General features: G+C 45.6%; 1 long non-coding RNA gene across 1 annotated transcript; it reads right to left on the bottom strand.

Annotated features, from left to right (window-relative positions):
• Positions 1–27810: 27810 nt before the first annotated feature.
• LOC138737565 (uncharacterized) lies at positions 27811–64597 on the bottom strand. The gene is made up of 3 exons (XR_011341023.1): positions 64461–64597; positions 29680–29832; positions 27811–28769 (listed from the first exon to the last, which is right to left on the bottom strand). It is a non-coding gene; the product is annotated as an uncharacterized lncRNA (long non-coding RNA).
• Between the last annotated feature and the right edge of the window lie 7492 nt (positions 64598–72089).

Here is a 72089-nt window from a genome sequence, read left to right as displayed (position 1 = left end):
GAGACTGATTGGTTGATTGAGTCTTAGCCTGGTTCGGTAATTCAGGAAGGCAGAAGGCTGCAAATTATAGTAAACATGGTCTACAAGATTGTGAAAGGCATGGACAAGGTAGACAGCCAGGACCTTTCAGTTTTTTTCCCAGGGTGGGTGCAGCAAACTCCAGAGGACATCAACACAAAGTGAAGGGAGGAAAGTTTAGGGAATACATCTGGGGTAAGTTTTTTTATACGTAGGGAGTTGTGGATGACTGAAATGCATTGTTGGGGAAGGGATGGAGACTGGATTATTAGGGGCATTTAAGAGTCTTCTAGATGACACATGGATGAAATAAAATTAGAGGGTTATGAGGGTTCCATTTTGTTTTGGTAGGTCGGCACAATGTTGAGGGGCAAATGGCCTATACTGTGCTATAATGTTCTATGTTCATGGCCAGGTCCAATAGAGAGTCTGACCTCCCATTCAGTGCAGATATCTATGTGAGGTTACCTCAGGAAGGCAGCCAGTGTCATGAAAGACCCCATCAACCTTGTCTTCTCATTGCTATCTTCAGGTAGCCTGAAAACCAGTGTGACAGAGTATATAGATATATTTTTGGGAGATAAATTGGGAATGGTTTGTTAGTGTAGGTCACATACAAACAGATCTGATTTAAAATACTGGAGCTATGATAATGCTAGACATGTCGGGCCTCACATCCTTTGCAAGAGCTTTGGAGAGTGCCCAAGAGACTTCAGTAATGGATTGTTGTTTATAGAAAGACAACAGATTAAAGAGCTTGTCAGAGCCACCTTCTGTCTGGAAGAGTACTTGCTGTTATAAGAGGGTCATGTGGTTTTGCAAGCAGAGAGAATCAAACAGGCTTTCTCTCAGTGAGAGAGACATACACACACACACACACACACACACACACACACACACACACACACACACACACACACACACACACACACACACACACACAGATCTCTTCTATAGTGTTACAGTCAGTAATAGCAGCTGGGACTGGAACAGGACAAGCTGGCAAGCTTGTGGAAAGCCCCATTTGGAAGACGGCCTGGTCAATGCAGTTCCTGCAAGAGGAGAGGACTGGCTGTCTAATGTTTCACTTGGAATAAGAGAAACAAAAAGGAACTCTTCAGTGACCTGAAAGAAAGAGGCTATTAGGTCTATGACTGTTTGGCTATCATACTTACAATGCCGAGCATTTATAGAGTTCTACAGTGAAGAAACGGGCCCGTCCGCCCATCTTGTCCATGTTGACAGCTTTACCCAATCCATTTTCCCGTTATAACCATAAAACAATTTACAGTATGGAAACAGGCCATATCGGCCCTTCTAGTCCGCACCAATCTCCACCAGTTCAATCTACCCACTCCCATAACCCTCCAACCCCCTCACATCCATGGACTCATCCAACCTGCTCTTGAGTGACAGAATTGACCCTGCCGCAACCACCTCTTCTGGAAGGTCATTCCACTCAACCACCACTCTCCGAGTGAAGAAGCTTTCTCTTCTGTTATTTCTAAAGTATTGCCCGCCAACCCTTAACTTATGACCCCTCATTCCAATCTCCCCTACCCTCAAGGGGAAGAGCCTATTCACATCTATTCTATCTATTCACCACATAATTTTAAACACCTCTACCAAATCCCCCCTCAACCTTCTACGCTCCAATGAATAAAGACCCAGTCTACTCAATCTTTCTCTGTATTCTAAATATCATATCACGAGATTTTCCACCTCTTCTCTGTAGAGCGACTCATCGCTGTTGCTGATGGGCCGACGATTACACCGTTGGAGCTTGGCGAAGCAGTAGTGGTTAGTAGCAGAAGCAAAAGCTGACTGAGCACTCAGCCCTGAGGTGAGTCGGTGCTCAGCGTGATGGTGCTCAACGTCCTGCCTCTGACCCAGGCAGACTGTGGACACAATGAACAGTCGGACAATCACGCAGAAAGAGACAAACAGAATAGGTGGAGCTGAAGTCCAGAGAGAGCAGCAGGAAATTTAAATTTACTTGCAACACACTAGAAGTCCATTGAAACCCTTGCTGCAAATTACACCCAATTAGCCTACCAACCCCGTACATTTTGGAGGGTGGGAGGAAACCAGAACATAAGGAGAAAACCCCCGCAATTCATGGGTAGGACCCACAATTACAGGACAGTGGCAGATTCGAACTCAGGTGGCTGTCGCTGTGTCAGCGTGGCGAAGCTACCCACGTTGCCAGTGAAATGAGTGGAAACCACTCATGGGTGAGTGGTCAATTTCCACAGAGGAAAAGTGTCTGAAATTCTTGAATGAGCAAAGCCACTGTCATGAGAGTCACAAGGTCAAAAAATCCTCAGTTGTACTACAATTCCCCAGAGGATGCATGGCGGGTTTGGACAAAAGTAAATCACGAAAATCTGTGGACACTGTGGTTGAAGCAAAATGCAGGTCAAACAGTGTCCTTTATGTAGCAAAGATAAAAATACATAACCGAAATTTCAGGCTTGAGCCCTCCATCAAGGTATGAGAGAAGGCAGGTAGACATCCGAACGAAAGGGTGGCAAAGGCAGGAGATGATAGGTGGAGAAGGGTGGGAGGGGAGAGCAGCGATGGCGGGGGGAGGGGATGTCTGGGAGGGGAAGGGGAAAGGAAGAAAGAACTGGAAAGATAGGAAAGGGGGAAGGAAACAAAAGGCAAGCAAGTTTAGCAGAAAGCAGAGAAGTCGATGCCAAGGCCGCCTGGCTGGAGGGCGCCCGGATGGAAAATAAGATGCCGTCCTCCAGTCTGCGGGTGGTCAGGGCGGGGGAGTTTGACTCAGAATTGAAATGGGCTGGCCACTGGGGGGTCCCTGTTGTTGCAGACGGAGAGGGAAGCGATCGCCCAAACTGTGGGCAAAAGGTGAGGGAGTCCTCTTCCCACCTTGGGGCCCGAGATCCAAAATCTTATTGACTATCTTCAACAAACTGAAGCCACCACTGATTTCGCCTCAATCTATTCAGATACCTGATTCCAAAATATTGTTGCCTGGATTTTGTGATGTGGTTTATATAAACGTTAGCACTGTGTCGCTGCGGCAAAACAGTGGATTTTGTGGCATGTTCATGGCAATAAATTCTGATTCCGATTCTGGTAGCCATCTGCTTAATTCATCACCAATTTCTTTAAAAAACATTAACCTTCCTTCCCGCCCTAAGTACAGGTCATATTTTCTGATCTCACATATCAAGGTGTCCTGAGATTACTTCAGAAGGAGCCAATTGAGTAATGAGGGAAGGGCTGGTTCCTCAGAGACCACAAGGTTGAGTCAGAGGGTTTATCAGTCAAGGTTAAATACAATATGGAGGCAGAATTAAAATACTTTACCACATCCCTTCAGATCATCAGCCGAATGGAAAATTCCCAAGAGGGGTCGAGAATACATTTTGTTGCAAATTTATTTAAGGGCACAGATTCAGAGTGTGTGATCAGGCAGGATTATTTAAAGAACCAAGTAAGCTCTAAATGAACAAGTTTGGAGGCTAATTTTTTTAACTACTGAACCTTTAAACCTGAGACCGCTCAGCAAATCTTCAAATAAATACAGAGTAGAAGATAACACCCCCCCCCCCCCCACACAAAAAATAGTGCATTCTTCTTCTCCCACTCGCTGAGGATGCGGCTTGGACTTTTTTGGGTGGGTGGGTGGGTGGGTGGGGGGTGGGGGGGGGCTTAATTTTAATTGAACATCCAGGCAGTGCTGAGGCTGATTTGAAAAACAATCATTCCCCTTAACTGCAAGCACATCGGGCAAATGCGCTGATGTTCGAGTTTGACAGTTTATACATTAAAATGAATTACCTAACCTTTCCAACTTCTCGTGACAAAACAGAAAAAATGAAAGATAATGGGTTATTATTCACTGAAGGATACTATACATAATAATGATATCATTAATAATCACTGTGAATCTGTGGAGTTCCTGCAGCTTTTAAAAAACATTTAATGGAATTACTTTTTGAATCATCAGTCCTAGTCCAGTCCTGACCTATTCAGCTGTAAAGCAGAGAGAAAAATGTATTGTATTACATTTCTTGCAGTCTGTTATCAAGCCCGTCATGAGTCAATTTGGCAAATAATGCAAGCAGAACCAGTGCAGAAAGCACTTCAGTACCTGCTTAAAGTGCAAGACAGTAAGCATACGATAGATTTACAAGCTGTCGCAACATGCATCTGACAAAAGCAATAAGGAGAATTAGCTTACAGAAGCTTTGCTGATAAATTTTATTTACCATCCCCGTGGCAGGGAGCAGAGCAGGTCAAACACTGCAATCTGGCTGGTTCAATTCGAGTTTGGGGTGGGTGAGTGGGCAAGAGGAAGGGCAACTGATTTTACCCCCCCCTCCACCCCCCACCCCTGATCAGACCAGGAAACAAAGATCACCTCTTTGCTGTTGTTGTTGGGATGTGAAGGGTAAACTATTAATAAAATGCTTGCAGCTGATGAAAGAGCAAGTGCCTTTGGAAATGGTTCTGATCGGCTTTTCTCATTGTCAATGACACAGTTCACATATAGAACAAAGGGATTTACCCTTTTGTCATATCAGCCTGGTGATTTGATTTTATTATTTACCCTGTGATTTATATTCGACATTGAACTTGCACAGCAAGTGATGGCTGGGCAAGTGAAACGGAGAAGCGATGCCAGACAGAACAGGTCTCTTCTTGTTTCTCAGTCGATCCCTTTCCATCATTTCCCATGCTCTCTTCAACTCGCAAGGCAGCGCAGTGATTCTGGGAGGGCTGCGTGGGGTGAGATTCACGAAATGCACCCACCCACCATGGGTCGGGCAGACCTTCCTTGGAGTTGGGGTGGTGAGCCAGCCCGTCAGTGATTGTCCTTTCAATGGGGAGGCTGGGTGAAGCTCTCCCCCCGCCCCCCCCACCTCCCCCAGCCCATTATAGGGCTTGTTCTCTAACCAAGGGAATGGGCTGGCAATGAAGGCAGGCTGAGGACTGGTGGAGGTCCTCTCCCCCAACCTGCTCTCATCCAGCTCCTCCTCTGCTCCCAGTCTATATCCCATCACCCTCTCCTCTCTCCACCCATCCCCTGCTTCCCTGCTCACCTTATCTCTAACCTGCTTCTCCTCCTGTCCAAAAGGACAACCGCACAGCATCATATCTCCCATCCTAACCTCTCCTCTCCTCTTCCATCCCCTCTCTTCCCAATCTCTATCCCATCCTCCTCACCTCTCTCTTCTCATGCTCTCCTCCCATCCCTTACTTCCTTGCTCACCTCATCTCTAACCCTCTTCTCCTCTCCACCCATCTCCTCCTCTTCCAACCCCTCCTCTCCTCCTCTTCCATCCCCTCATCTCCTCCCATTCCATATCCCCTCCTCTCCTCTCCCCTCTCCACTCATCCTTTTCACCCATCCTCTACTCCCCTGCTTTCCTCTTCTCTAACCCCTCCTACACTCCTCCCCTCTCATCTGTCCTCTCCTCTCCCCTTTCATCACCTGCTCTCTTCCCTCCTCTCCCCTCCTCCTTCTCCAATGTGACTTTGGTTTACTTAATGTCGCAGTTGGTGCAATGACTTAACAGCAACAGCGATCGGGAACTGACCTGGGTTTGAATCTCGCACTGTCCATAAGGAGTTTGTACGTTTTCCCCATGTCTGCCTAGGTTTTATCCGGGGGCTCCTGTTTCCTCCCACCCTTCAGAAACATACCTCAGTGTAAATTAGGAGACAAGGACTCATTAGGGCTGAATTGGCCTGTTTAAGTGCTGAATATCTAAATTTAAAATTTAAAAAATATGTAAAGCCTTTCCCACATCATGATCATCATGATTCCCCAAACATCTGGGGAATCCAGAGAGGCTGAACCTGAGCTGCTCTTGGCTGATCAAATTGGCAGGTAACACCAAGGCATTGGATGGAAACTCATTGGATAGAACGTCCACCCCCTCTAACAGCATTAGCAGTGGGAGCGTGGGGCTGTGTAATTCAGAGGCCGGTAGAGATGTGGTCTACCACCGCGACAGTAGTTCGGATTATTGCTGCCGTCTCCAGATGATCTCAGCCCATATCAATAACTCCAACCTCCAAGGGTAGGGGCCAATATGCTCAACAAGGTTCTGATCAGGTTTCACTGAGACTAGAACACACAGAGGACAGGTAAATTTACAATAAACATTGTATACGCCTATTTATCCTATCCCTACAAGGGAGGTAGGCCATTAAGCCCATTGTCCATGCTAGCTCCCAGAAGCAATCCAATTAGTTCCTTCCCCCCCTTCCTATTTCGTTGTAGCCCTGTTATTTCTTTTCTCTCTTGTGTCCAATCCCTTTTGATTTTTCTGCCACATAAAGACAAGTGGAGATCTTCCTTTACATTCTTCAAGGACCAGTTTTCGACTGTCAATAACCAATTGGGGAACCTTTAGGATGAGCAGAACACTGAAACACCTGGGGGCTACAAAATGAACTGTGCCCTTCTCCATATTCAGAGCGCCCAAGTAGCACTACACCCTGCCCCTTTGCATGGCTTGCCATGGGCTGACTTACCTGGATGGCACGCACAGCAAAGCTCTTAGTAAAATTCAATTCAACTCACAGTCCGCACAGAGAGCAGTGGGTGTGAAGGGTAAACCAGGTTCTCCAGAGCTGTGGGGAGCCTCCCGTCTTGCTGTGTTGTTATGAGCCCAAAACCCAGCAGCTAAAGATATTCACCAAGACAAATGGTGACTTAAACAAAAGTTGCTTTTAATTATCTTTAAACATGAAAGCAGAATCATGCTTTAACTTATCTCTATTTACTAACTTAACCCCCTTCTAATTCTAAGCGCACGTGTATGTAATGTCTAAGTCCAGAAAAGTTCTTTGGTTCACAGTCCAATCTCACTTCTCATTCCTCCAAGTTCACTGGCTGCAGGCAATTCTTATACTGTGCACACAGAATTTAACATGTATAAAGTTCACCAGGCTTTGATGCTTGAAAGATAAATGGTTACCGCTCAGAAAGGTTCTTGTCGGTTTTCAGAGAGAGATTTGTTGTTCCAGGGCATCCACAACTGATGCACTTCCATCAGCCACTCCAGTGTCTTGCTGATGAAACTTGCCTTGTCAGGGTTTTCCAGATGATAACCTCTTTCTTTCAGGTCACCACAGAGTTCTCCTCTTTGTTCCTCTTATTCCAAGTGAAACATTAGACAGCCAGTCCTCTCCTCTTGCATGAACCATAAGGGCTTTGACCAGGCCGCCTTTCAAATGGGCTTTCCATAAGTTTGCCAGCTTGTCCTGTTCCAGTCTCAGCTATTTCTGCTGGCTGTAACACTGCAGAACTGATTTCTCTCTCTCTCTGATAGAAAACCTGTTTGACTCTCTCTGCTTGCAAAACCACATGACCCTCCTAGAACAACAATTTCTCTTCCAGACAATCTGTGGCTCCGGCAAAATCTTTCATCTATTGCCTTTTTGTAAGCAACAATCCATTAGTGAAGTCTCTTGGGCACTCTCCAAAGCTTTTGCAAAGCATCTGAAGCCCCGACATGTCTAGCATGGGGCAGAGCTCCAGTATTTTAAATAATATGTTTGTATGTGTCCTACTCTAACAAACCTTTCCCAATTTATCTCCCAAGAACGTATCTATATACTCTGTCACAGTGTCAACAGTCAGAAGGGTCTCCTCCAGTTCTGCAGCCGCCAAGGTGGCTGTCCAGGGAAGCTGATGCCAGGGGGTGCAGCAGGTTGCAGTGATGTAAAACTTTAGCCCCAGTTGCACTTGCGGCAATTCTGGTCATCTTCAATACTGCAAGGCTTTGGAAAAGGGTACAGATATTTACCAAAGGTCAGCAAGCCATCTGCTGGAGGAAGTCCACAGGCCGAGGCAGGATCAGTGAGGGAAATAGATGTAGGAGAGGGATTAGACCATTGGGTCCATCTACTATTCAAATTATGGCTGACTTACATTTCCTCTCAGTCCAATTCCCCAATCTTCTCCCCATAACCTTCCTTATCATGAACTAACCTGGGTTCGAATCCCACACTGTTTTAAATATACCCAATGACATGGCCTCCATTTAAATTTTAAATTTGATTCTTACAACTTTTAAAAATTTAGATATACAGCACAATGTTAGGCCCTTCTGACCCCTGAGCCCGAACTTTCCAATTACACCTAATTGACCTACAACCCTGGTATGCTTTGAAGGGTGGGAGGAAACCAGAGCTCCCAGAGAAAGCCCACGCAGACACTGGGAGAACGAACCAATGTGAACCAGATTTGAGTGTTGCTCTTTTATTCTGAGCATTCCCCAGACATTCCCACTGCTGGAAACATCCTCTCCAGGCCTCGGATTAACATCTCTGACCTTTCAGCAAAACAAGCTTGACCCAGATTGTTCGTCGCCCCACAGTCCAATATTTGCAGTCTCTTATGTGTCTTCAAATTTACCAGGATGTTGCTTCCTGCAAGGGTGATTCGTTACTTCCAGGCAGAATTCTGGTTTACAGGCCTTTACTCATAATCCCACCAAGAGTGGCTTCACATCCAAGTAGATCTCAACCAAGTGTCCAAACCTCCAGTTCCTCTCATACAGAGCAGTATTTCTACTGGACAAGCACGGACTGTTTTTAATTTTTTTTAATTAAATTTTAAATATAGTAGCACCCCTGGTACATTTTGAATGGTGGGACACGGGGAGAACGTACAAACTCTTTGCAGGCAGCGTGGGACTTGGACCCCAGTCCCGATCGCTGGGGCTGTAAAGGCATGGCACTAACCGCTACGCCAACCATGCTGCCCTGGAGTGTCAGAGGCTAAGGGGAGACCTGATGGAGGTTTAGAAAATTCCAGGAGGCATACAGGGTCTTTTCCGCAAGCAAAAATATCACGCACTAAAGCAGCCATTCTCCACAACACATTTAAGGGAGGCCTCAGATTGAAATTGTTCAATATTTTTTGCGTCGGTGGGAGAGAAGTATGGAAGGAACCAACTAAGTATGGGAGTGAGATGGGTGGAAACACTTTGAGCAGGGTCCTACAGGAACCATAACCTCAAAGATGTTGAGAATGGTAGCACTGAGGCCTTTCAGTGAGTTATGGGGGAGAGATGTGCAAGACAAGTTTGTTTATACTGAGAGTGATAAAAGAGCTGTCCAGTGGTGGAAGCAGATACAATAAGGGGTTTCAAGATAGTTCAAGCGCAAGTTGATCTCACATTAAGCAAAGCACTGGAGACATTGGAAATCTGAAATAGCAACTGAACGTTTCACTCTTGTTCATTATCGTCTAATTGTACAAGTACAACCTGACAAAATAATGTTTCCCCAATCCTCAACACACAACCAGTCATAGCACACATGCAGATAACTCATACAGAACATACATACAAATGTAAAAATGCATAAACATTATTTAATAAATAGTCGAGTCTCGAAGGGTTTATACGAGCAGTTCATTCAGTCGTTCAGCCTGTGGGAAGAAGCTGCTGTTGGGAAGTTCTGACTCTGGTATTTCTCTATCGCTTTCCCGATGGGATAAATGCATCTCTGAAGGGAATCGTTGACCCCACCTGCTTTCCCCTGTGGATATAAAGGTTTCGGGTGGGGAAGACTCTCCCCAATGCACGATCATTGGCTTAGATAGATGGAATTGTTCCCAGTTCAAAGAGAGATTCAAGATTCATAATTGACTGTAATATTACACAAAATTAGCTTTAGTCTGCCGTAAGGTTGGCAGATTCACCATCAGCAGAAATTGCCAGATGCCTCTTGCAGTCAGAGAAAGAGAGGCCTCCAAACTCTCCGTGGATTTGCCTCCCGCAGCCTCCACAGCCGCACAAACCGTGTGCTCCAGATCCAAACTGCCGACCCGATCAGGAAGCCTTTAAGCGCCTTCCCGCCTCCCGGTCCCGACTCTTTCAGCTAGGCTCCAGCAGTCCGCAGCCTGGCGTGAGCCCTTTTGACTGCAGCCTGTAGCCTGCGTGGGTTCCTTGCCTCGAGTCACTAGCGGCCAGCCAGCCCACCTGTGTCCTCTCCGGCCTCAGAGTCCCTCATTGTGGTTGCCATCCCTCCACAAACAGGGGCGCTCTCCCGGTTTTCTGTTGCTCTGCTTTCCCGGAGTCCACAACCCCTCGAGGCTGCTGCTAAACGCAGGCGTCGCCATCTTGGGCCCAGACCCTGCAGTTGCAGTATTTTAAAATAAACCAGCTCCTTTAACGGGTCGTTTAAAGCCTACACGCAGCAACTGGTCGTTGGAATGGGAGGTAGAACCTCCATCTCCTTGGGTCTGTAGCAGTGCCAGCGTGGCTGTTGCACCAAGTCTGGGTAACCCTGCCATCTTTTCTTTGGAAAATATCTTTTCCACTTTGACAGCAAATTTTATCTTGAACTCATTATCTGTAAAGAGGCAGATTCTATCAGTCTTCAGAGGGTTAATTCAGGTGTTCTTGGCCGGCATGGATTTCATTGGCTGGAATCAGTTTCTACCATATTGTAAATTAAAATTTGATAAATTTAATTGGACAGTGACATGGAGGAGAAAGCTTTTCTGAACTAGAGCAGTAAGGTTAGCATTTGAGGGTGTAGTGTTACAGCTCCAGTGACGAGGGCCCAAGTTCAAATCCCAAGGACTGTCTGTGTGGAGGCTCCAGTTTCCTTCCCCTGTTCGAAACGTACGGGGGTGGGTTAGAGGTTAATTGGATGCAATCTGGTGGCATGGGCTCGTGAGGGTCTGTTATTGTGCTGTATACATGAATTAAATTTAGAAAATTAAACTACATGGTTGGAGTCAAGGCTGTGAGCAGTCAGTGAGTTGATGGGCCCAATGTCCTACACTTCCGCTGGAATAATTCCATGACGGGGGTCCTAGTTTGCTGCTCGGTCATTCCACTGAAGCCAGCATTCGCCACTTGGGGGGAAATGTGGAGCCAAGGGATCGTCACCTGTCAGGTCCCTGCATCAGCTCCCAGACCGCCGGCCGTCCACCTGCTTCCTCAGCCGCCGCTGAGTTCATGCGGCTGGTCGCAGCCTTGCTGCAGATTTCAGTTGCGCCAGTTATCACGGACTGTCACTGAAGCGTATAACGAGGTCATGACCATATTGCAGGATTTTGCTGGGTTTAAAGTAATCCCTGACTTCGCAAATGTACTTTTTTTTTTGGGGGGGTCATGAAATGGCATGGGATGTCCAGTGGAATCAAAGGGTGTAAGTAGATTACTCATCAGCTCGATTTCATCGCTCATAAGCTTCAAGAGGACATCAAGCATGCTGCTAACTAAGCCTGTTTAGCAATTATACTCCGCAGGCATGGAGCTAAGCTATTCGGGAGCTTAAAAAAAGGGAATTGGGTTTTATTGCAACTGCATTCAGGAGAGGGGCCCTACCCTTTCAGAAAAGCAGCTCGTGGCTGACAAAGTGGTATAAAGGGCAGAACGGTGTTTGAGCTGTGGTGAGGGAAGTCAATGCAATAAAAGGGCCAAATAAAACAGGAATGTGCTGCGGGATGAGCTCGTTCTCCTGGCCAAAGGGGACTGGAGGCGAATAGCAAGGATCGGTGGCAGGGCACGGCCGCCAGGAATTAGTATCGCTTGCAGTGAGCAGGAGTAGAGATGAGCACACACGCACAAAGAGCTAAGTGAGGCGGAGGAGTGGCGCTAGTGGTAAGGGATGGCGTAACAGCAGAAGCAATTTGAGTGGAAATTACTAATGATAAGGGAACAAAGTTATAATTGGTAACTGCTATTGACTGGCAGCTCAAGGAGAGAAGGTAAAGAGCAGGCTCAGACGTAAAGTAGGGAGGCTGCAATTATTATAATCTGATAATCACAGGGGATTTTCAATAACTCAGAGGTAATGTGGGCAGATCAGGAACCATTGAAAGTGAGAGCTGAAAGCAAGCAATTCCAGAGAAGTAATGAATGATTGTCTCTTAGCACAACACGGAAAGCTGGTGCTAGAGCAGATTTTAAATTAGATTTAATATTCAGCCGTCCAGCAGAAAAGACTGGTAAATTGAATGGAAGTGAATGCTTGAGTTGCAGTAATCATTCCGATAGCTAGAGACTCGCAAGGAAGGCCTCCGAGAGCTCAATGAATGCATTCTTCACAGGTGCTCCGTGACTGAAATCTAGGGTGAAATGTTTACCCCAGTTGTTTACACGTCATGCTCCAGCAAATAACAGATGAGGCAACCTTGAAAAAAAAACAATTTTTTTTCATAAATCTTGAATACGGAGAAATATTGAGTAGACTGGGCCTTTATTCATTGGAGCATAGAGGGTTGAGAGGGGATTTGATAGAGGTATTTAAAATTATGAAGGGAATAGATAGAGTAGAGGTGAATATGCTCTTTCCCTGGAGGGTAGGGGAGATTGGAACAAGGGGTCATAAGGTAGGGTTAGGGGGCAAAACTTTAGGAGTAATATGAGAGGATGCTTCTTCACTCAGAGAGTGGTGGCTGAGTAGAACGGAAGAGGTGGTTGTGGCAGGGTCAATTCTGTCATTTAAGAGGAGGTTAGATGAGTACATGGATGTGAGGGGTTGGTGGGTTATGGGCAAGGGAGTGGGTAGGTGGAACTAGTGGAGATCGGTGCGGACTGGAAGGGCCGATATGGCCTGTTTCCGTACTGTAAATTTTTTTTTAATTGATAAGGGTTGCGTCCTAACAAAAATTAGGGATTGCCATAGACAACTTCGAGCTGAGCACAAGGATAATTTCAGATTTTCTGCCTCCCATAGGAAGTTTGAGAAACGTTGAGCATGTTTAATCGCATAATGATGCTGACACATTATGTCAGTTCAACTGACCTTAAAGCTTTTGCAGCTGATTCTTGTTTGTACTCAGCATCTTATGCGTCTCCGTGTCAGTGTCCAGCAACCGTTGGCCGGCATTGATGGGATTCTGGTCGCCCCCCCCCCGCCCACCCCCGATGCCGCTTTTCTGTGGTCGCAAAGTCCCTGACCTCACCGAGATCAGAGGGGAAGAAGTCCAAGTCCGAAGGCAAAACATGAATTTTCAATGGCATGTGACTTTGTAGGCTTGAATGAGACTTAAAATAAGACAGGAATTCACAAAAGTAGGTTATATCTAAAACACGGTACATGATTGGAAAATGTTAAGGTCAGTTTCATGATCAAAATCCATAAAATACACCCAAAAGTGTTCAGGAAGCAAAATCTTCGTTATCCAGTGGAAATATAGATAGAATGGGTTGGGAGGGATATGTGTCAAATTCTGGTAGATGGGACTGGTGTGGGTGGGACATTTTCATCACCATAGGCAGGTTGGGCTGAAGGGCCGCGCATGCTATGACCATGTGACTCTGTGAGTGCCACTGGTAGGTCAAAGTGTAGGTCAGAAACAAACTCTGAGAAGCTCCAGCTAGCACAACAGCACTAACTTCCCTTTGTGCTGCGTCTATTAGGGATATGGACGAATCCTGGGAACTCCCTACGAGACCTCCTGGGAGCAATGCCTCAAGAGAGCACACCATGACCTGGCGTCAATTCACTTTTCCTCTGAAACGTTGAGGACCTCGGCCAAACACTTGAGGCAAGGCATAGAAAGATTGAGTAGACTGGGACTTTATTCATTGGAGCATAGAAGGTTGAGAGGGGATTTGATGGAGGTATTTAAAATGATGAAGGGAATAGATAGAGTAGATGTGAATAGGCTCTTTCCCCTGAGGGTAGAGGAGATTGATACAAGGGGTCATAAGTTAAGGGTTAGGGGGCAAAACTTTAGGAATAATATAAGTGGAAGCTTATAAGTGGAAGCTTAAGTGGAAGCACTCAAGTGGCTGAGTGGAATGATCTACTGGAAGAGGTAGTTGCGGCAGGGTCAATTCTGTCATTCAAGAGGAAGTTGGATGAGTCCATGGATGTGAGGGGGTTGGAGAGTTATGGGCAAGGGATTGGGTAGGTGGAACCAGTGGAGATTGGTGTGGACTAAAAGGGCCGATATGGTCTGTTTCCATACTGTAAATTGTTATATGTTTATAACAGGAAAATGGATTGGGTAAAACTGTCAACATGGACAGGATGGGCAGACGGGCCCATTTCTCCACTGTATGACTCTATAAATGCTCGGGGTTGTAAGTATGAGAGCCAAACAGCCATGGACCTAATTTTTCTTTGGGGGCCAGCACTTCCAAAAACCTTTTTCACTCACATTCGTCCGCTAGGACACATTAGTTCTCGTCAACCCCCGTACGTTTTGAAGGGTGGGAGGAAACCAACGTGCCCGGAGGAGGACCACGCAGAAAAAGGAGAACGTAAAAGCTCCTTACAGACAGCATCGGATTTGGACCTGGATCGCTGGCACTGTAATGGTGTTGAACCCAGTGACTTTCCAATGGCCTGTACCCAAATGGTCACTGATTAGGTTAAAGAATTTGTACATATCTGTGGCTTAAGCCATCCTTCAAATCGATTCCCATGGATAGGATGGTCCCATACACTTTCTGGTCAGTTGGTACAAGTATCTAGTGTATTTCTGGATGGATTTTTTCATTTTATTTAATTATGGGATGTGAACATCACAGATAAGGGCAAAAAAATGTTTAACACCCATCCTTACTGTCACTGAAAACAGCTTTTTTTGAGCTGCTAATATTTTGTCGTGGCTGCACGCCCAGTAGGGCCAGTACCCGCTGGCAATGCAATGGAGATGAAGTGCATGAGTGCGCAAACAACAACAGGAGGGTGGGCAGCGTCACGGTCACCTGCGGGGAAGGAACCAATCGGGCAGTGCTGGAGCGTGGTAGAGGAGGGCAGCCTGGGAGTTTTATGGATACGGTTGAAAACAGAAAATAAATAGCGTTAGTTTCATGTGAATCCTCTTTATTTGTGCGGCGAGAGTTTGGAATTTCCTACAATTTGTACCAAGAGGGTCACCAACCTGTGACCCAGTCATGATAAGTGATTGATGTAGTCCCACTTTGAGAAGGGTAAGGGTAACATGGAACAGCACAGAAGCAGGCTGTTTGGCCCATGTGTCTGGGTCACGTATGAGAAGGTGTAGAGATGATTCACAAGGATGTTGCCAGGACTGGGGGACAGGGAGAGGTTGAACAGGGATAGGGTTTTAATTACTCCTTGGAGCGCAGGAGGATGTGGGAGGATCATCAAAGGTTTAGGTCGGGTGAACGCAGTGCCTTTTGTCCCAGGGTAGGGGGATCAGTAATCTAAGCTTTAAGGAGAAGGGGCGCAGGGGGCGGCGGGGGGTTTGATTGTACAGGAACCTGAGAGGCAACACGGATAGTATAGCGGTTAACTTGACACTCTCACAGTGCCAGTTCAAATCCAATGCTGTCTGTATGGAGGTTGTACAATCTCTCTGTGTCTGCATGGGGTTTCCTTCAGGTGTTCTGGTTTCCTCCAACCCTCCAAAACATATGGGGTGGAAGGTTAATTTGGGTGTAATGGGGCAGCATGGGTTTAAATGGCTGGAATTGGCTTCTACCTTACTGTACATACAGTTAAATAGAGGGTGGTGGGTGCATGGAATGGGAGGTGGTTGAGACAGGTGCCATTGCCATGTTGGAGAAAAAATTGGATGGATGCATGGATAGGGTGGGTTTAGAGGGTTATGGGCCCAACGCAAGCAGGTGGGACATGTGTGGGTGGGACAATTTGGTCAGCATGAGAAAGTTGGGCAGATGGGCCTGTCTCCATGTTGTGTGACTCTGTCTCGAAATCCTCCATCCCATTCACATTCCTGTGCCTCGACTATTACTACTACTGCCACTCCTCTTGTATCTTCTCCCGCCATTACTCCAGGCAGTCACCACTCTGTGCCTCACACATCTCCCAGAGAACCATAGAACATTACAGAAAACAGGCTCTTTGGCCATTCTAGTCTTGCCGAACTACTTCTCTGCCGAGTCCCACTGACGTGCACACAGTCCATTGTCCTCTATACCCCTCCCATCCAGGTTCCCACCCAGATTTTTCTTAAATGTTAAAATTGAGCCTGTTTTCACCGCTTCAGTGGAAATAACCTACTTGCATTTAGTCTGCCCATTCCCCACCTAATTTTGTATATCGCGATCAAAACACCTGTCATTTTTCTACACACCAGGGAATAAAGTTCTAACCCAGTGGTTCTCCACCTTTTTCTTTCCACTCACATGCCACTTTAAGTAATCCCAATGCCATCGGTGCTCTGTGATTAGTAAGGGATTGCTTAAAGTGGTATGTGAATGGGGGAAAAAAAATTTTGGAACCACTGTTTCAATCGTACCTAATTGACTCATTATGTGCACAGTTTCATGACTCCAAAGGAAATGTGCCAATTTTTCTCGAGTAAAATATTTCAGTAATAATTGGGTCTAGAGCAGAGATTCTCAACCTTCCCTTCCAACCTACATCCCACCTTAAGAAAACCCTTACTAATCACAGAGCACCAATGGCATGGGGATTACTTAAAGTGGGATGTGAGTGGAAAGAAAAAGGTGAAGAACCACTGCTCCAACCTGTTTAATCTTTCCCTGCAGCTCAGTTCCTGAAGTCCCCGCAACATCCTAATCAATCTTCTCCACACTCTTTTGAACTTTTTGATATCTGACCAAAGATGGTCCCTTAACCTCTTCCCCCACCGCCCCCCCACACCTTCTTTAAATGTATGTTCACTTGCATGTGATACTTTTACTCTGGGGACAAAGATTCTGCCTGCTTACCCCATCAATATCATTCAAGGTTTTAAGGGAACGAAGATTGAGATACTCAGATCTGTTTGGCACCCATTCGTCTTTTGGATTACAGAAATTACAGATTTCATAGCTTTCAGGGAAGCTTTGACAAGTTACTGGAGTGAATCTTGTGTATGATACACATTCCAACATACAGGGGTACATGGTGGAGCTGTCAGTCTGAAGTGGAGAAGGGGGGGTCACTAATGGAAAAATTAAAAATAGTTCCAGGTCGGACACTTTTCCTGAGGAATACTTCCCCTAATATCCATGGACAGAAAATTGGTCTAAAAAACTATAACCATCTTCCTCAAGTGTGCAAGAAGAGGAAAAACTAGCAGGTCATGCCATCCCTTAAACCTGACCCACCTGTAGCGACCATCTTCCTTTATAGTTTCTTGCAGGAATTAGAATGACTCAGTCAAACAAGTTTGAACTAAAGTTCAGTTGAGTTTTCCAGAATTTATTAAACATTGTTAATGTTGCTATATATTGTTACAAGCCATTAAAACTTTGTTAGACAGTGGTAAAACTTTATTAAACAATAGTTAAAAGGTTAATAAAAGTTGTTGGAACATTTCAAGTCCCTTACCATTTCGTAGAGCAAAGAAAGCAATTTAACTGGTAGTCTCTCTATGATGGTCCAAAATCCAGCTGTATCCTTGGCTCAAAGACTGTTAATATGGACACACTCAAAGAATATTGTGACAGAGTATATAGAGGTGTTTGGGAGATAAATTGGGAAAGGTTTGTTTAGAGCAGGTCACACACAAACGCTTTAAAACACAGAACTTTTGCAGGAGCTTGTGCTCAGACTCATGATGAACGGTCATTTGCAAAAGGCAACAAATGTAACAACAGGCAGCAGCAACTTTGTCTGGAAAAGAGCATTTACTGTCTGGAAGGTCATGTGATCTTTGCAGAGAGAGAGCAGAAAAAGAGACAGGCTTTGCTCCCAGAGTTGAAGGTAGTGAGAGAGAGAGAGGAGAGCGACCCAGACATCGGTTCCAGAGGGACCACCTGGCAAGTTTTGGAAGATGGCCTGGTCAAAGGAGAGCACTGGCTACCTGGTGTTTCCCTTGGAAAAATGAAAAACAGAAAGGAACTCTGTGGTGACCTGAAAGAAAGAGGTTACCATCTGGAGAACCCTGAAGGGGGTAAGTTTCGTCAGCAGGGAATCAGTTGTAGATGTCCCGGAACAAGAAAAACTCTCTCTGAAAACCAACATGAATCCTCCTGAATGGTAACCATCTACCTGTTAAGCACCAAAGCCTGGTGAACTTTATTAATGTTAACTTATGTGCACAGTAACAGCATTGCCTGCAACCAGTGAGATTGGACTGTGAACCAAAGAACTTTGCTGAACTTACACACACATTACACACATTTGCACTTAGAATTAGAAGGGGCTTAAGTGAGTCAATAGAGAAAAGTTAAAGTTTGATTCTATTTTCATGTTCAAAGATAATTAAAAGCAACTTTTGTTTAAGTGACCCTTTGCCGTGGTGCATATCTATTGCTGCTGGTTTTGGGGTCCTCTGGACTCGTAACAATATGTAAACAATCTGCTTGAAAGCCACAAAACATATGCTTGCAAGAAATACATTTCAATCTTTACACCATCATTCAATATGGACATGGTTGGGTTCTCCTGATCCTCAGCTCCTGTTCCTCCCTCCCTCTCATTAGTGCTGTTCCCTCCCTCCTTTCTCTACCTATCATCCTCCTTTCCCCCCCCCCACCCGTACTCTTTTGTTCGGACACCTGCCAGCATTTGTCTCATATTTCAATGACGGGCTCAAGCCCAAAATGTGGGTTTTGCATCTCTGCCTTGGCTACATAAAGGACACTGTTTAACCTGCTGAACTTCTCCGGGATTTTCTGTTTTTAGTTCAACTAAAATTCAGCTAATTTGGGTGTGAAATAGTTCTGGACGAGACCTCTTTCCTTCAGAGTGTTGTTTGCTCAATGGAATACATCTTAATCGCGAGTTATGGAATTAGCCACATTTTATTCCAATTTGTCAATCCACTTTAAGGAAATCTTAAGAGTCACAGGCCCATTTATGATTTCTCTGGAGATTCTCCAAAATGTGAAATATTGAATCGGGTCAATTTAGTAAAAGAGCAAATATTAATGGATTTATCATTTAAGAACAAAAGTGTATCCCAGGATGTGAAAAGAAACAAGGAAGATCCAAAGGTTCTGAATGCAAGTTTACAATCCTCTTGGGCTACAGAAGTGTTCGAGATGATTGCTAATATTGAACCCGTGTTTAAAAAGGAAAGAATGTGTAATTGGTTGCATTAACTTTGCTGGTGGGCCTGTTATTGGATTCCATTCTGAGGCAATTTAAACCTTTAAAAAAGGCACAAATTAATCAGAGACCATTTGGATAGATTACTGGAAGGTCATGTGGGGTTAATTTGATTAAATTCTTTGAAGCGGCGAAAGGGAAGGTGGACTTTATTGGGGTTCAACCTGGGAACCAAAGGAGAGTGGCAGGTCGAAGCCACAATTGGTTCAGTGGCTGGAAGCCAGGAATCAAAGCTGATGGGCGGTTTTGTGACTGGGAGATTGCTACCAAGGCTTACCAGGGCCCACCCTTCATGAAGCACATCAGTGAGTTGGACCATGATAGGTGCAGTGGGCAGGGCAAAGGATTTTCAGACGATGCAAAACTCGACCATTTGTTGATGGTGAGGATAGGTCTAGATTTCAGGAAGATACAGTTAGTGCAAAGAGCTGGGCAGAAAATTAAGCCTTACGGAGGAAAGACTTCCAAAGGACACTTTGCCATTTGATGGGTGGACAGTAGTTTGACTGAAAATGTTTAATTGAAGGGTTGTAGCAGGTTGTGCGTGAGTGCAGCGAGCAGAACTGAGATGGCAGGTCATGAGCTCATTTAGCACAACTGATTTACTTGGAAGTTCGCACTGTGGCTTTTAAGGCCATCCGGAGCCCTCCCCTTGATGTAAGCGCGTACGCACTCTTCCTGTCTGCACCGGAAGAGAAGGGCCCGCGGGGCCATCTTTGCCATGGCTGCCCCGTTGACCATGCGTGACAAGTGGGGCTGCTTTGCCGCTACAATCCTGTGTGTCACCACAGGTTCACTGCGCCAACAATCCACACAGCCTCTGTTAATAAGATAGATAGCAGATTTGTGAAGATTGTGATGTGCTTGTGGTGTTTCACCAGACCACTGAGATCCTGGTTATGTAAGATGTACCAACAACAGAAGCATAAACTAAAGTGCCACAATGAACCATGAGGCAAAAAAAGATAATAAATATAAAAGGAGAAACAAATATTCACATTTCAAGATTCCATCTATTGTCAGTTTCAGATTACATGCAATTGCTTTTGTCCCCTGTAAGGCAGACAGATTTGCCATTGGCAGAAATTGTCTGAAACGCCTCTTACAGTCAGAGAGAGAGAAGCAAAACAGAGTATCCGCCCCACCACCCCCCCCCCCCCCCCCACCGAGTCATCGACTGTCTGTAGATTCACCTCCAGCACTTCTGCAGCCTCACAGAGTCCAGTCCAAACCATCGGCCACCCAAGCTCCAGACCCAAACCACTGATAAGGTCAGGACCCTCTCAGCGGCCTCAGCACCCCCTCCCATCCCAGTTCCGATACCCAGTACCCCTTCAGCCAGTTTCGACCCAGTCTCCAGCCTGGCACGAGCCTTCCGGTAGCAGACTCTGGCAGCCCACCGCCTCCATGGGCTCCTAGCCTCGAGTCGCCGGCGGCCCACCGCATGCATTGGTCTTTCAGCCACGGAGTTCCCTCACTGGTCCGCCACTGTGGGTCGTCTCCTCTGCTTCTCCTTCTCAGACGGAGGAAGGCCTCCCCTTTTTCTGGTGCCCTGAGCCAGTCTTCTGCTTCCCTGGAGTCTGAAACCTCTCATGGCCTGCTGCTGATCACAGACGCTGCCATCTTGGGCAATGAGCCTGCGGTTGCAGGATTTTAAATAAAACAACCGTTAGCTCCTTTAGCGGACCATTCAAAGCCTGTGCGGAGCTGATGGCAGTTGACTGTGCAGTTGGTCCTCACAGGAGCGCTGTATCTCTGCTCCCCACTCTCCGTGGGTCCACACCAGCGGCAACGCTCCCCTTACAGCGCCTCCGACAACGCGACCATTTTCAAATTGATATTAGTGCGAAGCAATGTGATGTTTCAATAGTGCAGCTCAATCTTTTGGTGTAAAAAGTCCCAGAGACCCTGGAGGAACTCAGCCGGTCTTGGTGGTAAAGATATATTAACGACATTTCGGCCCTGAGCTTTCCTCAAGGAAAGGCTGAGATCCTCCAGCATTTCTTTGTGATTTCACTCCAATCGCAGCATCTGCAGATGTTTGAATTTCACTCCCCCATAGATCTTTTGGAGGGCCAGGAGTAATGTTCTGGTTAGGGTAGAACAGGGTGGTTCATAAGCTTGATAGCTGTTGGAATAAATTTCTTCTTGAGCCTAGAGCTGCCAGACTTTATGCTTCTATACCTTCTGCCTAAAGGTAGTAGCAATAAAAGATCATGACCAGTGTGTTTATGATGTTGACTGCTTCCTTGAGTTAACATCTCACATAGATGTCCTCTATGACGTTGACTGCCTCCTTGAGTTAACATCTCACATAGATGTCCTCTATGACGTTGACTGCCTCCTTGAGTTAACATCTCACATAGATGCCCTCTATGGACAGGAGGTCAGTGTCCGTGATAGATTTTGCTACGTTTGCCACTCTGCAGCCCTTATACATTTCTGTGCACTTGGGTTGCCAAACCACGCTGTGATGCAACCAGTCCATAGACTTTCCGCAGTGCGCCGGTAGGGGGTCGATAGAGTACTTGATGACATGCAGAATGCCTTCAGACTTCTCTGACAGAGGTGTGGGTGTGCCTTGTACTGGTTCCAGGAAGCCTCCTGTGATATACACATTGACTCATTGGCCCCGGAACATGGAGTGGCTCCTTCCATGGGCCATTCACTCCATTCTGTTCCCATCTGTTGCAGAGGTGCCTTTAGCCAACTAATGATAGAGGTACATCCTGGCCGATAGTTATGAAGGATATATAAATCTTTACCAGTGTGCTCACATTTGGAACCCAAAATACAGAGGTGAGCACAGCTGAGTGCTCTATAAGCTTGGTGCCTCATACATAATTTTGACATTCAGCATGGTATCAGGCCATTCTGACTCATTCTGTCCAAATACCCTAATTAGTCTACAACCCATGAACATTTTTTGAATGGTGGGAAGAAACTGAAAGCCCAAAGAGGAAGCCCACACAGACACGGGGAGAAGGTACAAACTCCTTAGAGAGAGTGCCAGATTCGAACCCAGGTCGCAGGCAATGGAACAGCGTTTTGCCAACTGCTACACTAACCATATAGCTGAATTACTTTTTGTTCATGAAGGTAATCTTTTAAACCCTTCCAAATTATTGAGATTTTTTTTGAGGAGGTGTAAACGAAAGCTGGGGTCGTGGTTACATGGACCTTACGAAGGGTTTTGACCGAGTCCCATGTGCTAGGCTCATCCAGAAAGTTAAGGAATATGGGATGTGATGCTTGTTTACAAAATGGCCCCAGAATTGCCCAGGTAATTAAGGCAGAGAATTATGACGGATGGATGATTCCTTGGCCTGCAAACTTGCAGCGTGGTGCACTATAGAGGCCAGGACCTGGGGCCTTTGTTGCTTGCAATAGATATAAATGATTTGCATGATAATATAGGGGTTAGTAAGGTTGCAGATGGCATGAAAATGAAATTCTCACCTGCAAAGAAGGTCGTCTAAAGTTAGAACAGGACATGGATCAGCTGGAAAATTGGTGGAACAGTGACATGTGGTGTTTAACCCAGATGAGTGAAGTGATGGATGTTGGGAAGTTAAATTTGGGTAGGACATATAGAACCTAAGAACATCAATGTATAGAGATGATAGGCGACTGAACGTGATGTCACAGGTGGATAGGGTAGTGAGACGGGTTTGATCTCATCAGTCTAGTCGCTGAGTATAAAGGTTGGCACGTCACCTTGCAGTTATAAGAAACATCGATTTGACTGCACTTGGTTGTTGCAGTTAAACAGGACAATTTGCAGGTCAAACGTCTTACCAAGTGAATCTGAGGTCAGGGTGGTAGCAAAGTGGACAAGGTCATCATGGGTGCAGGAAGCAGCACTGTTCTTACCAATATTGAAATATTATCCACAGTTCTGGTCACCACACTGCATGAAAAATGCAGTAGCAATAGAGAGAGGGCAGAAGAGACTCACCAGGCTGTTGCCTAGAATGGAGGGTTGTAGTTATAAGGAGAGATTCTACAGGCTGAGCTTATTCTCATTGGAAAATAAGAGGCATAGTGTTTCTTTATAGCAATTTATAAAATTAGGATAGGATAGAGCGGAATGGTTGGTGTAGCGGTTACCGCAATGCCTTTGCAGTGCCAGTGATTGGGACCAGACCGGGGTTCGAGTCCTGCACTGTCTATAAGGAGTTTGTATGTTCTCCCTGTGTCTGCATGGGTTTTTTCTGGGGGCTCCGGTTTCCTCCCACCTTTCAAAACATACCGGGGGTGAAGGTTAATGGGGGTGTAAATCGGGCTCGTGGCCCAAAATGGCCTGTTACTGTGAAGTATAGCTAAATTTTAACATGTAAATATAAAATTCAAATTTTAAATTTTACCCAATGTAGGGACATCTCAAACTTGAAGGCACGACTAATTTAAAGGTGATCTGACTGGTCAAACAGAGGATGTTGGTGGCAAATACAATGATGTCGTCTATTATGCATTTGCACAAGGGCATGGATAGGAAAGGGATTTAGGCCCTCGAGTGGAGGAGGGGAACATCTTTCTGCCGACACCAAGATTCTGTGATTTTTGCCTCCACTCCACATGCCCACAATCCCTTTGATGTTTTTGAACGTATATCACACGGGGGCCCCCATGCCTCTTACAGCTGTCGTTGAGCTGAATCTCACAGTATGGGGGAGGGGTGGAGTGAATATGTGAAGCCCCCTACCCATCGTGAGTCGAATTGAGGGGGGTGTGGAAGGTCTCGAGGTTGAACCCTGCCAACAAAAGCAGCTCCAACCTCGTGCACATTTACACCGCTTAACTTACCTTGTTGAAAGATCTGAGCATGGTTCCAGGAGGTGAACTCCAATCTGCCCAGAGGGGATACTCTCAGAGGTGGAGCGACCTCCTCCGTGAAGGCAGCGCTGCTGAAAGTGGCTGTGGAGGGGCGGGCTGGTGACGTTGTCCGCCTGCGACCCAAGAGCGGGATTATTTTTTAAATCCACAATATAGGTGAATTACATTGTGCAGGCGATCCGCCTGAGCCCTAGTACTTTCTTGAACAGATCTCCACTGGCGCACTTACCTGCATCTTCGGTCACCATTTCGGGGGGGGTTAGGCCGCTCTCCCTTCTCAGTGCATAGGGGGTGCCACTGGTTTGCCCCACAGCTCCGGAAGATGGCTCCCGACGCTACTCAGTAAGAAAGCAACGGATGGATCAGCCTTCTCCATTAAAAAGGGGAAAGTTCTTTCATTTCATTGAGCCACCTTCAAGGCCGTGTCACACCCTAAAAACACCTTCAATCAAGCCCTGAACCATCCTACTGGGGTCTCAACGTGACTGCCCCCAAAACCACAACTCTGCATTGAATCCATTTTTCTCAGTGAATATTTCTGGGACATGAAAACTGACGTCTGGTAGTCATTCAGCTCAACCTTAAAGTTTATGACAATGGGGTTATCTCTCACAGAAGAATCGTTTCCTTCCTAAAAGACTCATTGCCTTTATTGTTTGTCATGGTAGTTTGGAGGTAATTTGCCTCCTTATTGGTCACTATTGTACATGACCCTATCTTTTGCAGATGGATCATGATTACCAATTCATGTTGAAGGTGAATGATCACAGCTGAGCCCACCCACACCAGCTGTACCTCAAAGCACCAAGCCTTCGAAGTAACATTATTCCCTCAGCTAATTCCTGAACAACTCAATAAGAACTGAAAAACAACCAACCCCAACAACAAACTGAAGGAGACTGCAAAAAAAAAGTGAAATAAAATCAAAGGGGAAGTTCAGTGAGATGCTTGTGACATCTTTAAGGAAAGCACACCCTGCTTTAATGGAGGCCTCGAGTGATGTCCCCTCTTCTCAAGCAGCACTCCCCCCCCACCCCGTTGTCAGAACTAGTGCCTGCCGACCTCAGGGCGACCTCTGGCCAAGGCTAATGAAGTTTGAGTTGCAGGGAGATTCCCATTCCACCCCCACTAGGATCCCAGTTTTTTAAAAAAGGCGAGCAAATTAGATTAGGGAGGAAAGAGAACTAGCGGGTTGCAAATGGGCTGCCTCACAGCCTCCCCCCTCGACCACCACACCCCCACCCCCAACACCCATTCAATAAGCTTTTTTTTCCACAAGAGAAGGGTGTAGGATTTTATTTTCGTGCGACATAAAGAAATGTTTCACTGGGGAAATGAAAGGCGAATTTTTCTCATCCAAATGGATTGCAATTTCCCTCCATTTAGCACCTGAAGGTAATTAGCTCGAAGAGATTGTGGAGTGAAAAACACGTTCATGGGACATTAACTCTCATACATTCTCCAGTTGCAGTGAATTAATAGGAAAGATTAAAGTTTAAAGAGAGCAAAATGGCATTACCTCACATCCACCTCTCTGCAGTGCTTATCGTTCACTAACCAAAACTCTCACACACTTTTTCGTTCTTTTCAGCTTACCTACCCCATCCTTTCGACCCTGAACCCCCACTCCACCCCACCACACACACACACACACACACACACACACACACACACACACGCACACACGCACACACGCACACACACACACACACACACACACACACACACACACACACACACACACATACACACACACACACTTTCAGCTTTTAATTCATTCCTTCACTCTACAAAGATAGCTATCAATTTTAAAATTTTATTAATAAAAATTTCGACCGAGACTTCTGCCTTGTGACGCGTAATATGTTAATGGCTATATCGTCGGGACAGTACGTTAAGGAAATGTAAATGCAAAATGCAATTTCGTAAAGGTCTTAATGGTAAATTATCACGCTAAATAACACAGATATTGTTAATTACACTCCCCTGCTTCTGGAGTGTCTGGTGCGCTCAGCCCAAATTCCCTCAGGTACATCTTAGAAAAATCCGCAAGCATTTGCTTAGCAAGATTTTGTTAAGTTTCAAGAGCGTGTGCCTCCGATAATCAAATGTGGCTGAACCTTTCAGGGGGAAAAAATGAAATTGAGACATGGGAGAATTTATTGTCCAGAAAATTCCATTCTGCTACCTACTTCAAAGTCCAGTCCTCTCAGCTTCAGAAAATCTATTTCCCACATTTTAATACCCCACATAACAGTCTTCATAATTCATTCGAGTGCGCTAAGCACAGTTTTATTAGATCTGAAACAAATTTTGGTGGGAGATCCTATAGGTCATTAACCATGGAGTAATTTTATCCTTGTTTCCCTAATGATGCCCATAATGGCGAGTGAATTTCTTAACTAAAGACCAAAGAACATTTTGAAGGTCAGCTTCATCTGCAAGCTCCTTCAAGCGGTTCTCGGAGAGATTGGAAAGTCGGGCATTTTTGAAGAGTCATTAATAATGTTAAAGCTGAAAGGGTGCCTATTTGCCTTTTCGCTTTGCACCTTTAATTTCATACTTTTTTTTTGTGTGGCTTCTACTCTCCTGCGTTTGTCCTCATGCAGAAAGATTGGAGTAGAGAGCAAGAGACAAAATGGCAGCAAAGTGACTCACTGCAATCCCCGATGTGATGCCATGATAATTTAAATTTTATGCCTTTGTTATCACTTTAATCATTTTCTTTATTCGTTTTGTCTCAATGATCAGAGGGGACACCTGATAGGCAAAATATCAGGGGAACAATTTTTATTTTGAATGTGGTGAGAACTCTAATTAGAATTTGAATTTTGCTGAGCCTTGAAATGGTTGGTACTTTATCCCGATCACCTTAGATATTGTTCAGAGTCAATCATTTGTCATAGCGAAGCATGCTGGGAAGGTTCCTGTTAATCTGATTTCTTTTTTTTCTGCTGTCGTTGCAGTTTGGTCGGAGGTGCAGGGCTAAGACGCAGGAAAGCGAGCGCAGAGACTGTCACTGAAACTCTGGACCCCATGTGCAATCCAGAAGGAAGAACGATTTTAAAAAATTGTTAAAAAAAAATCTCTCTCGTTTTTTTCTCTCTCTCTTCCTGGCACTTTGGGGACCTCAGTTTTTTTGCTCTTCAGATAAAAGTTGTCCCCAGTGACAGAAAGGAGGGGGGGGTGTGGGGGGTTCCCTTCCACTGCTGTTCAGTGATGGAATTCTGTCATAGCCAGTTACGGAAAAATGTGTCTTTTGGAGGAAATGTGATCATAGAACATCGTGCTAGTGTTTTGTCCATAAGCTGAGGGCATGGACGCCCTTGTAGACAAATTAGAGTTGACAACCATTAAGATTTAGAAACCCACCAATCAGATGGAATTTTACATAGACATTCTTTTCTCTGTGCCTGGCACATTAAAAACACTGATAATGGGTTACCTTTAAAACTTTCTCTGGGTTCATTACCCCTTCCTCCTCATCTCTCTCTCTCTCTTATTGAGCCAATTATATAATTGGGGAGAAGTGAAAACTAAATGGAACTAAAGTTGCATTGGCCCAATAAAAAATGAACAAAACCCAGAAAATAGGGTTTTTTAAAAAAATATAACTTCAAATGGTTCTCTTAAGTCGATGCCAAACCCTATACATCTGCAAAGATGGTGCATAAAATACTGTCTGCTCTCTGCATTAAATGGATCTGACGTTTTAACCACTTAATTGTGCAGATCATTGCTTTGATTTTCAAAAGAATTCTGATGAAAGTATAGGGTCCAATTTTTAAGGTTCAGTTAGATTTATTTTTACATAACCAAAAGGAATTAAGGGATAAGGGGAAAAGGCAGGTAGGTAGCGTTGAATCAATGATCAGATCACCCATGATCTTACTGAATGGCCAACTCCTGCTTCTATTTATGTTATATTTCTCGATTGACTAAAAATTCAGTGAGCGACATGTAGCTGAGATGTAACTAATAAGGATAACGATGAGTTCATTGTCATACACAGAAGTACACGGTCCATCTGCTCCGAGATTCCAACACTGTAGTCAGACAAGCACTTTGTAACAAGATGTCATTTTACCATGTAGACAGTTTTTGGTGTTTACAAGGGCCAGATAGGTTCAAGATCAAGGTTCAAGATTCCTTTCATTGTCATGTAATTAAACATTAGAATGGAATATACATGATATACTTCAACTTTTGTCTGACGTAAAGCAACCAGGAGCATTGTCTGGTTCTCCTAACAATAGGAGAAAGGGAAGCAAAGGAGACTCCCTTCAGAATCACTTAGCCCCTTTCAAATTGCCTTGTCAAATAGGGTTAACTGGGCAATTTACTAGATTGAAGACCCAGGTACCGGAAAGGGCTGAACTGGCCAAGCCCAGTCAAAATCCACCCGGGTCTCAGACCTACCTTGGAGGTGGTCAGGGAACCCAGTAAATCTTACCCGGGCATCTTCCTCCACCGATTAGAAAGGGGAATGGCTCACCCGGTCACTCTGGAACTTTCAGCAGAAAGGACACAGGGAACAGGGGATTCCCAGTGGCTGCAGGATGTGTCACTCACCACGTCACCGCAGGGGCGGGATTCCCCTTTAAATCGCCGGGTTGGCCATTCAACAGGTGGGTTAGGCAGGAGGTGCACATGGCCCAGTAATCTCACCCTAGTCCCAGGAGAGCTACCCGGGGTGCTGCAATTTGAAAGCGTCTATTGAGTGTCCTTGGATTTGCCCTTGGCATTCCCTCAGCCGCAGAGACCATGGAGAATCCAGCTCCGGATCCAAGCTTTCGATACAGTCATGAAGCCTTTAGCGCTCGAGGCTGTTCTGGAGCCCTTCATGCCCTCAGCACCCTCTGGAATCCTGGCTCTCAGTCACCAACACCCCACAAGCCTGTGTGCGTCCTTAGATCACAGGATGCCAGCAGACCACAGCTCTTATTGTTGAAGGAAGTCTGGAGAATGAAGAGACCAGATATAGCCAAAACTTGACATATGGGATATGTACATTCAAGAAAACAGTTGTACATTTTGGCAGTGGAAACAAACAGGCAGAATACTATTTGGATGGGGTGAAAATTCAGACCTCGGATGTGCAAAGGGACCTGGGCGTCTTCATGCAGGGAAACCTAAAAGTTAATGAGCATGTGAAATTGTTAATGAGGAAAGCGAATGCTACGTTCGCATTCATTTCAAGAGGAATAGTGTACAAGAGTAAAGAGGTGTTCATGAGGCTCTACGGGGCATTGGTGAGACCTCGCTGTGTGCAGTTTTGGGCCCCCTATCTTAGAAAGGATGAGATGTTGTTGGAGAGGGTGCAGAGGAAATTTACAAGGGTGATTGCCGGAATGCAAGGGCTAATGTACGAGGAGCATTTGGCAGCTCTTTGGTTTTATTCATTGGAGTATCGGAGAATGAGAGGAGATCACATAGAGGTTTTTTCGTATTTTGAAAGGTGGATGCGGGTAAGATGTTTCCCTTGGTGGGTGAATTGAGGACAAGGGGTCATGGCCTGAAAATTAGAGGTTATCCATATCAAACAGAGATCAGGAAGAACTTCTTTAGCCAGAGGGTCATGGATCTGTGGAACTTGGTGCCGCATACAGCAATGGAACCCAGATCACTGGGAGTATTTAAACAAGAAATAGACAAGTATCTCATTAGTGAGGGCTTCAAGGGATATGGGGGAAAGGCTGGAAATTGGAACTAGTGTAGAGTAGCTTAGTGTAGATTTATGGAACAGACAAAATGGGCCTAGTGGCCTGCTTATGTTCCTTTGACTTGTGATCTTAATGAGATTTCTATGCACCTGCTTACAAAGTTAATATATGGCTGATACATGTTAAAGCTTTTGAAATCTCTCACCTTGCTTTTGGCCAGTCTAATGTCCATCTTCAGTTGCAATCTCTTGATTAGGTGTTGGTAAGGTTCTTGCTTAGCCCGTCAAAGATCTGTTGCGGATTGGTGCGTTATTGCAATGTTGGTGGCCATTGCTGAGTTATTCTGTTCCTTCAGTAACTAATTTGCCGCAAAAATATCACAGAGCAGAAATATGAGTGTTTTTTTTTAATGGAGTAAGTTATCATTTTAATTTTAGTTACCACACGGTAGAAGCCGATTCCAGCCATTTAAACTCATGCTGCCCAATTACAACCGAATTAACCTGCATTTCTGGAAGGTGGGAGGAAACCAGAGCACCCTGGGAAATCCTGCGCAGGCCCAGGGAGAGCAGGTGGCACTGGGTTCGAACTCCAGTTGCCGCTGCTGTTATAGCTTCACCCCAACTGCTACACTAAGCCATATGGACTCTCAAGGCTATTCTGCCTTTCAACAAGATCATGATCCTACCTGCTCAAACGAAGGGGTCTAGGACTCTGAATCTGGATCCTCGACTTCCTCATTGGCAGATCTCAGTCCGTGCTAATTGGCGAAATGATCTCCTCCCCACTGACCATCTCCACAGAGACTGTGTGTTTAGTCCCCTGCTCTGATCCCTGTCCATTCATGACTAGTTAGCCAAGTTCAGCACCGAGTTCACTGACGACAGCACCATTATTGCCTGAATAACTGGAAATAATGGGTCAGTATATCGGATGGAGATCGAGAACCTGGTTGGGTGGTGGCAGAACAACAATCTTGCTCCCAGTGTCATCAAGACCAAGGAGGTTATTATTGACTTTAGGAAGTAGCGACTGTCCACATTGCTGGGATGGAGGTGAAAAGAGTCAGACACACATTTCAGGGGAACTATCCCAGAGCCAGCAAATCGAGTAACCATGAAGAAGGCACACCAACATCTCTACTTTTTGCTATCCATTTGAGACTGTTCTTGAACCAGAGGTGATGGTCTTCAAGCATTTTTAATTTTTAAAAAGAATTTAGACACATAGCACGGAACCAGCCCATGAACTCGTGCCACCAAATTACAACCAATTAACCTACACCCCCCGATATGTTTTGAACAGTGGGAGGAAACTGGAGCCCCCGGGGGAAAGCCACGCAGATTCAGGCAAGTACAAGCTCAGTACAAGCTCCTTATAGGCAGCACAGGATTCGAACCCCGGTCCTGATTGCTGGCGCTGTAACCTTCTGAAGCCTTCTGTGTTCCTGGGCTCTTGAATTGCCAAACAAAGCTGAGATGTTATTAAACTTTCCATAGTGCACTTTCAGAAGTTTGATAGAGTATTTGATGGCTTGCCAAATCTCCTCAGACCCCTTGAAAAGTGCAGGTGCTCCCCTATTTACGATGGTTCAGCTTACGATTTTTCAAAATTATAGTTAAAATAAGGTCATCGCAAATGCGTTGATTTTTCCAATAAACGATAATTCCTCTAAGGTGAATTCTTTGTAGCCTCCTTGATCAATCACTTTTTTTAGTTCAGCTGGGAAGCTTGCAGGGACTGAAACAGCACTGTCAGAAAAGAGCTGGGCAGCGGGATCAGTGTGGGGACTGACACAGCACTGTCGGGACAGAGAAGGGCAGCGGAATCAGTGTGGGGACTGATACAAGGCAGTCGGGGGAGAATGGGGCAGTAGATTCAGTGTTGGGAATGATAAAGGTCTGTGGGGAGAGAGCAGGGCAGTGGGATCAGGGTGGGGACAGATATAGCGCTGTCAGTGTTATACCTGTATTCTTTGTTGGCTCACGATTTTCGACTTACAATGGGTTTGCCGGAACAGAACCCCACCGTAAGTTGAGGAGCACCTGTAAAGGGATTGGTGCACCTTCTACCTCTCCTTATTGGACCTCCCAAATTCATCACATAGGTTGTTGACGCCTGTCTCAGGAACGTTATCCCAGGTGATGGAGTCAAGCATCTCACACAGTACGTTGTTATATGCCTCAGAAATTCATCCCATTGAATACAATGTTCAGAATTTCTCACCTTCCACTTGGACAGGCCCTCTGTTCCAAGGTATCCACTTTGATAGAGATGGCTGTTGAGGAGGGAGGGTGGTTCGAGTGGAAGCAGGTCCTCTGCGAGCTTTCAATGCATTGTTTTAACATTCTCAACACCATCTCAAATGCTCCTTCTCCACTTTGAGAAGCCCTGGATGAGGGATATCCAAGATCAAACTGGAATCTTTCTTTTTTTTTGAGAGAGGTTTTAAGGATGTCCTTTGATATTTCCCTCAGCCCACTTGTGTATCCCTTTCCACAGCGGAGCTGGGAATGGAATATCAGTTATGGAGTTGTAGAGTCAGACAGCATAGAACAGGCCATTCAGCCCCACTTGCCCATGCTGACCAAGATGGACATTCTGGGCTAGTCCCATTTGTCTGCATTCAGTCCAGATCCTTCTCAGTCTTTTCTTATTCATATCATCATCATTCAGGTGCCTTGCCCATTCAGCATGGGCAATCATGTCTCTCCATCTGACAGGATCTCTGACCCTCCGAATTGTAGTCATTGCCTCCTTTAGTCAAGCCTCCATCTTTGAGCTGAGACCATAGTCGATGTTGACTTCACGATTATACAGGGAAAAACACTGAAGTGGTTTCCCATTGCCTTCTTCATACTGGACAGGTAATCCTGGCCATTGATCTGCAGATTTATCTGCCCAGCGTTTTTAGTTTTACAACCATAAATTCCAATTTGTAGAATCTGCTTGACGAAACCATGGCTTCACATGACCCTGATTGGGAGGATAAATGGGTACTACACCTTACCTAAGGGAGACCTGAAGGCTATCGGATGGAAGGAGCACCTTACACCTCCTTTTGCTGAGTAATTACACAACACCGACCCCGAGTTATTCATATATCTGTCCAAAATATGTTCTGAGCATCAAAATTGTATGCATTTGTGTAGTTTCCTCTGGCACCTCATTATCCATAGAGACCGGCTTCTGAATGAAAATGTTGCCCGTCTCATACATCTCCCTCACCCCCCACCCCACACCCCCATATTAGAATCCACTGCCCTTGGAAAATGACTGTAACCTTTAATATTATCCATTCCCTTCATGATCTTATAAACCTCCCTCAGCTTCCTATGCTCTCGGAAATAAACACCCTGCCTGTCCAACCTCTTCCCATAACTTGAGCCCTCCTGGCGAATCTCCTCTGAATCCATTCCGACTTCAATTGCTGGGTGAACAGAATTGGACTGAGGACTCCAGGTGCGGTCGAACCGACATCCTACCCAGATTTAAAGGTTTCAGGAGTCGGAAAATGCAAATGACACAGCCTACCCAATAGAGCTGAAAGAAGGAGTTTAATTTAGATAAGTGTCAGGTGCTTCATTTTGGAAGGAATAACCAAAATAGGATGTATGCAGTGAAGGGGAGGGCATTGAGGAATGCAGAGGAACAGAGAGATCTTGGAATAACGGTTCAGTGTTCCCATGTAGATAGGGTGGTAAAGAAGGCTTTTGGTACGCTGGCCTTTATAAATCATAGCATAGATTAGAATATAAGAGCTGGGAGGTGATGTTGAGACTGTTTAAAGCTTTGGTAAGGCCAAGTTTGGAGTATTGTGTGCAGTTCTGGTCTCCAAATTAAAGGAAGGATATAAATAAGGTTGAGAGGGTGCAGAGAAGATTTACAAAAATGTTGCCTGGATTGCAGTATCTAGAATATGGAGAAAGATTGAGTAGACTGGGTCTTTATTCATTGGAATGTACAAGGTTGAGGGGGGATTTCATAGAGGTATATAAAATTATGAGGGGAATAGATAGAGTAAATGTGAATAGGCTCTTTCCCTTGAGGGAAGAAGAGATTGGTACAAGGGGTTGTAAGTTAAGGGTTAAGGGGCAAAACTTTAGGAATAATATAAGTGGATGCTTCTTCACTCAGATAGTGGTGGCTGAGTGGAATGGTCTACTGCAAGAGGTAATTGCGACCGTGTCAATTCTGTCATTTAAGAGGAGGTTAGATGATTACATGGATGTGAGGGGGTTGGAGGGTTATGGGTAAGGGAGTGGGTAGGTGGAACTAGTTGAGTTTCACATAAATCAGTGCAGACTAGAAGGGCTGATATGGCCTGTTTCCATACTGTAAATTGTTAAATAAAAAAAAGTAGCGAGGCCTCCAAAGCACAGGCAGTGGTTTGGGAAAGGGCAGTTAAAGTTGCTTTACCTTCTCTTGTACTAAATTTCAAGGGATTTGCAGAGACAGTATTTGATGAAACTTCTCCAGTCCTGACACAGGTAGTCCAGGGGAACAAGGAGCAGGTGTAGACCATAAGTTTCAAGCCAAGCCCTCAGACTTAATCTTCAAGCACCCTTTCCATCAATGGACCAAAGGCTGCCCTGGGACATTGAAGTGGAATGCCTTTGGAATTGAACTTCACTGTGGACTTAGGTGGTCTCCTGCATCCCTTTGAGGAATCTCCAAGGAATCCAGTTGATTATAGTTCACCCTTTAGAGGTTTGATAGAGAATTTTACGACCTGCCAATACTCCTGAGAAAGTAGAGAGATTGGCGTCCCACTACATCCCTTTATTGGACCTCCCAAATTTATCACAGGTTGCGATCCGTCTCAGGAACTTTATCCCAGGAGACATGCATGTTTTTTCACATCTCCAAAACTCATCCCATTGAGTCCAATTCACAGAACTTCTCGCCTTCCCCTTAGACAGTCCCCTGGTGTCTTGGATCCTTGGAGGATGTGGCCTGCTCTCTTTTCTGTGCTTCCTCCCCTGTTCGTGGATGGGCTGAACATTGAAGTTTCCTGCACTGTTCAGTTCCACTGAGATTTCCAATCGTCTTTATCAACTCAGCAGCAGTTGAAGGCAGTGGGCCCTCCTCTTTAAAAGAGATCAGGTTCAAGTTTATTATCGTGTATTTGCATTGTACCAACACAACCAGACCAAAAAAATGTTTCTCCGTACCAAGGAGCACAGACATACAGACACAAAACAGAGCACATAACAATCACATGTATACATACAGATAACTTTTAAAATATATACCACATGTATAAATATTTTGGAATTATTACAGGACACTGTACATCCATCTCACAGCCTGTGGGGAGATCTTTCCTACCTGGTGGTCCTAATTTGATGCTCCTGTACGTCGCTCCTATCAGCACAAAAAAGACCGAAGTTATGTACCAGCCTGCCTCGGGAAAGCCATACCAGAAGCCACGCATCACGGTGAAGGGCCAGAACCTCCAGGCAGTTGAAAACTTTGCCAATCTGGGTAGCGTACTCTCTCGCGCAGTGAACATAGATGCTGAGGTCAACAACAGGATTGCTAAAGCCAGCGTCGCCTTTGGGAGACTCCGTGAGAATGTCTGGGAATGGAGAGGACTCAGCCTTACCATCAAGCTGAAGGTCTACTGTGCAGTGGTCCTTACCACCCTCCTTTATGCCAGCGAGACCTGGACTGTCTACAGCAGACACATCAAATGGTTCAACCACTTTCCCCAGACTCCTCCACATCAGATGGCAGGACAATGTCCCCGACACGGAGATCCTGGAATGTGCTGGGCTCTGCAGCATCTACACCCTCCTGCTGAAAGCCCAAGCCAGGTGGGCTGGACCTGTGGTCAGAATGGCAGACGGCCGATTGCTTAAGCAGGTGCTGTACGGAGAACTGTGTCAAGGCAAGTGCTCAGTCGGGGGAGGGAACAGAAGAAATGTTACAAAGACTGGCTCAAAACGTCCCTCAAAGGCCTGGGTGTCGACATCAACATGTGGGAGACGCTTGCCCCCGACCGTCCGGCTTGGCACAGCAAGATCACCACAGGAGCCTGTGCAGCTGAAGTCAGGGGCATCACCGGGGCGTAATGAAAGTGTGCTGTGCGCAAGACCTGAGCAACATCCACTGCCGCGACAGCACCACATGTGGACGAGCCTTCAGGGCCTGGATTGGCCTCACCAGTCACCTCCAGACCCATTGGACTTTGAAGCCATGGTCATCTTCAACTAGGAAGGACAAACATTTTGTTTTGGATCAAAAATCTTGCGTCATGGATGGAAAGGATCCTCAATAATTCTTTGATTTAAGTAAAACTCCAGATGAATAGAGGAGCGAGAGACACCAGTGATCTTCTCAAGCATTTTGATGGCCCCCTGTGTTGACTTCCAGTCCGAGGCTTTGCAGCTACCGTCCCATACAGTGATGCAGCCAAATTGTGTTCCTGTAAAACGTATTCAAGATGGGAATTATCAATCATCTCCAGCCAGAAGATATCACGAGGATGTATACTGGTGAGATAGGCAGCAGGGTTAGCATTGGGTCAATACCTGTGTAACATGATCATTAGTACTCGGAGACAAACACACTTTTATCTGCCAGGATTTACAATAGTTAATCTGAGGTAAGGCGGGATAACAGGGCTTATATCGGCACCGACGTGGGCAGAGCCAAGAGGAGGGGTCAGCCGTCTAAACTATACATAGACAGTGAATTCCAGTTCACTGCAACCTGCAAAAGAGCTCAGCCTTGAAACGGCATCTGCTATTGCTCCCCACAGATGCTGGGTGACCTGCTGCGTTCCTTGAGCACTGTTCCCCGACATCGACAGGCCTCTTGCTTCCCCAGAATTGAGTAGATGCAGCATTTGCGGTAATGAGGCAGGAACACATATTTTATGCATAACCCCATGTCACATGGGTAGAAATTAATCACACATCACATTATGGGCATGGTGACGCAGTGGTTGTTACTGGGCTAGTAACTAAAGTTCTGGACCATTGATCCAGAAGTATGAAGTCGAATCCCAGCACGACAGCTGGAGAATTTAAATTCAAGTTATGAAATAAAGCTGATCCTTTTAAAAAATACAACACAGTAATGTTGAGCACAAAATGACTGGACTGTTGAAACATGTATCTGGTTCACTGGTAATTGTCAGTAACTGGCTTGGCTACGTGCCATGGAAGCAATCTTCCCTCTGGGTCTGCACCAAGTATTCTCGCCATCTTCCCATCAATGACCCCCCCCCCCTCAGGTATGTCTGCTCATCTGCACGCCATCAGACAATAGAATACGATAGCACAGAAACAGGCACTTCGGCCCATCTAGTCTGTGCTGACCTATTGTTCTGCCCAGTACCATTGACTTGCACCCATACTCCTCCCATCCATGTACTTGTCCAAACTTTTCTTAATGTTGCAGTGAATGGCCAGACCAAGCTTCAGTGCAAGGGATGCCCTTTCCGCACTTCACAGCATGTATTTGCTTGATGGTCGCTGACCCTATGAGGGGATTAGCCTGCCCTTTGACAGGTCTTGTTTTACATGTTGCAGGGTGTTGAGCCACCCTCCACTCCAGGCAAGCCTGATGGAAGAGCCGCTTTAGTCACCGACCACCCAACCACGCGACAGGTAGTACTGGGTGACGTGGTACCAGTAGCACTCCGATGAGGGACCTGACCATAACCCCTTTTCGGCTATAACCTGCGCCATATGCCTTTGGTTGCCAGCAGTTGAGCAGTTGGAATCACAATGCCACTGATTCCTTTTCTTTCGCTGATGTACCATCCGTACACCTGCATGCCAAAATGAGTGGTGGGGGGGGGGTCTCATTGAAACATTACAAATGTTAGTAAGCATAGATGTGGAAACATTGTTTCCCATGATAGGAGAGTCAGGCCAACTTTAGGATTTAAGGGTGTCCGCTTAGATTGGAGATGCATAGGAATTTCTTCAGCCAGAGGAATCAGAATTAAAATTTATTGTCATGAAATTTGTTATTTTGTGGCAAAACCACAGTGCAAGCATTTCTATAAACCACGTTACAAAAGAAATAAAATGGTGCAAGAAAAAGACAAAGTGAGACAGTGTCTTTGGTTCATTGTTCATTCAGGAATCAGATGGCGGAGAGGGTGAAGCCGACCTTGTGCCACTGAGTGCTCGTCTTCCTTCCCAATGGCGGCAGAGTGAAGAAGGCATGGCCTGGGTGGTGGGAGCAATTGAGAACACCGCCTCTTGTCGATGTCCTCGGTGAAGTGAAGACTGGTGCCCATGATGTCGCAGGCTGAGTTAACATCCCCCTGGAGTTTTGTTTCCTCTGTCCTGAGTGTTGGCTCCTCCATATTAGACAGTCACGCAATCGAACAGAATGTTCCTCACAGTACACCTGTTGAAGTCTTCGGTGACGTTCCAAGTCTCTTCAAACTCCTCAGAGGTATTGACACCCAGGAGTTAGAAGGTCTTGACCCACAAGGTGGTGGAATTTGTTGCCACAGGTTTTTGTGGAGGCCAAGTCATTTATGACAGAGATTGATAGGTTCTTGATTAGCCAGGGGCATCAAAGGTTATGGGGAGAAGGCCAGGCAGTGGGGGTGAGTGGGGAGAATGGATCAGCTCATGATTAAATGACTCAGTGGGCTGAATATGCTATTTCTGCTCCTATGTCTTATGGTTTAAGCCATTTATGAGTCTGTTTGAATCCTCAAGAAGAATTTCCAACCCTCCAAACTTTCAGTTGTGAATTGACAGACCTGGGATCGAACCCGGTGCTGTCTGTAAGCAGCTGGTATGTTCTCCCCGTGATCTGTGTGGGTTTCCCCCAGGTGCCTCCAACCCTCCAAAACGTACAGGGTCGTTGGTTAATTGAGTGCAATCGGGCGGCAAGGGTCTCAATGGCTGAAATCGCATTGTCAATTTTTTTTAAATCCAAAATCATGTCCGGAAAGGCATGAGAATGTGTGGAACAATCACTTTATTAACAGAAATCTGCAGAAAAAAAATAGGTTTCATCAATTGTTATGTTCATTATTAACATTATGACATTACAACATAATGTAACATAACATCAACATCTTTTACATTACAACATTGTAATTAGAGCTGCTGAGTGATTAAAAACTTAATCGCAATTGATCATGCGATTTTAAAAAAAATTTAATCGCGAGTTAATTGTGGTTTTAATCGTATTAAACAACAATAACAGAATACTAATACTTCAAAGAACTTCACTGTTCGGAAGACAGAAGGAACGCACAGAGAGGATCGGAAAAGGATCAGTGGGATAATGGTGGGGGAAGGGGAGGAGAGAGTAGAGTAAGGAGGAAGGGGTATTGGAAGGAAAAGTGTGGGAGAGGAAGCGGATGAAGGGCGTGGGTGGGACGTTCAAGGGGGATATTTTTTTTTAACCCAGAGAGTGGGATGCATGACCTGGGTCAGTGGTGGAGGCGAAATTTAAGGGGGAGGCAGGGTCTAAAGGGAGGCACAGCATTGTGGGATGAAGGGTCTGTGCTCTGCTGTACTGTTCTGTGAGAAGTGATGGGGTGGAGTAAGGACAGGCAGTGCATCAGATTGGGAGCAGAGAGATGGGACCAGGGCCACAGAGAATGTGTATTGAAAGACTTTAAGGATCCAGGGGGGAGGGGAGAAAAGTAGAAGGAGGGTTAGAAGAGGGCAGGTCAAGTGCTAACAGTATGACCCATGTATGGTGGAAGCAAATATGTTGCTTTGTCTTGTGCTCAGGTAGATCAGACTACACATCCTTATTAATGTCTTATTAGGCCCTTTCATGCAACAAAAAAGCCCGACTTTAAAGGCAGAGATTCTCCATCTTTATGTCAGGAGATTTACCTCCATGAATGTGCTGTGACCGGCTCCAAGGGGCCGACTGCAATCCCTCTTGGGGAAGAGTAATCGGTGGAGCACTGTGCCTCACATGAACATATAGACCTCGACCTATCTCCCCACTCTCTCCCTCCCACTCACCCCTCTCCCTTCATGATCCCCTCAAGGCAGGGGCGACCGGCAGTAGCCGTCAGGACAGGGGAGGCCAGCAGGAGCAGCAGGGACTGTACTGGGAAGCACAGATCGGTTCCAGCTGCGTGCGGGATTATGGGTAGAGAAGACGGCCATTGCTCTACTGCATATTGATGAGGGGTGGAGCTACAGCACCAGTCGCCCCGCCTCCATCAGTTCTGGAGGGCAGTACATGTACGTGGTGCAGGAGCAGTGTTTTAGGGCTCCTCCGTGAAAAGGCCTCTAGGTGGAGGCCTGGCATGAAAGAGCCTATTGAGATTCTTGACACTAGAGTTAACCAAGGGCCCCTATGAAAATTTGGAGCCCACCTCGAAACGCAATCGATAACAAAGATAATTGACATTTCTGATGCAGATAGGAACTGGCAGGAAATGTTGGAAAAATAATTTTTTTTTAAAAATCAAGTTGTGTGAGAGTTGAGAGGAGCCAATCTGAGCTATGTGCCATTAAAAGCCACACATGCAACTTCCATGGAGATGGTAGTCAGAAATCTGAAGGAATTGCAATCCTTTACGAGCCACTAAACTAACAATACCCAATGGTTAAAGGACACTCTCTCTTGTTTTCATGCAAAGTGAAGTACAGAAGATTGCAGACCTTTTCTTTCTTTGCTTGGCTTCGTGGACGAAGATTTATGGAGGGGGTAAATGTCCACGTCAGCTGCAGGTTCGTTTGTGGCTGACAAGTCCGATGCGGGACAGGCAGACATGGTTGCAGCGGTTGCAGGGGAAAATTTGTTGGTTGGGGTTGGGTGTTGGGTTTTTCCTCCTTTGTCTTTTGTCAGTGAGGTGGGCTCTGCGGTCTTCTTCAAAGGAGGTTGCTGCCCGCCAAACTGTGAGGCGCCAAGATGCACGGTTTGAGGCGATATCAGCCCACTGGCGGTGGTCAATGTGGCAGGCACCAAGAGATTTCTTTAGGCAGTCCTTGTACCTCTTCTTTGGTGCACCTCTGACACGATGGCCAGTGGAGAGCTCGCCATATAACATGATCTTGGGAAGGCGATGGTCCTCCATTCTGGAGACGTGACCTACCCAGCGCAGTTGGATCTTCAACAGCATGGATTCGATGCTGTTGGCCTCTGCCATCTCGAGTACTTCGAAGTTAGGAATGAAGTCGCTCCAGTGAATGTTGAGGATGGAGCGGAGACAATGCTGGTGGAAACGTTCTAGGAGCCGTAGGTGATGCCGGTAGAGGACCCATGATTCGGAGCCGAACAGGAGTGTGGGTATGACAACGGCTCTGTATACGCTTATCTTTGTGAGTTTTTTCAGTTGGTTGTTTTTCCAGACTCTTTTGTGTAGTCTTCCAAAGGCGCTATTTGCCTTGGTGAGTCTGTTGTCTATCTCGTTGTCGATCCTTGCATCTGATGAAATGGTGCAGCCGAGATAGGTAAACTGGTTGACCGTTTTGTGTTTTGTGTGCCCGATGGAGATGTGGGGGGGCTGATAGTCATGGTGGGGAGCTGGCTGATGGAGGACCTCAGTTTTCTTCAGGCTGACTTCCAGGCCAAACATTTTGGCAGTTTCCGCAAAACAGGACGTCAAGCGCTGAAGAGCTGACTGAATGGGCAACTAAAGTGGCATCGTCTGCAAAGAGTAGTTCACGGACAAGTTGCTCTTGTGTCTTGGTGTGAGCTTGCAGGCGCCTCAGATTGAAGAGACTGCCATCCGTGCGGTACCGGATGTAAACAGCTTCTTCATTGTTGAGGTCTTTCATGGCTTGGTTCAGCATCATGCTGAAGAAGATTGAAAAGAGGGTTGGTGCGAGAACGCAGTCTTGCTTCACGCCATTGTTAATGGAGAAGGGTTCAGAGAGCTCATTGCTGTATCTGACCCGACCTTGTTGGTTTTCGTGCAGTTGGATAACCATGTTGAGGAACTTTGGGGGACATCTGAGGTGCTCTAGTATTTGCCAAAGCCCTTTCCTGCTCACGGTGTTGAAGGCTTTGGTGAGGTCAACAAAGGTGATGCAGAGTCCTTTGTTTTGTTCTCTGCACTTCTCTTGGAGCTGTCTGAGGGCAAAGACCATGTCAGTAGTTCCTCTGTTTGCGCGAAAGCCGCACTGTGATTCTGGGAGAACATTCTCGGCGACACTAGGTATTATTCTATTTAGGAGAATCCTAGCGAAAATTTTGCCTGCAATGGAGAGCAGCGTGATTCCCCTGTAGTTTGAGCAGTCTGATTTCTCGCCTTTGTTTTTGTACAGGGTGATGATGGTGGCATCACGAAGGTCCTGAGGCAGTTTTCCTTGGTCCCAACAAAGCTTGAAAAACTCATGCAGAGTTTTGCCGCCAGCCTTCCAAACCTCTGGGGGGACTGCATCCATACCTGCTGCTTTGCCACTTTTCAGTTGTTCAATTGCCTTATATGTCTCTTACCGGGTGAGGACCTCATCCAGCTCTAGCCTTAGGGGCTGTTGAGGGAGCTGGAGCAGGGCGAAATCTTGGACTGAGCGGTTGGTACTGAAAAGAGATTGGAAGTGTTCTGACCATCGGTTGAGGATGGAGATCTTGTCGCTGAGGAGGACTTTGCCGTCTGAGCTGCGCAGCGGGCTTTGGACTTGGGGTGAGGGGCCGTACACAGCCTTTAGAGCCTCGTAAAAACCCCTAAAGTCGCCAATGTCCGCGCTGAGCTGGGTTCGTTTGGCGAGGCTAGTCCACCACTCATTTTGGATCTCCCGGAGTTTGCGCTGAAGATGGCTGCATGCGCGACGGAAGGCTTGTTTCTTCTCTGGCCAGGACGGCTTTGTAAGATGAGCCTGGTGGGCAGCTCGCTTCTTTGCCAGCAGCTTCTGGATTTCATGGCTGTTTTCGTCGAATCAGTCCTTGTTTTTCCTGGAGGAGAAGCCCAGTACCTCTTCAGTGGATTCCAGTATGGTAGTCTTCAGCTGATCCCAGAGGGTTTCAGGGGACGAGTCCGTGAGGCGGATTGCATCCTCGAGCTTTGCTTTGAGGTTTGCCTGGAAGTTTCCTCTCACTTCGTCTGACTGCAGGTTTCCAACATTGAACCTCTTTCTGGGGGCTTTACTGTTCCTGGGCTTTGGCTTGAAGTGAAGGTTGAGCTTGTAGCGAACCAGCCGGTGGTCAGTGTGGCATTCTGCGCTAGGCATGACCCTGGTGTGGAGCACATCTCGTTTGTCACTTTCTCGCACCAGGATGTAGTCCAGGAGGTGCCAGTGTTTGGATCGGGGATGCATCCAGGTAGTCTTCAGGCTGTCCCTCTGCTGAAAAAGGGTGTTTGTAATGACAAGCCGCTGTTCTGCGCAGAGCTCCAACAGGAGGCGCCCATTGTCGTTGCACTTGCCGACGCCATGCTTGCCCAGGATTCCTGGCCAGGTTCTGAGTCTTTGCCGATGCGAGCGTTGAAGTCGCCAAGGATGACAACCTTGTCGGCTGTAGGCGTGCGTTGAATGAGGTTGTGCAGGTCAGTGTAGAACTTGTCCTTTTCTGCTGGTTCCGCCTGGAGGGTTGGAGCATAGGCACTGATGAGGGTGATGCGACGCTTGTTTTGAAGGGGGAGTCGCATGGACATGATCCGGTCCGAGTGGCCTGTCGGGAGGTTTTTGAGTTTGGAGGCAATGGAGTTCTTGACCATGAAGCCTACACCAGATAGGCATCGTTCATCCATAGGCTTGCCAGATCGGTAGAGTATGTAGCCCGCGCTGCGTTCTTGGAGGCTGCCTACATCTGCAAGGCGGACTTCACTGAGAGCAGCTAGGTCGATGTCAAGTCTGAGGAGTTCATGTGCAATGAGGGCAGACCGACGTTCAGGTCTGTCGGCCTTGTCTAGCATGGTTCTGATGTTCAAGCATGCTAGCTTGAGTTTGTGAGCATCTTTTGAGGGGGAGGACGTGGAGGGGGAGGACGTGGAGGGGGAGGACGTGGAGGGGGAGGACGTGGACCTGTCCTCGGGCCTGCACAAAGGAGCTTTTAGATGGAGTGCAGTGCGCACAGTACTGGCCCCACCCTTTACACCCATGGTTCATGTGCCATGGCCAAGCAAGCTGGGATGTGGCAGCGAGGTCCTTGGGTCGTAGGTTTTATATCGGAGTGACCTTCTCCTATGCAGGTTTCTTACCCAGGCTGGAGGGGCCTGCCCGGACTGAGGCCGCCGCCTCCTACTTTCTGCCCGGATCGGGGCCGCCGCCTGCCTCCTAGTAAAAACACGAAGGAATGATGGAGGAACTCAGCCAGCCTCACAGCGTCCAGAGGAAGTACAGATACTTTGCCTGAAGACTGGGCGGGGGTGGAATCCAGACCAAAAAAAGGATGTAATAAGAGGAGAGGTGAGAATTGATTTTGGCTCTGAGACAGGGGGAAAAGAGGGGGTGAGAGAGAGAGAGAGAGAGAGAGAGAGAGAGAGAGAGAGAGAGAGAGAGAGAGAGAGAGAGAGAGAGAGCAGGGGAAAGGCAACTGGGAAGCATCCAAAAGACTGATTGGCTTTTATTGCCAATAGAATGGAGGCACATCCATGCTGGTCGACTGTCCTGAACTGGGGAGGGGGCTGTGGGACAGTCACCTATATTCAGGAGTCTGTGGGAGGGGCTGCAGGTACAGTCGGCCAAGGGGCATGTCCAGACAGCGACAAAGACTCAGTAAGTACTATGTAAAATATCAATGCTGCAAGAAACTATAGTATGATGCAACAGGGCTTTCAGGTCACAGTTCAGACATTGACATAATGGGCCAAATGGCCTCCTTCTATGCCATTCCTTTCTACAATTCAACAATTCCTGACATCAAAGTGGAATCAATCCACCATTGAAAGTTCAGAGAAGAGCACCACATTAAAGCAAGAGGTTGAAGATGCCCCAAGTAAAGGAATAAATATATAAATCATGTAACATATTTGTAACAACATGATCAAAATATCCTGGGGTCGGTCTTGTTGCATCTGGAGAAAAATTTTCCCTCTCATCCTAGGGGTCACCATTTTTTTTTTCTGCGTGGTTGGTGTTGGATGTGTTTGTTTATGGCAGGGGTGGCCAACCTTTTAATTTTTAATTTCGACATACAGCACGGTAACAGGCCATTTCAGCCCCCAAGTACCTACCAGGGGTGTAGGTTAATTGGGCAGCACGGACTCGTGGGCCGAAATGGCCTGTTACTGTGGTGTATGTCTAAATTAAAAATTAAAAGATTGGACACCCCTGGATTAAATGCAAGCTATCTTCATGAAAAATAAAGGGTTGGAAGAATGATTTTACCCAGTGAGTGGTTGAAACCTGGAGCACATTGGACAAGGGAAGCAAGAACTGTGCATTCTCAAGTAATCATTGAATTTTTTTGGACCCCTCTTTTTCGGGAAACGGAGGTCGACTTTTACATAGGTCAAACTTTTGACCTCGTAAAGAAGCTGCATCGGGAGCTCAGGTGACTGGGACCAGACGGTAAGTCTGCAGTTGGGGCATCAGATGCTCGGATGTGCGGGTGGCTGGGACGTCAGTGGTTAGCGCGTGCGGGCGGCCAGGGCCACAGACATCCAGACGGGCAGGCAGCTGGGGCATTTAGAGTTTGGATGGGCAGGTGGCTGGTGTGAGGATCTGCAGTCGGGTGCTCAGCAGGATGGGCGGTCGTGGCCAGAAATAGGGGGGAGGGGCGACTTTTACATGGGTCATACATAAAAACTCGATTTTTTGGGCCAGAAAACAGAGGTGGGGGGGATGACTATTACACAGTAACCAGAATTACACAACTATATACAGTACTTAGATGTGCAGTCAAATTATGAAGAGATGGCAAGCCATGAGCCAAGAATTGGAAAATGGGATTAGTGCAGATTATACGTGGCAGGCGATGGTCATTTTCAAGTGAAGAGCCTGTTTCTGTTCTCTATGACTTTATGATTCTCTCACTGTAATTCGAGGGTTTAGAAGCTCTGGGCTTCTTGTCTTCACAATGGGAAAATAATAATCAGTGGCCAAGTGTAGTGATAGATGTTAGTGATCCTCCCTCCAGAGGGAGTCAGAGACTAGCTTGCTGCAGCTTCGGTTGGATTCAAGATGGATTCCTCTACACAGTCCTGAGTGAGTTCTTTAGCTAATAAAGTGTAATTGTTTCAAAATAACCCAAGTTTCTTTATTACAATAAAAACAAATCACAAAGTACCAGGAGTGAGAATCAGTCGATATCAGAAGAAATGGAAAATGTGAAGGCTCATGATGCTGTAAGTTGGACTGGAAATGTTAACCATGAGTGGAGGTTGGTCAAACAAAGATCCATGCTGTACCTGCAAGCAATTGGACAATAGCAAATATGATGCATGGAAGATTGCACTGCTATTTACCGTGGCTGGACCTCAAGCATGAGAGGTTTTCGATATATTTGCTTATGCCAAGGCAGGAGATCAGAGTAAGTTCGACAAGATTATTGAGATGTTTAATGAACTCCTTTCACTGAAAAAAATGAAACATTTGAGAGGAATGTGTTTGGCTTGCACACGCAGCTGCAGGGAGAGATACTTTCTTAATAGACTTGAAACGAAAAGCAAAAACATGCAATTTCAAGTCACTGCATGATTCAATGATCAGCGATCAAATTGTGTTCAGGATTGTGTGAGAGAGAGGTTGTTGCGAGAGGCAGAGCTGTAAAGATATGCCACGCCAGTGAATTAGCTCTGCAGCACCCAAGGGTGCAAAAGCCAGTGAAAATGAAGGCGTAGCCTTAGCCACTGTGTATGTCCACACACACAAGGAAAAAAAACAAGATATAAGAAACAACAAAAAGATGGAGAGGCATTCAGTTGCAAACAATGTGGCACTCAACATACTGCAAAACAAAAAGTTTGCAATAAGTGCAAAGGGCAGAATCATTATACAAAGCAGTGTTGACAAAGAGGGCAAGCCCGAAATGTTGGTTATATATCTTTACCTCCTCTGGATGCAGTGGGACCTGCTGTGTTTCTCTAGGATATTTAAGTATTTACTCCAATCAAAAGCATCTTCAGAATTTATTTCACCCTTGGAAGTAAAAGTTTGATTGCAAGAGTGAACAACTGATCTCAAGTAAGAAGTCGTAGGGCCTCGATGCACCAACTCAATCTCGACCCCAGGTGCATCTGCATTGAGTTGGAGGTTTCTGCCTGAGTGCCGAAGGTTGATGTGACACTGACCAACCTAGTGGAGTATCTGAGAGAGCAGCAGAACGCGAAGGAGAGAGGACACCACCTCAATATGTAAGGCAGGCTCAAAGGATTCTTGTGCATTTATCAATTCAGCGTCATTGTTGCCTTGTGGTGATCTGGACTCAAATTCCACAGCTACTTGCAAGGATTATGAATTTGCGGTTGCTCAGAACGTTGATGGCATTCGATCCCACCAACTGAAGTTCTGCATTCTAATCTCATGATTCCTAATTAAGCTTGAGTTAAGCATGGACATCAGAATTTAAAATGAAACATAAAAATACTAACTCCAATGGTACATAAACGCAGTCTCTTTCAAAAGAAGCTTTTACTCCCCTCCTTCATTTGTTTCAATTGCCCCTGTCAAGCAATGTTATCTCATCTAAGTTGAAAGCAGCAAATATCATGTCTACTATCAAGAAGAGATATATGTCACATTCCGAAAACTAATGACCTGTCAAAGCTAATGGAAACATAGTGAATGTCGAACCTGTTCAATTGCAACAACCTCCTTTGCAACCGCCAGTCTTGTTCTTGCACTGATTGATCCACTGTTCAATGCTTCCAATCTCATGGTCAGCAAATGATGTGTTATTCTCAATGATCAACATAAAGTTGGGACAATCACCTCCAACGTTTTACTGGACCTTTGCCACAGAAGCAGAATGGAAATGCTAGGTTTCTCGAGGACTTTGGGATCTGGGGGAAGGTTGTGTTGGGCCCTACCAGATGCCCCAATAACCACAATAACAAAGGCTGAGGGAAACGATAGGCTTTATTGTACAGAAGACTTGAGCTGGCCCACATCCAAGCTAGGGAAGTGCAGGGAAGGGAGAGGCGGCCCAACCTTAATGGTCTGGGTCCCAGGGGAGGAGTCCAGGTGAGAGTATCATCAGGGGGCATGCCGGCCCGAACCAATTAGCACACACAATCCATACCATTACAGGTTGCTTTGCTGATGAAAGGTCTGCGACCTGCGATGGACCCCAGGGATTGGGGCTGGGAACTCCAGGACGCGAAAGTAGGTAGTATGATTAGTCATCTTGCAGATTATGTGAAAATTGATGGTTTCATGGATAGTGAGGAAGTTTGTTTAAAGCTATAGCTGGGTCTAGATCTGATGGAAAATTGGGCAGAGCATTGGCACATAGATTTAATCCCAATAAATTTGAATTTGGGGAAGTTAAATTGAGGTAGGACATTCACAGTAAATGGTAGGGTCTTAGGAATGTTGATGAACAGGGGAACCTTGGAGTTCAAAGGCATAGTCCCATGAAAGTTCCATCTATGAATTCACAGGTAATACCACCATTATAGGCTGGATCTCAAACAATAATGAGATAGATTACAGAAGGTAGATAAAATGGCTGTGTCAGGACAACTACATCTTCCTCAATGACAGCAAGATCAAGGAGGTTATCTCGAATGACCTGTCCTGTATCAACCATCTCAATGCACCAATCTTTCAACTTCAAGATTCAAGATTCAGTTTGTTGCCATTGTAATAAAACAGGGTCATATTACAAAATTGCTTTTGCCCGCTGTAAGGCAGACAGATTCACCATCGGCAGAAATTGCCTGAAGCGCCCCTTACAGAAGCAAAATAGAGTCCCCCCAAGAGTCACCGAGTGTCCGTAGATTCATCTCCAGAGCTCCTGCAGCCTCTGCTGCCGCACCGAGTCCAGTCCGAACCATTGGCAACCTGAGATTCAGAGCCACTTCAATGCCTTTGGCACCCCCCTCACATCCCAGTTCCAGTATCTGGTACCCCTTCAGCCAGCTTTACAGCCAGCCTCCGTAGATTTGAGTCGCCAGCATCCCACCACGTGCATTGGTCTTTCAGCCGCAGAGCTCCCTCGCTGGTCCACTGCCGGGGGGGTCGCCTCCTCTGCTTCTCCTTCTCAGATGGGGGGGGGACAGTCTACCCATTTTCTGGTGCCCTGCTCCAGTCCTCCGCTCCGCTGAAGCCAGCAACCCCTCGTGGCTGCTGTCAATCGGAGACACTGCCATCTTGGGCGCTGACCCCGCGGTCAACAAATAAAACCACCGGCGGCTCCTTTAATGGGCCGTTCAAAGCCTGTGCAGAGCTGACAGCAATCGACTGGGTGCATCTCCGCTCCTTCCGCCCTGCAGGTCAGCACCAACGAGAGCGCCGCCATTTTACCATCACATGAACTTTCCTCCCTCTATAACTCCTGGTGACTTGGGGGAAAAAAAGCATCCAAAGTATTAAAAGACGCATCCCATTCTCCTCAACCTCCTCACGTCAACAGTGTGAAATCGTGCACAATCAGCTTCAAGAACATTCTTTCCCACAACTATCAGACTCCTGAGATTCCTCACCCCAGTAAAATAATGTTTCCTTTACTCCAGTTGAATTAATCTCTCATTGTACCCCTACTCTGTATAATCTGTTGTATTCTGCTGTATGTAGGCATGGATAGACTTCCTGGAGGGGACACACCACAAACCTTTACACTCTACCTCAGTGCACATGACAATAAATGCAAATTTGAAGTTGAATTCAGATATTCGGGGAGGTGAATAAGGCCATCATGGGGCTTAGATTATCTAAATTGGGATGTTATGTTGCAACTTTATCAAACTTTAGTTAGACCACACTTGGAGTATTACGGGCCATTCTGGTCACCACACAGGAGGAAGGATGTGGTTGCACTGGAGAGCTTGTAGAAGAGATTCCCTGGGAAATTGCCTGGATTGGAAGACCATGTCTCTAATCTGGGCAACATTAGAAAGATTGGGTTTTGTTTCCCCTGGAGGCATGGAGGCCGAGGGGTGACCTGAGAGAAACCTCTAAAATGATAAGGAGCGTTGATAGGGCAAATGCTCGGTGTTTTACTCCCATGGTAATAAGAGAGCTTCAGTTTCAGGTCAGTAGAAGGAGTTTAAAAGGGGCTGCGATGGGCACTTGAATGAGTAGAGCATAGAGGGATGTGGAATTATGAAGGCCTAGGGTACTATAGATAGGCATGAACAGCATAGACACAGTGGACTGAATGGTCTAGCTTTATGCTGTAGAACGTCATGACTTTAACTATTGCAGGAGCCACTACATAACTGAATAGAACATAGAATACTACTGCACAGTAAAAGCCCTTCAGCCCTCAATGTTATGCCAACCCATATATTCCTTAAAAAAGTGCACTAAACCCTCCCTACCTTGTAACTCTCTATTTTTCTTCCATCGACGTGCCTGTCGAAGAGTCTCCTAAATGCCCCTAATGTTTCAGCCGCCATGCCCACCAAGCCATTCCAGGCACCCACAACTCTCTGTGTAAAAAATATCTTACCCTTGATGTCTCTCCTAAACCTCCCTCCCCTTCATTTTTCTTTCCTGAAACATCAGCTGAGAAATGAGGAATGAAGTTTTCTGAAATTATCTCAGGAGACCCATTGCCTGCAGACTGAAGTGCTTCAGATGCTTACTTGAATGAAACCTTGGGACCTGGGTTGGTTTATATCCACTTCACGCTTGCCCTAGTTCTCTGCTTCCAAGAACCACTCGGGACAACTGGGCAATCCTCTCGCTTGTTATTTCCCCTGAGTGCCTGGCAGGATCCTTGGGTTTTCTGGGCACTGTGGCGGGGCACGTTGTCCAGCTGCAGAGTCACTGCATCAAGGCCCTAGGTTTAATCCTGACCTCGGGTCTGCTGTCCTCATGTAGTTTGCACTCACCCTGTGACCGCGCAGGCCTCCTCTGGTTTCCTCCCATGTCCCAAATACATGCAACCTGGGAGGTTACGTGAGGATGTGCTGGGATTGGGGGGGGGGTTCAGAGAAGAGTTAAAATCATAATCAGAAGTTACTGTCATGACAAGTCACGAAATTCTGCGGCAGCATCACAGTGCACACATTCAATAAACCACCTTACAACAATAAATAAAACAAAACAAAACAGTGCACGGAAAGTAAGGCTTTGATCATTTGGGAATCTGATGGGAGCGGGGAAGAAGCTGTCCTTGTGCCGCTGAATACTCGTCCTCCTTTTTCCCGATAGTAGCAGAGTGAAGAGGGTGATTGGGATCTTTGAGGATAGAGGCTGCTTTTTTTAAGACACCGCCTCATGTCGACTTCCTCGATGGAATGGAGTCCTGTGATGTCGCAGGCCGAGTTAACATCCCTCTGTGAGTTTATTCTTGCCCTGAGAGTTGGCGTCTCCGTACCAGGCAGTGATGCAACCAGCCAGAATGCTCTCCCTGGTCCAGCTGTGAGTCTTTACAAGGGATTGGGATATGAGGAACATTTGGACTGCACTCCTTGGAATTCGGAAGATTGAGAGGCGATCTCATAGAAGCATTTTGAATGTTGAAATGCCTGGTCAGAGTAGATGTGGCAATGTTGTTTCCCATGATAGGGGAATCAAGGACAAGAGGGCATACTTTCAGGTTTGAAGGGAGCTCATTTGAAAGCGAGATGCAGCCAGAGAGTGGTGAACCATGGGCAGATGTGGAGGCCAGGTCATTGGTTGTATTTAAGGTAGAGGTTGAGTGGTAGCTGAATTGTCAGGGTATCAACGGTAATGAGGAGAAGGTAGGGGAGAGGGACTGAGTGGGTAAAAGGATCAGCTCCTGACGGAATGGCAGAATGGACTTTATGGACAAATGCCATACTTCTGGTCTTGTGGTCTTAATGTTGACCCAAGTGTGGAGGTGAATTGTATGATCTTCAGATATTATATTAAGAATAAAAATGCAGGAGGATGAAAGACAATAACAGTATAGAAACTCATGAGAGGAATAGATCAGGTGAACACAGAGGGTCTTTTGGCCAGAGCATGGAAATTAGTAACCCCAGTACATGGGTTAAAGTGAAGGAGGGGAGATTTAATATGAACCTGAGAGGGAATGTTTTTACACTGAGGGTGGGTGGGGGGTGGTGGGGGGGGATGCATGGAATGGGCTGCTGGAGGAGGCAGGGACTATTGCAATGTTCAAATAACAAAAAGTGGACAGATACATGGGAGCAAAAGACAGGTGGGACATTTTGATCGGCGTGGGCAAGTTGGGGAACAAAGGGGTCTGTGAATTTAAATAGATCAAGCTAGCATTAGTGAAAATGGTTGCTTGATGGTGGGCCCTGGAGACAGGGAGTCAAAGGGCCTGCTTCCCTGTTGGATCTATGACTCTCAATGATGTGCGTTGGGGGACAGTGATTTGCAGGCAATCAGCCTGGTGTTAGATTGGCTGACTTGGACCGACGTCGGGATTCGGAAAGGCCTTCGCCCTCGTTAAAAGGTGCCCAGGTCAAAATCAAAACAGTGAATGAGCTGCTGCCTGAGCAAGCTGGCCTCCTCACTACACGGTTCTATTTGTGTCGCGCTCCGAAGAAATGGTGATTAAGCAGCTTGTTAGCTGCTTGAAAAGTATGAAAGTAGCCATCAGTACAGGTACATGCTGACTGGCTGCTTTCCATGGGGAAACTGATCTGGTTTATGAGGCATTAACACAACTGGATGAAACACAATTCTGTTTACTTTATGGTTACGTAAAACTCACAAACATATAAATTAGTAAACTTTGATAGATATTTCTTAATTACAAAACACGCAGCTCTGTTTTATATCTCTGCATCATATAAAATGACTTAAAATGTTGTTAGTGTGTTTTATGTGCCCAGGAGGCTGCATCGTCACACTATCAATGTACAAATGTAAATTACATTTTAAATTTAGACATACAGCATTTCTGTCCACGGACCCGTGATACCCAATTTACACCCAATTATCCTACAAACCCACGGTAGGTTTTGGAGCATGGGAGGAAACCCACACAGACACGGAGAACGAACAAACTCCTTACAGATAGCGCCAGTTCTGAACCCAGTTCACTGGCCCTGTCAGAGCATTGCACTCACCGCTCCACTAACCATTCAGCCCCCACGAAGATTCTTATGTACGTGACCATAAACCCTTCCTTCGTTCAAATGCTCATTCGTCTCTGCATTTGAGTAAGCCCAGTCCTAAGGCCTGGGTGATATTCTGATTTGATTTGGATACCGCCAATAAACTGGCTGAAGAATATCCTTCAAAGCACTGGAGGTGGCAAAATTACTCTCAGTACATAATATGCCAGATTTCAAAGTTAAATTCTACACAAAACTGTACCCATTATTCAGCGCAACCAATGGTGGGTACAACTGGGTCTGATGGTGGAGATGAGTTGTGTTGAATTGCATCTATGCTGGGAAACAGATTCTCTGCCTGGTAAACCCAAGAGCAGGATTCGCCACCCATGTATTTCCAAGTAGAGTTCTGGAGAAGAGAGGGTCAAATTAGTTCAGTTCTGTTTGATAATTATTGTAAAGAAAAGACACAGAAATGCTGGAGGAACTCAGCCGGTCTCGCAACGTCCACAGGAGGTAAAGATATAGTACTGACGTTTAGGGCCTGAGCCCTTCTTCAAGGTATAAGCAAAAAGCAGGTGGGAGTCTGCATAAAGACTAGGAGAGAAAGAGGGAAGAATGGGAGGGGCCTGCCTCCTTTCCTTGAGGAAGGGCCCAGGTCAAAAACGTCGGTAATATATCTTTACCTCCTGTGGATGCTGCGAGACCGGCTGAGATCTTCCAGTATCTCCGTGTGTGTTTTACTGCAATCACAGCATCTGCAGACTTCTGCGTTTCACTAATTATTTTAATTGGTTTGACATTTACAATTATCTAAAGGCATTTTAATGTGCTTTTTTATTGACTTTCCATCAAGACAGGAAACTTTCAATGGTTTGATATATTTGTGAATGTCAGATGGTGCTGGGAAGTGAAGAAGGTCGTCACTAGAATGTTTGTTGATGATAGAGGACTTGAGTTATGAGGAGAGATTGGGTGGGCTGGAGTGTAAGAGATCGTTAAGTGACCTGACACAAGGATATGAGAACATGACAGGAATAGGTAGGGTAGATAGTTTCCCAGAAAAGGGCTATCAAAGGGATGGCAAGGTTGGCATAGTGGTTAGCACAAGGCTGTTACAGCACCAGCGATCAGGACCTGGGTTTGAATCCCACGGTCTTTGGAAGGAGTTTGTATGTTTTCCCCGTGTCCGTGTGGGTTTTCTCCAGGGGGGTCCGGTTTCCTCCCAAACCGGGGGGGTAGGTTAATTGGGTGTAATTGGGCGGTACGGGCCTGTTACTGTATGTCCAAATATTTTTTTAATCAAAATATGAGAGCATAGATTGTTCGAGGAAGGACTAATACAGGAGACCTGAGGAGAAAACTTTATTCTCACTGGTTGCTTCACTATCTGGTACACACAGGACAGGAAAGGGCTACAGAGGGCTGTAAACACGGCCTGTGACATCACGGGCACCGATCTTCACTCCATTAAGGACATCTACAAGAAAACGGCCTCTACATGAAGGACCACCACCACCCAGGCTCTGTTCTCACTGCTTCCAGCAGGAAGGAAGTGCAGGAACTTGAAGACGAATATCCAACCAGCTTCTTTCCCTCTGCCTTCAGATTTCTGAATGGAGAATTAATCTATAAACACCACCTCACTTTTTTCTTTTTTTGCACTAATTATTTATTTCAAAAATCTTGTATTTAAGGAACTGTAATTTATGGCAATTTTCTACCTATAATGCATAATAGGCTCGTAGGCTGTCAAGATATCTGCAAAGGAACCACCTGATTGATGCATCATTCCAGAAAACAGGGATCTCGGGCTTCTCTGGCTGTCTGGAACTGTCTGGCATCAGATCCACGTCGCCAAGAAGGAGGGAACAGATCTTCATGTGGTGTTTCCCGGATCTTGCCTTTGGCTCAGTCCCTCAGAATCTCCTCTGGACTGCCTTCGACTGCTTCCGGGTCCCAGTGCCCCTCACAAGTCATGCACACGTCACAAAATGTGTGGCTTTGCAACAGCATTCACTGTACAAGTATTGCTATGAATGACCTTTAATCAAGAAATAAATTTGTGCAAAAGAAAAGTGAGGTCATGTCTTGTGGTTCGTCGGCCACTGAGAAATCTGATGGCACAGGGGAGGAAGAAGTTTTGGCGCCTCTCAGTGCTCATCTTCAGGCTCCTGTACCTCCTTCCCAATGGTAGCCGTGTGAAGAGGGCATGGCCTGGGTGGTTGGGGGGGGGGATCTTTGAGGATAGAGGCTGCTTTCTTAAGGCACCGCCTCGATGGGGTGACGTCTGGTGCCTGTGATAGCGCTGGCCGAGTTCACAAACCTCTGTAGTCTTTTCCTGTCCTTTGCATTAGCACCTCCATATTGGAGTGGTTCTCATTCTCTTGATTTCTCCCTCCTGAAGTCTGCAATCAGTTCCATTGTGTTGCAAAAATTGAGTCTAAGGTTGCTGCTGTTGACACCCCTACATGCTTCCTCATTGCCCTCTGCGATTCTACTGATGACCGTGGTATCCCCAGAAAATTTGTAGATGGCATTTGAATTTGCAAGAAAAAACACACAAGGCAGGAGAAACTCAGCAGGTCAAGCAGTTTACTTTATGTAGCAAAGATAAAGATATTTAATCAACCTTTCGGGCTTGATCAAGGCAGCAGCAAAATGTCAGCAGGTGCCAGATCAAGAAAGTCACATTTGCATTGTGCCTCCCCACACAATCGTGGGTAGAATGCGAGTCGAGCAAGGAGGTAAGCTCAAGATTGGGGTGCACCTGGAGGAGGAGACTTTATTTTCAATTCGTACTGACTGGCCTTCCAATTATGAAGTCAACGATCCAGTTGCAGAGCGGCCATGTTTTGGAGCAGTATTAATTGTATGATGTCGTTTAAACTGATAGGTGATTTCTGCGTGATCCGATGCTGAGAGGAGAGCCAGCGATGTTGCGTCTGCTGTGGAGCGACTATGCCGGTACGCAAATCCCAGTGGGTCCAGATCTTTACTTAGGTGCAAGTTAATTCTGGCCATGACCAACCTCTCATAGCATGTTATCACAGTAGATCTTAGTGCTACTGGGTGATAGTCGTTGAGGCAGTTCACGCTGTTCTTCCTCTACCTATTTGAAACAGGTGGGAACCTGAAGCCTCACCCCCACCGTTGTCCCTCCACTGTGATCCCTGCCCTGCCCAGTGATCCTGTACTTGTAGCTCCTGTGTTACTATTTCAATTTAAAGCCAAGCATCCCCAGGGAGGAGAGTGAGCCTTCAATCTCCACTGTATGGCTCGATAAACGTATTTGGGCAACTTTCTCCAGGAAGGTAAAGGGGAACATTATGTCAAGGCTGCCCAATTAAAATCTCAGTGTGTGTGTAACGTGTGCATTCAATTGCTTGAGCTACAGAGAAAGAAATGACGTGTTTGTGTGTATGCATGTGCACGTGCATATGTGCTGTGTGCACCTGCATGTGTGTTGCATGTGTGTGTGTATGTGTTTTATGTGTCTCTCTGAGTGACATTGTGTGTGCTTTTGTGTTTATGTCCAGGCACAGCCACCCCAACTCCAGGGTGGTGAGATCAGAGACATAACTGTATCTCTCTGCAGTAATCGGTGAATGATGTGGTTCATTGGTGAACATTCATTTTTAATCCTGGGGCCCCAACATCGCTGCAACCGTGTCTGCCTGTCCCGCATCGGACTTGTCAGCCACAAACGAGCCTGCAGCTGACGTGGACTTTTTTACCCCCTCCATAAATCTTCGTCCACGAAGCCAAGCCAAAGAATTGTTAAAGCAGCAATGATCAAGGAAATATTGAGCAGTTAGAATGTGCTTTGACATTCTCACACCAATGGAGAACAATTACTGGTGTGAACCAAGGTAAAACACGAAAGTCTGCAGACACCCTGGTTGAAGTAAAACCACAATGCTGGAGAAACTCAGCAAGTCACACAGTGCACTTTATATAATAAAGATTAAGATACAAGGCCAACATTTCTGGCTTGAGTCTTTCGTCAAGGAACCTATCAAGCTGCTATATAAACTACGCTATATGACCTGCTGAGTTTCTCCAACAATGTGTTTTTGCTTCTGTTTCAGATGTAATTTCTAAGCAGTAATTGTATAAAGTAGATCAATATCTGGATGGCGTGGTTGGCGTAGGGAGCAGCACAGTTGACACAGAGCCAGCGATCGAAACCGGACTGGGGTTCGAATCTCGCACTGTCTGTAAGGAATTTGTACATGCTCCCCGTGTGTGCGTGTTTCCTCCAGGAGCTCTGGTTTCCTCCCACCCTTTAAAATCATACCCGGGGTATAGATTAATGGGGTGTAAATTGGTCGGCAGGAACTCATAGGGCCGAAAAGGCTTTTTACCATCCTGTGTGTCTAAAAAATTTAAAACACTTGCACTTGGCTGGTGTGGCGAGCATGGAATGCTCCTCGCTGGGACAGTTTGGACGTTTAGGAGGAGTGGGAGGTCTTGTTAATTGGAGTCACATTGCAGCCAAAGAGGAGGATTCTTCCAGTGATGAGGGAACTTGTTAGAACCTCACTGTGTGCAAACTAAAGTGATCTGTTACTGTATTAGGGGCAAGGGAAGATATTTAGGAAGTGATTTGTTGTGTGTTTGGAGACAAAATGACTGGAATAAAAAGGAAAATGAACTATCACTCAATGAGCTGGTTGATGCAGGGATATGCATCCAGAGTCACCCAGGCCAGGGCCACAGATATCAATCATCTATCATTTCTACCGACTCTCCATGTTCACTCTAAAACCTGGACCTCCATCTGTGGGAAGTGAGAGCCCTGGACCCTGCTCCATCTGTAGGAAGTGAGAGTCCTGGAGTCTGTTCCTCTGTTCAGTCAGCCTACATCTCCAGATTGCTTACCAGCCCTCTACCACCTCCCTTCAACCTCCTGCTTCCTTCCAACCCATCCAGAATATCCATGAGATGGATAATTTTCCCTGTACACGTTCGCATCAACTCCTACACGTGCATGCTCGCATGCAAACACACATACACACAAACACAGTCACACACACACACACACACACACACACACACACACACACACACACACACACACACACACACACACACACACACACACCACCATCACCACCACTGCCATTAAATGCCTCTAAACTTGTAGAGGTCACCTGGAGAAGATATCAAATGGATGTCTGTACTTAAGGAACCATGACATCGAAGAATCAATGTTTTCTGGAGAAGAAAGTATAAACTCAGAATAAAAGAAAACAACAAAAATTAAAAGCTTGCGAGCATTTTCATAAAGTTGCTAATAATCTCTGAGGATGGATTGTAAAAAAAATTAGTGAATCCAGCGGCGGGCACGTTATACAAATGGGAGCGCTTTGCTTCTATTGGATTGAATCTCCTACTGTTCACTTGTGAGGGTGATCCAGCTGTTCGCGGCATTTAATTATCTTCCCCCCATTTCTCTTTGCTTGAGAGATTGCTGTCGTGGGAGAACTGAAAGAACTAGAAGTTAAAAGAGCAGTGGGTCTGAGGCCCACCTCCAACTTTCCCCTCCCCAAAGCTAAGCTCCTTCTCTGTTTGATCTATGAGTGGACACACAGCAGGAAATGAAAGATGAAAAAAAAAGAAAGAAAAGCTTCTTGTCTGACAAGCCAGGGAGGGGAGGTGGTATAGAAGAAGGGAGGGGGGGTGAGGGGAAGAAATGACAAACATCCTCCTGAGGTAACTTTGGTTAATGTTTGAGAGAACTTTGATAGCAAACAGTGTGTTGCCACTGGAACCACTACCTGGGGAGACTGGTGGGGCGAGTTGCTGAAAGTTTTATCAGAAAGCAGCAAACTACTCATGCACTCAGGGCTGAACCCTCTGTTCCCGTTGACAGCGCAAAGCGTGACAAAGGATCTGAAGGTATCAATCCCCAAAGGCTCTCAATGTGCGCATGCACAAGCCATTACATTTCCTTTAATAGCACACATAAAAATTAGATTGTAAAAAAGATTCATCTATAAAATCAGCCTTTCAAATAATTACAGAACAGCGCACGTTTGGAAAGCGAGAGTTTGGAATTTGTAAAAATCAGTCAAGAAACAAAATGAGAAAAAAAAAACTTATTTCCTGTGCCTTTGTTTGAAAAGTACAAGTTTTTTTTAAGTTTTTCAATTTCAAACTTCATTTACTGTAATTAGGTGATGCAGACGGGTTAAGATGGTACAACTGCTGCTCCCCAGTCCAGCCCAGTAGTCTTCCAAGCTCATCATTGGTGAACTTCAGTGTGAAGAACTTCTTGAGGTCTGTTGGGAGAGGATGAAAGAGAATTTGGGAGCAGCGTGAGACTGGGAGGGGCTTTCGGGAAACTGGAGGTACAGGTCATGGCTGAGGGGGAGCTGAGATTCTTAGTATTGTCGAAGAACTCCAGGGCCACAGGGTGAAGGATGTCTCAATCCCACAAAAAATCTGGGGAGTAGCAACTGATAAAAACAAAGACACTTCTCGTTCTTTCAACTTGTGTGAGAACTCAGAGTTCTAGGACCATATGTTCAAGCCTCCATTCGGGTGCTATCAGTCAGAGCTTTTTAATAAAAACATCTGCTGGGGGGGGGGGGGGGGGAGTAATTGTGCACTGATTCAAGGAGGTTTATGCACTCATTAATGGTTCTAACCTTATCAAGAAATACCACACCACACAGTGCATATCAGAGAGTAAGACAAAATGCAGATCAAGAGCACCGAACACCATAAATACAGAGATTCACACACACACACACACACACACACACACACACACACACACACACACACATCCACACCCCCACCCCCACCCCCCCAGACACACACACCTACACCCATCCACCACACACACACCCACCACACACGCACACACACACGCATGCACGCACACACACGCGCATGCACACACACATGCACACCAACACACACACACCCACACCCACAAACACACGCACACACACCCATGCACACACATCCACACCCACATCCACACACACACACCAACACACACACCCACACCCCCACCCCCACACACACAAACACACCCACACACGCACCAAAACGCACCCACCCACACAAACACCCACACCCCCACCCCCACACACTCACCCACACCCACACCCACACACACACTCCCCACACCCACACCCACACCCACACACCTAAACACACACACACCCAAACACACACACCTACACCCACCCACCCACACACACCCACCCCCACACACACACACGTGCACACGCACACACACAACCACACCCCCACCCCCACCCCCATACACTCACCAACACACACCCCCACACACATAACCACACCCCCACCCCCACACACTCACCCACACCCACCCCCACACATTCACCCACACCCATCCCCACACACTCACCCACATCCACCTCCACACACCCTCACATCCCCACCCCCACACACTCACCCACACCTACACCCACACACACACACACTCACACACACACGTGCGCACGCACACACACACACACACACACCCACACCCCCACCCCCACCCCCACACACTCACCCACACCCACCCCCACACACTCACCCACACCCCCACACCCACACACACCCCCCACACCCACACCCACACACCTAAACGCACACACACCCACCCACACACATCTACACATGCACACACACATGTGCACACACACACCCACACACTCACACACACCCACACACCTACACACACAAACACACACACACACTCACACACAACTACACCCACCCACCCACACACACAAATCCGCAAATGCACCCACACCCCCACCCCCACCCCCACACACTCACTCACACACACACCCACCACACCCACATATACACACACACCCATACCCACACACACCCATACACACACACAGCCATATATCAATTGTGTAGTGCACCAAAGAAAAGGTACAAGGACTGCCTAAAGAAATCTCTTGGTGCCTGCCACATTGACCACCGCCAGTGGGCTGATAACGCCTCAAACCGTGCATCTTGGCGCCTCACAGTTTGGCGGGCAGCAGCCTCCTTTGAAGAAGACCGCAGAGCCCACCTCACTGACAAAAGGCAAAGGAGGAAAAACCCAACACCCAACCCCAACCAACCAATTTTCCCTTGCAACCGCTGCAATCGTGTCTGCCTGTCCCGCATCGGACTGGTCAGCCACAAACGAGCCTGCAGCTGACGTGGACTTTTTACCCCCTCCATAAATCTTCGTCCGCGAAGCCAAGCCAAAGTAATGTATCACAATCCACATACGCATCAAATGTCTCGTATCCACTGAACAAAAAAATGCATTAGCACACGCAGTGCAAATTCAAATATATATGCCACACCCCAGACACATAAACATGGTATCAACATGCATAATACAGCAGCAACTTAGCGCAGCGGTTACCGCAAGATGAGCCTCCGGGTTCAAAACCATTGTTGTGTGCAATGTTCTACCTGTGTCTGCAAGGATTTCCTCCAGGTACTCTGGTTTCCTCCTGCCCTTCAAAAACAGACAGGGTTTGCAGGTAAATTTGGTATCACTAGCTCATGGACCACATGGGCCCATTACTGTGTTGTATCTCTAAATTTAGAACAATTAAAATCCAGGCATAGCCTGGTCTACACATCTCTATATTGTACAAACAGTTGTGTAGTGGAATGTGTGCTGACCAGCTGCATCACGGTCTGGCATGGGGACACCAATACCCCGGGCGTAAAGCCCTCCAAAAGGTAGTGGACACAACCCAGGTCAAAACAGGCAAAACCATCCCCATCATCAATAGGGAGCGCTGCCGTCAGAGAGCAGCAGCAATTATCAAGGATCCACACCACCCAACACAGTTCTCACTGCTACCATCAGGAAAGAGGTACAGGTGCCACAAGCCTCGCCCCACCAGGTTCAGGAACAGCTGCTCCCTCTCCACCATCAGACTCCTCAACGACAAACTCAATCAGGGACTCGTTTAAGGACTCTTGTGCACTTTTTTCCCTCTCTATATTGCACATTTAGTTTGTTTACATTTATTTGTTTACATGTGTACAGTTTTTTTTCAGTTCCACCAAAAAGTGGTAATTCAGCCTTGCCCACAAGAAAAAGAATCTCAGGGTTGTATAAATCTGCAATCTGAACATATATAAACTATGCAAGAGAGTGCACATTGAACTAATTGGAACACACATCCCACACGAACATCACTCACATAACATAATTCACCAATGATCATTGGAAGGTGTTTATTGCATATAAACTACATTGAAAATATGCACTTGAATTCTTATTTGTGGCAACCAAAAAGGTATTTTGTAAAAGAAATATCCAATAATGTATTGAAAGAGGTATTAAATATATGTTAAATATTTACAATTCAAATGGTGCAAGCTAAGGGGGCATTTCAATTGTGGTGTCAGAGTGATTGGGGTCGTACAGGGAGGTTCAAGGCCTTGATAGCTGTTGGAAAAACCAAACCGCTCTCAAAACTAGAGGCATTGGGGTTCAAGCTTCTCTACCTTCTTCCACCTGAAGGCAGTGGTGAGAAGCATTTGACCAGGGTGATGGGGGTCTATTAAGATGTTGGCTGCCTTCATGAGCCAGATGTCTTCAATGGATTAGAGGTCGGAGCCTGTGCTGGACGTGGATGTGTTTGCTACCCTCTGCAGTCTTCTGCAGTCCCAGGCACCTTGAATTATTAAAGCAGGCTGTAATACAACTTTCCAGAGAGCACCTGCAGACATTTGATGGAGTATTTGACAGCATGCCAAATCTCTTCAGACTTCTAAAGAAGTAAGAGGCATGGGTATACCTTTCTAATGGTCGCCTCGATATTCTGGCTCCAGAAACCCAATAATGTTTACTCCCAGGAACGCAGAAGATACAAATCCTCTCCACCCTGCAGACAGGTGGTCCCTTAGCCTGACCTTCCTAAAATCAGCCATCAGATCCATGGTCTGGGTAAGATTGTTACTCTGGCACTACCCAAACCGATTCTTGATCTCCATCCTGTCTTCTGACTCAGTTATTTGGCCGACGACTGTGGTGTCAAGCGAATTTATGGATTGTGTCGGAGCTGAATTTGTCTAGGGAACAGAGCAGGGATTGAAGCCCGCAGCCTTGTGGTGCCCCTATGTTGAGGATCAGCGAGGAGGAGTGATGCTGATGGGGCATCTAGTTTCAGAGGGATGAACAGAGTCCCAGGTCCTTCAGCCTGGCTATAAATTTTTCTGGCACGATGGTGTTGAACTGTAGTCAATGAACAATCGCCTGATGTCAGTAGTGTTCTTGTAGTCCTCAGCTAAGTGGATGGAGAAGGGAGCAATTCGCAATGGACTGACTCGCTATTAGAATTCAGAGAGGCTCGCGTCTTAGCATAGGTTGTTCATACAAAGTCTAGCCATCAAAATATTTAAGGTAATTAAGTATCAACAGGTCTACGGGGGATGTCATCTCACTGGCTTTACACAAAGACCTGGAACACTTGGACAGCAAAGATGTATACATCAGGATGTTCTTTATTAGCTACAGTTCGGCATTTAATGCCATCACCCCACTGTGTAATTGGATCATGGATTTCTTCACCTCCAGGCTACTATCAGTGAGGATTGGTAAGAATATCTGCTCCACAATCTGCCTCGCCCACAGGAAAGAAAGAATCTCCGGGCTACATGTGATGTACGCTTGACAATAAATCTGAATTCTGAAATCTGGAGGTTTAACAAAAAATCAAGTTAAGGCCTTTGCGCTTTACTAAAACTGGAGGCCAAAAATAGCATCATCGCCTGGATCAGTGGTAGCGGAGACTGTTCATGGCTTCCAGAGCTGAGAGGTTCTGCGGAGCCCTCAGTGAGGTATCAGGGTGTGGTTATACGCCACTAGCCAACTGCAGGGGGCTATCTCTGTACCTGCAGGAAGACCGCCAGAGGACAGACCACACCTGGCCGGCTGTCAATCAGCCGACCTGAATAGACCTAACCACCTGGCCAGCTGTCAATCAACTGCCCAGGATATAATCCTGAGCCGGCCCCTCCTGAGTCAGTCACTCAGGGGTCACCAGTACAGCTACCACTGTAGCAGAGACTTTTAACTGAATAAAGCCTGTTGTACAATCTTTCTTGAGTGTTGTGTCTGCTTACTACTGCAGCCGTGCATCACACAGGGGCATTGCCATCCAATGAATTCAGGAACCAGCCTGGGATGTAACCTTCTTAACTGTGGGATTCCCTATGGTCAGTGGTGTTACTAGGGTTGGGGTCACCCAGTGTGGTAACTCATAGTGTCACCATTCCCCCAAAGCCCCATGGACAACCTCCTGTACCAGACCATACAGAATCTTTAGTAATATTTTTTATACCAATGTTACTGGTAATGGCAATAGCAGTGAGATAAACAACTAGCAAAATTAAAATTACACCTTTAAATTACAATATCATACGCACGGCCTCAATGTATTTACATTTACATCATTTCCTTTAATTCATCATTTACTTCATTCTCAGAAAAGCTATTGATGTAGGTTCACATATTAATTACCACAATATTGTCGCTAAAACACCGGAATATTTGACAAAAGCAATGACTATAAAAACACCAGCAGCAATGAAAACGACAGCGCGTGCTGGTGGCGCGTGCAGACGGAACCTCGCGATTCGAAGCATTGTTATAATTGGGTAATAACTGACCGAAGTACAGTAGAAGGTTCAAAAAGGAAATAAGCATCGAGTTTTAGATGTGTAGGTATATTGATACATGAAAGCTGGGCTTATAAAAAATGTTTTTGTTGTTATAACTAACCACAGGGATATTTTTATTAAAAATTATAAATTTCTGCTGAAACACTGCACAGAAATTTTATAGGTGGACGGTCATTTTGGTATCACCCCCTCTGATGGTGTCACCTAGTGTGGTCCGCACACCCCCCCCCCCACCCAGTGATGCCAGCGCCTATGGAGACTGCAGGCCTATGCTGTGCTGCATCCCATGTGCATTCCTGTACCTTCTATATCCTGCGCTCCCTCACGAAGCTGTCACCTCTGCTGGTCGCTGATGTAAGTTGACAGTTTGTGAGCGGTGCACAGCTTGGCAATTCCTGTTCTCCCCTGGCTTCTCAAGCCATTCAGACCTCCATCCAGATGACCAGCCCAAACTCTCTCTCCTCTTAAATCCTGGTGACTCAAGTTCAAGTTTCTTATTATACATTGTCTCAGTACAACTGGACGAAACAATGACTTCAGGGTACAGTTCTGATTTCCTAACAATGATCTATTCTTGTGTGCAATCTGAGGTGCTTACAAAATGTTACGTAAACTGTATACATTAACAAGTAAATCTGATTTCTCCTCTACTTGACACGTGAAGCAAATATTCAAGATGCCTTCTTTCTTTTTGAGATATTTTTATTGAAGTTTACAATAATAGGGAAATTATTCAGTATAATTATGTAAGGAATAAAAATTGTAAGAAAAAGAAAAACAACCCATATTTCAAAACCCTGACAACTATATAAAGTTGGAAAAATTTGAGCATGTGGGTATCAACTGATGACAGCCTGGAAATAGACAACACAGCGTCAAAGTTTCTAAAACTTTAGATTATGACAATGGTCCATAAAAGGCCCCATTTCTTTATGAAATTAGTATTTGAATCTTTAATGGCATACCTAATTTTTTTCTAAACTTAAACAAGACATAATATCATTTAACTATTGGGCATGTGTAGGTGGAATATTATCTTTCCATTTAATCAAAATTGCATGTCTGGCCATCAATGGCATATAAGATAAAATTGAGTTGGAGTCAGTAAAATTTCATCATCTTGAAATGATCCAAATAGACAAATTAATGGCCAAGGTTCAAATTTGGCCTTCAGAATCACCAATAATGTTTGAAAATTATCTTTGCAAAATTTCTCTAAATCATGGCAAGTCCAAAACATGTGGGTCAAAGAAGCCTCAGCAATTTTTCATTTGTCACCTAGAGGGTTTATATCAGAATAAAAACAAGCTCATTTAACTTTGGATTTATGTGCTCTGTGAACCACTTTAAATTGCAATAAAGCAATGTTGTGCACAAAGGGAGGTCGTATTGATCAGATTACAAATAGGGTCCCACACTTCATCAGAGAATGAAAGATTCAAATCCTGTCCCCAGTCTCTCTTGATCTTAACTAACAGGGCCATTCTTAAAACAAGCAAATTGTTATAAATAAGAGCTATTGAACCTTTAAGAGAGAGTTGTAAATCACAAGGTAAATCAAGACTATTTGCCTCGGGGATTTGCGGAAAGTTAGGGATCTTCTAAAGGGTTTTGCCCAACTTTCTCTCCCTGAAATTGAATGCAATTGTATAAATGTGATGGTTCATCTAAACTATAAAATATACAACTGTAACTAATATTAACACAATTAAAAGATTGTCCTGATAATAACATAATTATACAAATTTAGGTATTAATGTAACTGTCCTTTCATAATTACAGTAATGTAACAAACTAATAATAACATAATCATACTACTGAACCATAATGTTAATTATAGAGTTGTGACAAGACAACATCTTAACTATATTAATGAAATTAAGGAAGCAATGTGAAATGTAATTATAATTGTGTAACCAGGTTAGGAAGTGAACTGACAAGATAACAGCAGAATTTAGTATGGTACTGGTTCAAGGACCAGGGCCCACCAAGATAAAAATGAATGCTTTAAAACTGTAAGACAGGGAGGTCATCTGGAACTGCCCACCCAAAGTCTGCAGGGTGAGTGGAATAAGTCATGCGACCACTGAAGCTGAAGAGAATAAATATCTTTGAGAAGCAGCCGGACGCAGTGGTGGCGGGCGAGGCTGAGGAGGCAGGAGATCAAAATAAAATTAGGACTGAAATACTGGGCTGAATGGTCCACTCCAGCCCTACACGAATGTCACCACTTTAATGTGACATTTTCGCACTCGCATAGAAAGGTAACTAGCTGTAATAATATCATTTGATGAGGAAGATTAGATTATATTAACTAAAATGTAATGCATATGTAATGTAACTATTTTTATCTCATTGTATCTGTATCAATGCAAATATATTGAAGCAATGATCTAAATCTAACAATCTTGCTATAATTATATTACTCTAAGCTAATAAGCCCCACTGTTTATGAAATATCAGCATTAATGTAGTGAAAATATGTGACTAAAAGTAATTATTGTAATAAGTTACTGTATGTAAATATAACTGCATTACCATATTTAAGGAACACATGGAGTATGGGAACATATTAATTGTAACAATGTAAATGCTTTACTTTAAATGTGATGACTACCAAGACTCCAGCTAAGGTTTATCACTGATTAATGTAATTTTATAAATGCAGTTAACAATATTAGTCATTTTTATTCATTGAATTTATTATATTATAATAGCCATTAGCTAATGTTATTACTTGAATTAAATATTTCTTGCAAGTATGCAATGTCTATAATATATCAAATGGTATGACTGCACCAACTAAGTTTAGCTCAGTATAGGAACAGAAAGCATATGCAGTACCTATATTAACAGATTCTTTTGCTGTAATCATAGAATCAAACATGCAGGTGCCCCCTCCCCTCCACCACTTGCCATTTCTCAGTGTCAGGGGTTCGAATCCGTGCTCTTGATTTCGAATTCCAGTCAGTTCCCGGGCTGGCGACATGCGGAACGCTGCTCTCTCGCGATGCTCACTCAACCAAGCTCGCAGTCTCAAAGTTTCAAACATTCGTGTGCTCTCAGCTGTGTACGTTTTTTTTTGCCTCATTCTGTGTGGAATAATAGTATTCAAAATCAAATTATTGAAAAATATAGAAGGTTGCGGCATTCTTTTTCGATTTACGATGGGGTTGCCAGAACGTAACCCCACCATACGCTGAGGATCCCCCATAGGCCCCTCAACCCACAGTGGCACCAAGCACCTCATTTCACATTAATTCTAATATTATTCCCACTCATTCCCACTCCCCAAAATTCTGTCACTCTGCCACAGGCCAGGGGCAATCTATTGGCACAAATTAACCTGCCATCCTGCATGCCTTTGACATGTGGAGAGAAGCAAGCACCAACTCCACAAGCAGTGGATAGGTTGAACTCTGCCAGCTGCACCACTCAGCCACACTATGGCCCTACCAGAATTCACCAGCTTCTAAACTAAATTGAATTGAATTGTTTATTCTCATGCAGTGAAAATTTTGTTCTGCATGCTATCAAGGCAGGTCAACCCATATATAAGAACAGTAGGCAGTGCAATTATAAAACAAAAGTGTGGTTATTCGGACAAACTGCAGTATAGAGAACAGACCACTGTTTAACTGTACATTTCTATAGAGATAAGTACAGTTAAACAGTGTAATGACATCACCTTTTGCTATTGGGAGGTCCATTTAAGAGTCTGATAACAGCAGGAAAGAAACTGAAATCTAGATTTCAGCCTTCAACACTATTATTCCATCAATGCTGGTCAACATGCTCCATTCCGTGCACCTCTGCAACTGGATCCTTGACTTCTTCAGCAGAAGACCACAGTCAGTATGAATTGGAGACAATGTCTCCTCTTCATTGATGATCAACAGCGGCACACATCAAGGATGTGGGCTTAGCCCACTGCTCTACTCACTCTACACCCATGACTGCGTGGCCAGGCACAATTCCAATGCCTTCTGCAAATTTGCTGATGTCGCCACAGTTGTTGGCAGAATCACAGTTGGCAATGAGCAAGCATACAGGAGGGAGACAGATCAGCTTGATGAGGGGTGTCACAGCAACAAATTTGCACTCAACATTAGCAGAAGACATGATTATAGACTTCATGAGGAAATCAGGAGAACATGACCCAGTCCTCATCGAGGCCACACCAGTAGAGAGGGTGGAATGTCCAAATTCAAATTCCTGGATGTCAACATCTCTGAGGATCTATCCTAGTTGATGAAGTGAGGAGTTCGGGGTGATTTGGAATGCCACTGAAGACTCTTGAAAACTTCTACAGGTGTAGCATGGAGAGCTTTCTGTCTGGTTGCATCACTGCCAGGTATGAAGATGCCAACGTGCAGGACAAGACAAAACTCCAGAGAGTTGTTAACGCGGCCTGTGACATCATGGACACCAGTCTTCAATCCATCCAAGACATCTACAAGAGGTGGTGTCTTGTTGAAAGCAGCCTCTATCCTCAAAGACCCCCACTATCCAGGCCATGTCCTCTTCACTCAGCTACCATCAAGAAGGAGGTACAGGAGCCTGAAGATGAGCACTCAATGGCACAAGGACAGCTTCTTCCCCTCCGCCATCAGCCTGTTACTGTGCATTATGCTTAAATTTAAATTTTAAATTTAAAAATATTTCCTTGTATCTCCCTGATTGCATGCCTGTGTCTATATCTGTCTCCGTCTGTATACCTATGTAAAAACTTGTCTCCCTACCTATATACCTGTGTCTATACATGTGTCTCCTTGTCTACATATGTGTCTATACCTGTCTCTGTCTGTACGACTGTATCTACACCTGTCTTCCTGTCTGTATACCTGTCCCCCTGTCTGCATGCCTGTGCCTACACCTGTCTCCCTGCCTGTATACCTGTCTCTCTGTCTGTACCTCTGTGTTCAGACTTGTCTCTCTGTCTTAAAAGTTCTTAAAATTCAAAGCAATAATTTTTAAAATTATGTATTTATTTTATGTTTTGCTCAAAAGAAAAGATTTATGACTTTCACAAAGCAGAATTATGAAAAGTGTTGAGTGAAATTGCTTTCCCATTCTTTGCATAATAAGTTATTGCATCAATGAGCAATCGAGGCATTTCGAGGCTCGTGGAGAACGTATCGTTGAATCAAGAAAGAGGCATGGACTCGTATTCCATCTCCTCCACACAATTAAAATGTAGATAAAGGAATATCAGAGAGGCAGTAAATTCAATCAGTCACAATGCTTCCTTTAAGACCAATCGCGGTTTATTTATCTTTGTCTTTGAAAGTCTCCACAGAAATATAACATTGCATTTGTGTGCAGAATGCAGATTATGTTGCCAACTATAAAGTGGTCTAAATAGAATTCCAGTCAGTAACCAAGATCGGGTGCCTGCCTACATTTTGTCATGAGGGGCTGAAGCCCGAAACATTGCTGCATAGAGTACCCTGCTTGACTATTTACCCATTCCTTGAAGAAGGGCTCAGGCCCGAAACGTCGACAATATATCTCCTATGGACGCTGCAAGACTGGCTGAGTTCCTCCAGTGTTTCAGTGTGTGTTTTACACTGAGTTTCTCCAGCGTGGAGTTTTCCCTTCAATCACAGTGTCGGCAGAATTTTGTGTTTTTCTCCAGTAACCAAGATCCAGACTGTTAACTGAATATACAACAGTGATGAAAGGAGAGAAGATGTATCCATGATTTCCATAACCGATGACCTCCCTTGATTCTGGCAAGATTCTGCTCTTTAAGGGCACCTTTTTTAAGAGTCTAAACAGAGTAGCAAAAATTAAGGAACTGTGGGCACTCAGAATGATTTAAGTTTATAAGGATTTAAATATGTAGAATACTGTGGCTTGTACTGAGAGGAACAGAACGGACGAAGGCAGAATTCGAACCTTGGCTGTTTCACTCTGAGAGTACCGAACTAGCTTTCATCTCATCAAAAGGAATTTGAGGCAAAAGTGAATCTTCAGGAATGATTACTTTATAGCTGGTAACATAATCTGCATTCTGAACACAAATGCAACATTAATTTTCTGTTTTCCTGAAAGGTATGAGCTGATCTTCAAAATTGAGACTGAGTTGTGAGGATGCCAGTAGAGTCAGTGAATGGAAACAGGTCCTTCAACCCTCTGTCCAAAACAATTATCCTCCACTTCCACCAAAATTCCTGCATAATCGTTTAATTTAAATTTAAATTGAGAGATACAGGCCTTTCCGGGCGTTGCCCAATTACACCCATGTGACCAATTAACCAACTAACCCTGTCCATCTTTGGAGCAGGGGAGGGAACTATAGCGCCCACCCCCCCCCCCATGAAACTCATGCAGAAGTGGGGGGAAGAGAGTACAAACACCTTGCAGGCAGGGCCAGATTCGAACCCGGATCACTGCAATAGCGTTACACCAACTCCTGCGCAAGGCATGCCTCCCCAAGATGTAGAGGTGTTTCCACTGGGTGACCTAGGTACGGCAAAAGGCCCAGGCCCGAAGGTTATGGACACTACGTGATCTGCTGAGTTTGATTTAAGTTTAGATCTATAGACATACTGAATGGTAACAGGCCATTTCAGTCCTTGCCCAATTAACTTACTACCTTTCCAATGGAGGGAAGAAACCGAGCCCCAGAGGAAACCGGAGAAAACATACAAACTCCTTACAGACAGCACAGGATTTGAACTCCGGTCCCGATCGCTGGCGCTGTAATGGCCTTGCACTAACCGCTACGCCAACCGCGCTGCTTAGCACTTTCATGTATTAGACATGAATAAAGGCAAAGTGGATCTGGTGGATAAACCTTTTTTTTTTCTCAGGGGGTGATGAGCAATTTACTCACCCGTGAATCACAGAGCTACATTTTGCAGGGCTATTTCAGTGGAGGCTGGGTACAGATCAAAGTTTGTTGGTGAGATGAAGTAAAGTGAAAAGTGAGCAGGTGACAGGGCAAGGCTGGCAATGTAACCATTCTTTTTTGCCTCTGTCCTGAATGGCTGACCCTTTGAGACAAAACAAAACTGGTGGAAGACATTATAAAGAAGGTTTACAAGGCACTGGTGAGACCTCACTTGGAGCATTGTGAGCAGTTTTGGGCTCCTCGTTTAAGAAAAGATGCACTGATGGAGAGGATTCAAAGGAACATTCACTAGGATGATTCTGGGAATGAAAGTTCATAGCTTGTATTCTTTGGAATTTAAGAGAATGGGGGAGGACAGTGTAGATGCAGAAAAGTTATTTCCCATGGTGGGAGAGTCTAGGACAAGAGAGAGCACAACTTCAGGAATGGAAGGCGTCCGATTAGAAGAGAAATGCAGAGGAATTTCTTCACCCAGAGGGTGGTAAATCTGTGAAATTTGTTGCCACAGGTCATTGGGTGTATTTAAGGCAGAGATTGATTAGCCAGGGCATCAAAAGTTATGGGGAGAAGGCTGGGCAGTGAGGCTGAGTGGGGAAATGGATCTGCGCATGATTAAATGGCGGGGCAGACTCATTGGGCTGAATGGCCTATTTCTGTTCCTATGTCTTATGGTCTATGGATCATCCAAAGAGGCAAAGCGATGGTCAACATATTGCGTCTCCTTTGCTTTGCCCCCTTCATTCAGGAAATTCAGCAAATGGAATATCATCCCTGTGAAATCCAGAGGAATGATGTACACATAAAATCATCTCTCATTCTTTTGAATATCAATAACGTCCAAGCCCTGACTTGCTTAAACTCTCCCCATTCAACTCACCCATCGGTTTCCACAGCCACACAGGTATATAAAATACACTAACCATCAATTTAATCACCACAAGAAAACACACGACCATCGATATAAAAGGATGCAGGTTGTTCAAAAAAATAAAGATGTGATGTGACATATTGCAGACAGATCATTAGGCTTGGAGTCATGTTGTGGTCAGGGTAGCACGGCAAGGTTCAAGAG

This window comes from Narcine bancroftii, chromosome 6, assembly GCF_036971445.1.
Source record: "Narcine bancroftii isolate sNarBan1 chromosome 6, sNarBan1.hap1, whole genome shotgun sequence".
Classification (NCBI taxonomy): domain Eukaryota; kingdom Metazoa; phylum Chordata; class Chondrichthyes; order Torpediniformes; family Narcinidae; genus Narcine; species Narcine bancroftii.
Note: the sequence above shows the minus strand (reverse complement) of the source record. Positions and strands in the feature narration are given on the sequence as shown.